General features: G+C 36.8%; 2 protein-coding genes and 1 long non-coding RNA gene across 4 annotated transcripts; 2 read left to right on the top strand and 1 right to left on the bottom strand.

Annotated features, from left to right (window-relative positions):
- Positions 1–13,490: 13,490 nt before the first annotated feature.
- LOC132092124 (ras-related protein Rab-10) lies at positions 13,491–33,482 on the top strand. Its single transcript, XM_059498210.1, has 6 exons — positions 13,491–14,083; positions 25,449–25,509; positions 26,752–26,890; positions 28,336–28,425; positions 29,912–30,013; positions 32,425–33,482. The coding sequence occupies exons 1-6, from the start codon at positions 13,957–13,959 to the stop codon at positions 32,509–32,511; spliced, it is 606 nt and encodes a 201-aa protein (XP_059354193.1). The 5' UTR covers positions 13,491–13,956; the 3' UTR covers positions 32,512–33,482.
- A 1,174-nt stretch (positions 33,483–34,656) lies between these two features.
- LOC132091781 (uncharacterized) lies at positions 34,657–40,125 on the bottom strand. Of its 2 annotated transcripts, XR_009422131.1 has the most exons (3): positions 39,845–40,125; positions 34,972–35,097; positions 34,657–34,868 (listed from the first exon to the last, which is right to left on the bottom strand). It is a non-coding gene; the product is annotated as an uncharacterized LOC132091781 (long non-coding RNA). The 2 variants fall into 2 exon arrangements; XR_009422130.1 differs by having other exon boundaries at positions 34,657–35,097.
- Positions 40,126–42,748: 2,623 nt separating this feature from the next.
- Positions 42,749–60,034, top strand: lin28b (lin-28 homolog B (C. elegans)). The gene is made up of 4 exons (XM_059498209.1): positions 42,749–43,184; positions 43,832–43,998; positions 54,433–54,620; positions 59,279–60,034. Exons 1-4 carry the CDS (start codon positions 43,175–43,177, stop codon positions 59,550–59,552), a joined length of 639 nt encoding a protein of 212 aa, XP_059354192.1. The 5' UTR covers positions 42,749–43,174; the 3' UTR covers positions 59,553–60,034.
- The last annotated feature ends 12,055 nt before the right edge of the window (positions 60,035–72,089 follow it).

Here is a 72,089-nt window from a genome sequence, read left to right as displayed (position 1 = left end):
TCTGAATTGTCGTTGTGTTTTTTGAATTATTTTGTTTTCTGAATTGTCGTTGTGTTTTTGGATTTGTTATTTTGTTTTTGTAATTGTGATTTGTTTTGCACTTCTCGGCCACCGTAATTTGGCTCTACTAGTTGCTCAAAAGAGTATTTCTGGTCATTAGTGCTTATTTTTTAGGTTTTGCTGTTTAATGTACATTTAGACATTATTAAACACTCGATTTTTATTTAAAAAAAATAATAATAATGTTGCATTAATGTTGCAATAAGGTTCATTACTGACAAGCAAATTAGGAATTTAACCCAATGAAGAAGTTAAAATTATTTTTACAAAACATAAAAATAATAAAAAAAAGCATTATATTGCAACTCTGGTAGAGTGATATGCAGTGGGATATACATATAAAATATGTTGCATTATTTGTCTACCAGATAATACCTGAATGGCAAAATGAATGCAGTGTCTTAAAATCCTGTCAAAGCTAAGGATATTCAGTGAAAACAATTGGCGTTGTTCATTGGTCGGGCATCGACCAATAAAGTGTCTTCATTGGCACCAAAGCCCCGCCCCCAGCTCTGCTCTCTCACATCTGCATATACAAGTGCACAAGTGAGTTTTGCAACAGAATGCAGCAAAAAGAGTAGCAAAAGTCAGAGCGCTAGGATTTGAACTTGTACTTCCAGATCTGAGAGGTTGTAAGTGCCGACTTGACGTTGTGCAGCGAAACTGAAGTAAAGTGCAAAAGTAAATATGTCAACATGTGTGTATGTCATTTTCTTTGTGTGAATGTCATTCTACACATTTGTGACTATTAATCTACAACTTCCAATTCAAAACACGGGTGTTTTGATCATTGTCTGTGTGTGCAAATTGAAAGATTCAACTTTTCACATCAGAGCTGTGAGTTTAAATTTTAACTTACAAATACAAATATTAATATGACAATTTCTCACATTCAGATCTTCAACCTCTCCAGTTTTGCTACTGATTTACCTTTATAAAAATTGAGCACGATTTTCAACCCAAAACTTGGGTTAAAACAACCCAAAGTCCTACCCAACGGCCTCAACCCAGCATTTTGGTTGAAAAAACAACCCAGCGTTTTTTTAGAGTGTATGGATAGGCATTTTTAACTAATAGTAGCTAGTTCTAATTACGTTTTCCACGCGTGTTTAGGTGTGATATGTGAACTCGTATTTTTTGTTTTAACACTCTAAAAATGGCTGGGTTAAAAATAACCCAATTGACAACCCAGCACTGGGTAAATATTGGACAGAACATGTGCTGGGTTAAAGTAACCCAGCATGCTGGTTTACACATTTTAACCCAGAATGCTGGTTTATTGAGAAAACCCAAGATAGAGTCATTTTTACCATTTGTGTGTTTGCATTTTTATGATTCTGGATTATTCTTGCTGGGTTATTCTCATAATTTCACTTTTGCTTAACAAAGCAATCATGGATTAATAAAAAATAAAGAATACAGGTTATTTACACTGTTAAAAAATATTTTTAATTCCATCTGACATTCACAAATTTATACCAATGACAAACATGGAATTTTCCCTTTTTTTGTTACCAGCAAATGCAAAAAAAACAAAAACAAAAAAAACAGAAATACAGTTGCAATAAATAAGAAAATTATATCTGAACGACCTGTGTCTAGCTGTTTAAATATTACACTTTGACATGTTTAGCTATTTAATTACACAGTGAAATGACATTGACAATTAACATTTTTCAATTTAAATGTAAAATCATTTAAAGATGTCTGTACAAAAGGCTAAGATTTAATGACGCTGGTGTCCTCTGCTGGACATTTAATTTGTTGCACTTTAGGATATACATATTATTTCTGAATCACCTGACTATCATTCTTGTAATTTCATTGGTTTAGATCGGGAGAACTCAATGTCAGTCAAAATATGTTCATGCCCAGACATGTAACTATGTTGCTAAATCCCACGGCAGTTTTGTAGAGATCTCCGTGCTGATGGGGTCCGATTTCTAGCGGATTTTTGTTCATACTGTGTGCATACATCTTAAAAGTAAGTAGTTATATACTCTTTCATGTATATATTTGTAGATTTAGTTGCTGCTATGTTATATTGCAATTCTAAAAGTTCGTTTATTCCTTTGAGGTAATAAATGCCCACATAAGCTCGATCGCACATTCATTTCAGCATAAAAAGTGCTGAATTAGGCTTTAAATGTTACTTCTTGAATATTATGTAATGTAATATTATGTGAGTTTATTTGAAGTGAATATGTGCATAAACCTGAGGTAAATGTACAACTGCTGGACTTGTATAAATATGTCCTTTATGCTATTGCATTACTTTATTTTGTTCAGTAATGTTTCTGCCTCATTGTATCTACTGTATATTCATTATTGTTATTATTGTTTATTTATAGAACCACACCCATACTGATGTATGAAGCAAAAGACAACAGTAAAGAACTTTATTGTGGACATGGACCAAGTGATTTATTGTTCTGCCTGAACAATCTGTAGCGGTTGTCACCTAGTATAAGATCCGCACCTAAACAACTTTCATACAAAATTTGGTCCTTCGAGCCGGATTTAAGCAGCTACTACAGCTTCACCATGTCCAGAATAGAAAGACAGGCTACCTCAGATTTACCAGCAGTTCAACCACGTCGACAAGTCATCCCACCAAGATACTTAGATGACTTCTATGTTGATTACACAATGCCATGTCAGCTACTTCATTCTGATGAACAGCCCGCAAATGGTGCAACTGGACCTGAACCAGGTAAAAAGCCTGCCTTTAAAGAGTTCCCATGTACTGAAAGCGGACCAGAACCAACGAAAATTATGAGCACTGGATAAAATGAAAGAAGCTCATTTGTGGAGACAAATCAGGGTTTGCCACAGCCACTGCCACAGCCAAAGCCCCGTACTCTGACTTCTCCAAGGCGAATAATTGATGCAGATCAGAAAGTTCTCTCCTCAAGTCCATATACAGCAGCGACTGAGGACAGGCCAGTTCTGTTTAGAGATCAAGATGATCTTCCTCAGCCCACGAGGGCACTGCCTGTAGAACCAAGAAGAGACCCCTTGCATTCTCATTCAGTCAGTCACAAAGAGATTGATTATCTCACTGACAACCTAGGAGAACTGAGGCTACCAGACTCTGCAAATCTGCTAACTTCAAGTCATCCTTTCTCTCCTTATGAACCAGCTCAAGCCCAGCACAAGTTAGCTAATCAGGAAGATGCTACATATCCTAATCTTGGTATTAGGTATGTAGACAGACAACATGGTTATTACAACATAGACCACAGAGGCCATAACTATCTGTCCACTGACCAAAGAGAGCACAGCCAATCTCCCTCAGCTGTTCAGTTTATGCCTCATGACTACAGCCAAGAGACAGCAGTTACTTATGGGACTTATAAAGATCATAGTCTGAACAGCAGACCCGTCAGCTAGTTCCCTTCCTCCGAACCACATGGTTATCAGCAACGTCTTCATGGTTATTCAGTTAAAAGTCCAGTCTACCAAGATGAGAGACCTATGCCAAGGGATACATTAGCTCACCATGCACGCTATGAGAGACACTCAGACTGCTATGGTCGATCAGCTCCTACTCCTGCATACAAATCAAGATTCTTGACCCAATAACAGTACGCAGATTATGCTCAGTCTGAAACATATCATCCATACCACCCAGTGTGTCTTCCTTCTCCAACATCCTCATGTAGAGCCCACCTACAAAGGTCCCATTCCCACCATTCCTAATTTTAGCAGTGAGGATCCCAGAGAATTTGCACGACTCAAAATTGCACTGGAGAATTTGTAAACTTGTAACCAAGATGCAGAAACTCCTTTCAGAGGGTGGGTTTGAATTGAGACAGTATGCCACCAACACTTCATCAGTAATCGCTAATTTCCCGGATGAGCTGAAATCTGCAAACAGTCACCTTTGGTTCACTCAAAGTGGAGCAGACCTACAGGAAATGACTCTGGGCCTACGCTGGCAGTGCTCTTCGGATGTTCTTGGTTACAGATACAAAAAACAGGAAAATTCTGTACCAACATTGAGGAACATCTACAAAACCCTTGCAAGCCAATATGACCCATTAGGCTTTTTAATTCCATTCACAACAAGAGCCAAAATTATCATTCAATGTTTATGGGACAAGAAACGTGAATGGGACGACCCAGATCTTCCCAAAGATCTACTTCAGGCCATGTTGACCTGGCAAAGTGAGCTGTCACAATTACCACACGTCACATTCCCAAGATGTTACACCAAACCAAATACTGATTTATCAGTTAGCAGTCGCACTGTTCATGTATTCTGTGATGCATCGGAACGTGCTTACGGATCAATTGCATATATCAGTACAAGTGATAAACATGGGCGAAACTCAGGTTTCTTTTGTTGCTGCGAGATCGAGAGTAGCACCCAAACGACAACAATCTATACCGTGACTCGAACTCTGTGCTGCCCTGACTGGCACTCAGCTAGCTGCCACTCTGAGAAAAGAACTGACCATCAAAATTGATCAAGAACTATACTGGACTGACTCCACAACTGTATTGACTTGGCTTCAGTCGGACTCATGCAACTACGAGGTGTTTGTCGGAACGCGGGTGGCTGAGATACAGGATCTTACAGACCCAAAAGGCTGGTGCTATATCAATTCAGAGCTGAACTCAGCTGACGACATTACCAGAGGCCTCACTCTCTCTAAACTTACAACACAAAACCGCTGGAATCAAGGTCCACAGTTCTTAACTCAGCCAGTTAGTATTCGGCCCAAACAGCCACTTGAGGCTGTAGGTGATGATATTCAAGAACACCGCAGTTCTACTTTCTGTGGAGCGCTATCCTCCAGCCAAACTGATATTCCAGATATCTCTCAATACAATTCACTTCAAGATCTGATTAAGGCTACTGCTATTTACCTTCATGGGGCAGCAGACAAAAGTGAACTCTCTGCTGATGACTACACACAAGCTGAACAGGAACTTCTGAGACATGCTCAAGTTGAAAGCTTCCCAGAAGAAACTGTCCAACTTCAGTTAGGTAAACCTGTATCTCTCTCTAGTCGTCTTCTTACTCTAGCCCCAGAATATGATCACAAAGCCAAATTAGTCAGAGTATGTGGACGCCTCCGCAGATGTAAGCACTTGGACGCAAACACTCTCCACCCTATTGTCTTAGATCCTGCTCACCCTCTTGTAAAGCTTCAGATTCAACATTACGACAACCTCCTGTCACATTCAGGACCCGAGCGTGTGTTCGCAGAACTGAGATGGAAATATTGGATCATAAGAGGCAGAGAGGCAGTTAAAAAACACCAACGCAGCTGCTTTGAATGTAAGAAATGGCGAGGGAAGCCAGAAATCCCCATGATGGCAGATCTTCCCCAGTCTAATCTTAGACTGTTTTGTCAGCTTTTTTTTTTAGTTCAACATATAGTTCACCCAAAAATGAAAATTCTGTCATTTATTACTCAACTTCATGTCGTTACAAACCCGTAAGACCTTCGTTCATCTTCAGAACACAAGATATTTTCAATGAAATTCGAGAGCTTTCAGACCAGGGTGAATAATTAGTGACAATTTTCATTTTTGGGTGAACTATTGTCAAACACTTAAGCTCTGAAGCAAAGATCTACACCTGAGAGCAGTGTACTAGAGCCTGTCTATGGAAGGACAATTTTCAAAAGGAATTGCTAATTATATTTTCAATTGCGTTTTCCACATGTGACAAATTGTGACATATTCCAAACACAATTGCAAATCTTGAACAAAAACACAGTTTCAAAAACACTGAACAAAAATTAACTGCCAAATTTCAAATGGAAAAGCAAAGTCCGTTTGCAGCTGTATTTTCCATGTATTATGAGTAATAAGGCTGTCATATTGAACAAATACTGCATCATAGCAGCTTTACAGTATTAAATAGGAAAATAGTGTGTAATAATGCAAAGGGATAACAGTAAACACTCAGTTTTCAGTTAAAGTCAGTTCATCATTGATTCAGTGATGTATCATCCCTCTGTGCAATCAAGTCGATGATATCGCTTGATATTAATTGTCCCCAACTAAGGAAAACCAAGGAACCCAAACTCCATTGGTGACAGAATGGAGAAAAAACCTTGGGAGAAACCAGGCTCAGTCGGGGGTCAGTTCTCCTCTGACCAGACGAAACCAGCAGTTCAATTCCAGGCTGCAGCAAAGTCAGATTGTGCAGAAGAATCATCGGTTTCCTGTGGTCTTGTCCTGGTGGTCGTCTGAGACAAGGTCTTTACAGAGGATCTGTATCTGTGGCTCTAGTTGTCCGGGTCTCCACTGACTTTCGAGGCTGTAGAGGTCCTTTCTAGGTGCTGATCCACCATCTGGTCTGGATACGTACTGGATACGGGTGGCTACGGTGACCTCGGAATAAGAGAGAAACAGACTAATGTTAGCATAGATGCATCATAAGAACAAGTACATGAGGTATTATTAATTACCATGTCTGTTTTTTCACTGTGTCGCACATGTTACCTGCCAAAACTCAAATGGAATCGCAATTACTTTAGCATCTGAATTTCCAATGCCTCACATTGAAAGCTGTCATTTTTTGGATTTTTCGGAGGTAGGACCATTCTATGGAGAGTGTTTGTATTGGGAGATGACGTCACTCAAAGACAATCGTGCCAAATGCTTTGAACAATGGAGGTTAAGGCACTACTAAAGGCAGCTGCCACTCCGAGAGATGCGTGTTAAAGAACAGACAGTGCAACTGTCAGGAAATAACAGGAGGATGTAAGATGCAAGTAATATCAGTTTATCAAATGACTGGTCAGATGAACAGACACAGGTCGGGGACAAACACTAAGGTGGTAACTGAAGCAGGGACGAGATGGCGATCCAGTGGTGGTGAGGTGATAGCGTGCTTCCGAAAACCCAGGAACCGTGGAACATCCAGACAACACGAAGAACTGACGAAATCTAGACGACATGAAGAACTGACGAAATCCAGACGAAGAACCTTGAAGACGAAATGCGAGAACAGGACACACACCGAGGAACAACCACAACGATCTGACAACATGAGAGGGAAATATATAAAGGAACTTGAAATGAATGACAGCTGGTGACACTAATCAAAACGAGTAACCACACCCACGCAATTACACTCACGCAGACACATCAGAACGAGACAGCCGATTCATGAACCGTGACAGTACCCCTCCCGCTAAGAACGCTTCCTGGCGTTCCCCGACAACCTTACCTGTCGATTGTAATCATCGATAAGGGAGTGATCCATAATGTCTCTAGCAGGTACCCAACTTCTCTCCTTTCGGACCGTAACCCTCCCAGTCCACCAAGTATTAAAGTGAGAATAAAACACGGGCTTGACTTTAGACACATGGTAGGCGGGGTGAAATCTCCTGTACGCAGGAGGGAGTCTGAGTCGGACTGTCACCGGACTAATAATCTTGGTGACAGGAAACGGGCCAATGAATTTAGGAGCTAACTTGTTAGACACGGAGCGGAGAGGAGTATTCTTGGTAGAAAGCCACACCTTTTGACCCACAACGTAAACGGGAGACTTTGACCGGTGGCGATCGGCCTTGGCCTTCATGTGCCTCCCCGCTTGGAATAGAGTCTTACGGGCTCTAGTCCAAGTACGGCGGCACCTCTGGACGAATGCGTGAGCAGAGGGGACCGCGACCTCGGATTCCAAGCTCGGAAAGATTGGTGGTGGTAACCTAAACTACAATTAAATGGCGAGAGGCCTGTGGATGACACTGGTAAGGAATTGTGGGCGTACTCCACCATAGAAAGCTGTTGGCTCCAGGATGACGGATTCTTAGCAACCAAACATCGCAACATTCTCTCAAGGTTCTAATTGGCTCGCTCTGACTGACCATTGCTCTGGGGATGATAGCCCGAGGATAGACTGACCGTTGCCCCCAGTAATTTACAAAATTCTTGCCAAAATTTGGATACGAATTGGGAACCCCTGTCAGAGACCACGTCCATCGGGAGGCCATGTAACCGAAAGACGTGATCTATGACTGTGACAGCTGTCTCCTTGGCTGAAGGTAGTTTGGGCAAGGGGATGAAATGTGCCGCCTTCGAGAACCGGTCCACTACGGTTAAAACAACCGTCATGCCATTGGAGGGCGGGAGGGCGGTGACAAAATCTAGAGTGATATGGGACCAGGGTCTCGAAGGGACAGGCAGCGGTCGAAGTAGCCCGTCTGGGGGTTGGTTAAATGTCTTACCAGTGGCACAGACTGAGCAAGCCAAAACAAAATCGTGAATGTCGCGAGCCATCATTGGCCACCAGAATCGTTGTTTAACTAGAAAACTAGTGCGAGTCACTCCTGGATGACAAGCCACGTTGGAGCAATGACCCCATCGAATAACGTCGGACCGTAACCCCTCCGGAACAAACAAACGACTCGGTGGGCAACCAGGCGGAGGCATTACCCCTTCTAAGGCTGTCTTGACCTTCGATTCGACCTCCCATACCAGAGTGGAGATGACAACTTTCTCAGATAAAATACACTCGGGAGTCACTTCTGATGGGCGTTCTGATGGATCAAAAATACGAGACAAAGCGTCGGGTTTGATGTTTTTGGACCCCGGACGGTACGAGAGAACAAAATCAAAACATCCGAAAAAAAGAGTTCGGGGGGAGGTCAAGGCAGTCAGAGGTGCGACTAGTTGGCTGAAGTTGCAAATGAAATGGCAGTAAAAAATTGGCTAACCCCAGAAACCACTGTAGGGCCTTACGGGAATCTGGACTTGGCCAATCTACCACAGCCTTAACCTTGTCAGGATCCATGCGCACTCCCTCAGAAGAGATGATGTACCCTAGGAAGGGAACAGACTATACATGAAACGAGCATTTCTCCGCCTTGACAAAAAGCCCATTCTCTAACAGTCTCTGGAGCACTCGTCTGACATGTTGAATGCTGTTCCTGGAGAGATGAAGAAAAAAATCAATATATCATCCAGGTAAACATATATAATTGATCTACCATGTCTCTCAACACGTCATTCACGAGTGCCGGAAAACCGCTGGGCTGTTGGAAAGCCTGAAGGGCATAACCAAATATTCAAAGTGCCCCCTAGGGGTATTAAAAGCGGTTTTCCATTCATTCCCCTTCCTGATGTGAACCAAATGATATGCATTGCGTAAGTCCAGTTTCGTGAAAATGGATGCTCCCTGCAACCTCTCGAAAGCTGAAGACATCAACGGCAAAGGATAAGAATTCTTTACAGTGATGTTGTTCAGCTCTCGGTAGTCAATGCAAGGTCGCAGAGAACCATCCTTCTTCCCAACGAAAAAGAACCCCACCCCCGCAGGAGAAAAGGAAGGCTGGATGAACCCAGAGGCCAGAGAATCAGAAAATATATTTCTCCATGGCCTCCCTCTCGGGAACAGAAAGAGAGTAAAGTTTGCCCTTAGGCGGAGTTTTACCTGGCAGTAGATCTATCGCACAGTCAGGGCCGGCTTTGCCGACAGGCAACACAGGCGGCCGCCTGGGGTGCCATCTGCTGGACGGGACGCAAAATTGCAGAATTAAAAAAAAAAAAAGTTAATTAAATGTATGTATCGTATTATGAAAGCTGCGCACACTCTGTACACTTTTACTGTGCGCTGTCCACACACTGCTTGTATTTGTCCATTTCTTTTACTAGATTTACAATCCTAAAAAACGAGTAATATGTCTGGGGGGTGGGGGGTGGGGTAGGGGTGCTGGAGCTCTCTCGCCTTGGGCACCAAATAACCTAGAGCCGGCCCTGCGCACAGTCATAGGAACGATGCGGAGGGAGAGAAGCAGCACGGGACTTACTGAACACCTCCTTCAGGTCGAGGTACTCCACGGGCACGTTAGACAAATCGGCTGCCTTACTCTGAAACACAGAAAAAGACACAGAGGGACAGGCAGACACTAAACATGATTCATGACAGTGGTTACTCCATGTGGAAATAGTGTTAGTGGAAAGCCAAGGGTGTCCCAAAACCACTGGTGCAAGTGGTGAGTCCATGAGTAGAAATGAGATGATTTCTGTGTGATTGTCAGAGGTGATGAGGGTGATACTTGTGGAATGTGTAATCCGGGGAAGTTCTTGACCATTGAGTGTGTTGACGGTGATCTGGTGCGAGAGAGGAGTGATGGGGATCTGAAGTTTAATAGCCAGTTTGAAGTCCATGAAATTACCCTCCGCTCCCGAATCCAGAAGTGCGTTGGTGCAGTGCGGCGACGTTCGCCATCTCAGTCTTACCGGGAGGAGGGTCGATGGTGGTGATGAGGTCTTCTCGGCGGAGATCCCACCCTATAGTAGCCTCATACTTACTACCGGGCCTGCTCTTTTACCGGACAGGAGTGGATGAAGTGGCCCGCCCGGCCACAGTATAGACAAAGTCCTTGGGATCTTCACCTCTCCCTCTCCTCCCGGGAAAGTCGAGCTCTCCCCACCTGCATGGGCTCGTGGTTGAATGCGGGGCTGACCGCGCTCGCACCACCGGGCTGGTGGTCCTCCGTGCTGGGCTGTGGAAGGCTGGAGTGTGTCAACCTGGTCGCGCGATTCAGATGAGCGTCAACTCTTAGAGCTAGTTCTATCAGTCCAATCAGCATCTCTGGTAAGTCCATGGCATAAATATCCTTATGAACGCGGTCAGCCAGCCCATGCAGGAATATATCCCACTGATATCCCCGTGAGATGAGAGGGAAATTACTGGGGATATAAAGGAACTTGAAATGAATGACAGCTGGTGACACTAATCAACACAACGAGTAACCACACCCACACAATTACACTCACGCAGACACATCAGAATGAGACAGCCGATTCATGAACCGTGACAGCAACCCGGATCTCCCTATATTCTTGGCACCTTATACAATAAATAATTATGTCATTTTTACCCCAAATGCAGCTACTATCCCCTGCTAACAGTTGGAGCCACATGGTACTATTTGTCAATATTCACCATTAACCAAATGCTTTTCACCTGAGGAATAAAATATAGGGTAAAATGCAAATAGGTAAAGAAGAGTAGAACTGCAATATTGTTTTGCTGACGTGCATCAGAGTGCAAACTGTGAGAGAATTGGGGTAAAAACTACAGAATATCTCCCAATACAAACACGCCCCCTAGTACAGTATAGTCCCACCCTTGACACAAATTGACAGCTTTCTGTGTAACGCATCTGATATTCAAATGCTTTTCAATTGCATTTGGAATATGTCACAATGTATGCGTCCACATGTGGAAAAATGCAATTAAATATAAAATTTGCAATTCCTTTTGAAAATTGTCCAGAATATCCTTACCTGTCCATTGATTATGATCAATGCCTGAGAGATCTGCTGGTTATTTTTAAATCGCCACGATAATGGGATGGGGTTTTGTGGACTCTGCTCGGTTAAGGAATTCCATGTTTGTTCCAACCTATAAAATAAAGTAAAAAATAAATAAATACGAATTGTTTTAATAACAGTGTGTAATAATCAAGACTCCGTAATCATCGGGAAGAAGGAGGCCGGAACCGGTGGACAATCAAAATGAAACTTTAATAATCAAAATAAACACAAAACACAAAACAAATAAAAATCAAAACATAAAATAAAGCCCAGGCCTGGTCCTCTCTCGTCCTTCACTGTCGTCGCTCCTGTTTTATATCCTTCCATCTCCTCCGTGGGACTCAATACCAGTGGGTCGAACAGGTGTCGTTCATTTCCCAATCACTCCATCGGCCTCGCTCGTTACCACGTCCCTCGGCCCCGCCCCACTCGTCACAAGTGCCATTTCAGTTTTTCTCCAAAAATCAGTTACTACAAACAATAATTTAATTACAAATACAAAATGTTGCAGAATAATGTAATATATGAATGAATAATAGCCTAAAGAACCTTTTTGCCAAAAGGGTTCTTTCTTAGCATAAAAGGTTCTTTGGAGTTGAGTAAAGAACCCTATGGTTCTATATAGAACCCCAATGAACCCTTTTTTCGAAGAGTGTACAGTACACAAGAAAAGCGTGTTATATGAGCAAAGGACATGGTAACATCATGTTTTTGTAAGTGTATGATCGTTTGGACATATACCATGACTGTACTATGATATTCCTGTTAAATGTACAACAGTTAGTTCCATGTTTCAGCACTATGGATTACATTCATAAAGGCATAATCTTTTGTCGAGGACATTATATTTTAGTTGATTTCTCTGAGACCATATAAGTCTGGATGTCCTACAAAGCACATTCAGGGCTTATTGATGTCAAATGTTTGCAGGTTTGATCATAAACATACCCTCTCCTTGTTCTGTAAATATGACTGATATTCACAGAAAGATCTAAATGTAGCACTCTTATAGGGAAATATTATCATGTTTTGTAATTAGCATTTAAATCTGGCAAATTTTAAAATTGTTTGTCATAAACATCTCAGACATTTTTTTTAAGATGTTTTAAATCGGAATATGACTTTTTGTTACAAAACAGGGCATAGTTTTCATACATGTCTTATGTAGATGACACCAGAACAAACATTATGTAAATCAGGTATTTTGAGAAAACACAAAGAAATTATAGATCATTATTCATATGAAATATGACATATTCTTATGAAAATGTTGCCAAGTTATTACTCCCATTATAACACTTCTTTTTTCATTATGTTTACCCCCCCCCCCCCAAAGAACACATTAATGGGCAAATTAGATGCAATGTATAGATACATATAGAATGAGAATACAAATCTTCACACACATATTCCATAAAGTACTGTACAGTAGTATATCAAATCATTCTGTTATATCTTTATAACATAGTAGAGAATCATCTTGGTACAAAGTTTTGTTGAAAACATTCCGAAACCTAAAAACTGATTTGTGAATGAAAAAAATAAACAAAACCAAAAAAAAATTGGTTTTGCCCATACAATGTTTTATTTTATTTTTATTTTTTATAACTTTTTAGTCCTGGCGTCGTCTACAAAGGACATATAATAAAATAATAGTAAAATATATATTTTTTTCAAGAAAGTTTTTTTCTCCATGTGTTTGTTATTCTCCAACAAATGTTATGACATAACAAAGCAACAAATATTCACAACTTTTTTTTCTTTTCTTTTTTCTCAGGAGGATGTAGAAATATTCTTAAAGTACCACGCCCGAACTGACATCACCGGGTTCGACTTAACATCTGGATTCATCACGGTGACCCAATCACACCCAGCAGCGCTGCTCCGGGCTGATGGAAACCAACTGTAGGGCCACGAAGTGTCGTTTAGGGCCAGATTCTGGGCTGCGCCAGGCTGCATTCACCCTCGCCGGTAAGCTACGTCAATGATTCCCTCATGTCTCCGGACAGCTAGCGCTCTATCCTATCAGCGTCCGAGATAGGTTTGAAAAACGGCGCCTTCGGCCAATCGCAAAGCCAGAAGCTGACGTAGGGGCGGGAAGAGAGGCGTGGCTCTGAAATCTAGGGTGTCGCCGTGGTGGCTCCATTCGAAGGCGACGGCGGTTGTTCGGTTCTCTTCTAAACTCCTCAAACGGACCTGGTACAGACTGTCGGTTCGGAATCCAGCCGTCAAGCGAGATCTGTGTGGCTTAGCGTCGCTGGTATGAAGCGGAATATCTTTCATTTGAATCAGATCGCTGGTGTAACGTTAGTTTGAAGACAGAGAGTCGGGCGGAGGAGCCATTTTGTCCCGACAGTGTGAGAGAAAAGAAAGACAGAGACATTATAAACACCAGACTTTTCAGAGGAAACATACATCTTAAATATCGCTTTCGGAGTTTAAAAAAAGAGTCTTAACCTACAGAGCAAATCAAAACAGCTGCGAAGAAGAGACTGTCCGTTGTGTGTTTTCGAATAACACACACACACTCACACACACACTTTCCCTTTAACACACTCTCAGTCTCTATCGGTTTCTCATCCGTGTGTGTTTATAAGAGCTCAGATGGCGAAGAAGACCTATGATCTGCTCTTTAAGCTGCTCTTGATTGGTGATTCTGGGGTGGGAAAGACCTGCGTGCTGTTCAGATTTTCAGACGACGCCTTCAACACCACCTTCATCTCCACTATAGGTCAGTATCACACCCGAATCTATCCGCTCCCAGGGTTTTATTCATTGTTTTAAATGAGAAATGCTGTTAAATATGTGAGAATGTGCTGACTAGGCCTTGATTCTGGGCTTTAGCATGCTAACCGGCTAACTGATTCATATCAGCTGAGTGAATCACCTGAAATCGGTTCATTCGGAATCATATTCCAGAGTTCCGAAGGTTGTTTTGGTTGTCTAATACTTTGTTGCCGTTCTGTTCATCTGTATATTTGGATCAGTTTTATTGAGGTTATTCGACTAAAGTTTTGCGTTAACATGTGGGTTGGCTGACTAATAATATTTTGATGCCAGATGAGTCAAAGTAATGACTTTGTCAGCGTTTAATATGTTATTACTAACGTTACTTCATCCAGATGAGATGATCGATGCTTTGTTTATGGTTTAGGTTAAGTTAAACGTTTAATGTTCAAGTGGCCTGTTACATCCAGTAACCGCAAAATCCATCACTTTAAGGGTGAAACCGGTTAACAGACTGGAACAACACATTTTTACTGTATTACTAGTGGTTTTAAGCAACGAGTTATTTTTTTTAAACCATAAACAATTCATTACTGTGGCGTCATTGGGTGCGCCACTGCGCATGCGCGAGTCGGCTCATGCCAACAGAGTGCTTGCCTAACTGTGTTCTCTATGCTAAATCTCTCATTACACTACCTCGTGGGTGCTTTCTGTATGATATCATCATGGGAAAGGCACATTTGAAATGGGATTTTCATTGTCTGAGTATGTGTATATTTTGGGTTATGGCCAGGTGTGAGAGTGGCAAACAATCTCTCCACCCTTCTATAAAAAAAAAAAAAACGTGTGTTACTTTGGAGCTGCCATTGTGTGCCAGTGTACTGAGTAAGCGCTATATTATTATACCAGGGTTTTTCCAAGGTACTTTTCGAGTATTTGGTGTCTAGAATCCATAGTAATACCATGGTACTTTTTGTAAGGAGATGAGCATCCTCAATAGACCATGTTTAAATCGAAAGTCATCAATCTGAATGTAAAGTTGATAGTCTTTTTCTTTAGTTTATTTGACCCTATCATCATTTGTAACCTGACAAACATCAGTGTGCATGTAAACGCAAGAAAGACCGCTAGCTGGTTCGTATTGAGACAGATGTTTGGACGCCATTGTTGCAATATATGTACTTCCTGTCTTTACTTTTTCTTTGTGTTCAGATGCCCGGAAGGTAAATTCAGTGGGTTAAAATGAGAAGTATGCTGTACCTGTTAGATCACAGGAAACGCATGAACATATTCACTGAGACCGGCATGGGTAGATGTCATTTAACAGATCTGCTCTTGAACTCGGTTTACGTATTGCAGGGTCATTTCTCTAGGGGTAACTGGAGATCTCAGTGCTAGGCCGGTTCATGGGGCAAATTTAGACACAGATCCCTGTCCCTTTATCTTAAGGAACTGATCCTAAATGCTCTTTCGTTGACCCTTTGTCCGATTTAAAAGAAGAAATGTCCAACGTTTGAAGATCTTTGGTTGTTGGTGTATTCAAGTTCACATTAAATAAAAATGATTAGGTATTATTATTATTTTGCATTAACTGTCAGTGTTTCCCACAGAATTAGATTCTATTTGGGGTGGTGTGGTGTTTGGGGACCGGGGAAGTGGGGGGGTTAAGTTAAATATATCAAATATATCATATATATCATATATTTTTTGTGACAAGTACACATTTCTATTGCCAACACTTAGTGTCAGATACCTTAAAGGGATAGTTCACCCAAAAATTACAATTCTATCATCGTTTACTCACCCTCAAGTTGTTACAAACCTGTATGAGTTTCTTTGTTCTGTTGAACACAAAGGAAGATATTTTGGAAGAATGACAGAATCAAACCGATCTCGGTCCCCATTGACTTCCATAGTAGGAAAAAATATATACTATGGTAGTCAATGGGGACCGAGATCTGTTTGGTTACAAACATTCTTCCAAATATCTTCCTTCGTGTTCAGCAGAACAAAGAAACTCATACAGATTTGGAACAACTTGAGGGTGAGTAAACGATGATAGAATTTTCATTTTTGGGTGAACTATCCCTTTAAAGACATTGCTATTGCTACATTGCTATGCCATTGCTACACTTTCTATGCTATGACTGCTCCACAGACGACTTGTTGCAAATTTTGCTCACACACACACTCTCACACACACACACACACACACACACACACAAACCTGGACCTGGAGATGGACACACACACACTCAAACTCACAAACTTACTGACACACTCAAACACAGGCTCACACAATCAAACATTCAAAAAGACTCAAACACACGCACACAGGCTCACACACACACCAAACTGGACCTGGAGGTGGACACACACAGACTCTGACACACACACACAAACCTGGAGATTGAGGTGGACAAAAACCAACACACACCAACCTGAACCTGGAGATAATAATAATATAATGTCTAGTCTGGTGGCTGTGATATATATAAACCTACCAACGTCCGTTGCCATGATTTTTGGAATGTTTGATCGCGAGAGGAAAAAAATGACATTTTAGTCGCATAACATCGGTTAATGGAAACGCCGTCATTTCGCAATAGTTTATCGATATTTAGAAAAAAAACACTAAAGTTTTGCACGAATCTGTAATGGAAACGCGACAGCGCTTAACATAGACTAACTTCTCAGAGTTATGTTGAGCAACAGTGTTCATTACTAACCATTCAACTCCGGATTGATTCTGGAATCTTCGCTGGGGGAATAAGCATTAAGCACCAGCAACAATCTGTAACTAACGCATGCTCATGTTTTGATTCAGATCGTGTTCCAAGAGGAGGGGCTAGTCGTGCGTGCCTCCGTTGTCAATTTGTGAGAGGGAGGGAGCAAGCAGCGCGCAGCTCTACAATAAAATACAATTGTACCCATATTAAATAGTTTAAAAATCAGAATCAATCCGTGGCGGTCAGCGTTGATATTGTGGCGGGCCGCCACAAATTAATGAATGTATGGGAAACCCTGACTGTTCTGTATTTTCATTATTATTATTAAATGTTTTAGGTAGGGGTGTAAGAAAATATCGATACACATGTGTATCGCAATATTTAGTTTGGCGATACTGTATCGATTCTCAAAAACAAAATATCGACATTTAAAAAAAAAATCATACAAGATTCATGGCAGTTGTTTCGTTTTGAGTTTATTTCCCGACCGCTAGATAGCAGCTAGTTTTCTCTAATTTTTGGGGGCGTTTTGTGCAGTTGGTGCGGTGCTCGCGTCACAGATTTTGCGAGTCTACGTGAAACATAAATTCAAACTGAAAAACCTGTGAAATCCAAGTGGAAAGGTTCAACATCTGTATTTATTTTATTGTTTTACGATTGTTTTGATTTCTTTAGGAATCCTGTTAGCACTTTATTTTTTATTGATATTAAGCAGATGTAATTATTTTGTTTAGATCAAAATGTTATTACATTGTATATTACAATTGAAAACTTAAACTGTGAACCTTTTAAAGTAGGGTCTAAAAAATAAATATGGTCTTTTTATAAAATACATTTTATACATATTATAAATTTAACTAAATGATCCTGCAAGCACTTTAATTTTCCCCTTTTACTCGTACGGCACAAAAAGTGGTTCAATAACATTGAATTTTACAGGAACTGATTATTGCAAATGCAGATCCCACTGTGTTCTGGTTAAACAATTTTTATTGATTTATTTATTGCTAAGGTTTGCATATGGCGGCGTGTTCTTAATGACAGCTTTCCTTACAATATATACACTATTCCTGAAATAAGAAGTATCCCAATATATCACCTTGCTTACAGTATCGCAGTGTATCACAACATATCGTATCGCAACCCCGGTATCATGATACGTATCATATCGTCAGATTCTTGGCAATACACAGCCCTAGTTTTAGGTTATTTTCTTTATATTCTATTTATGTATATTGTTTATGTTTTTGATGGAAAGTGGAAAGTCGTGGCCTAGTGGTTAGAGAGTTTGACTCCTAACCCTAGGGTTGTGGGCTCGAGTCTTTGGCCTGCAATACCACGACTGAGGTGCCCTTGAGCAAGGCATCAAACCCCCAACTGCTCCCTGGGCGCCGCAGCATAAATGGCTGCCCACTGCTCAGGGTGTGTGTTCACGGTGTGTGTGTGTTCGCTGCTGTGTGTGTGCACTTTGGATGGGTTAAATGCAGAGCACGAATTCTGAGTATGGGTCACCATTAGGGCTGAAACCATTCCGCGAGTAATTCGATTACAAAAAATTATCGAGGTAAATTCCTCTACCTCGAAGCCTCTTTTAATTCATTTTAAATCTCACGTCAGGTTCTTTCGCAATTATTTTTTAATGTGACACAACGCGTTTACGTCACCCACAAAGCGGAAGGAGACACAAGCGCTGCGTCCGAATCGCATACTGCAAGCAGTCAGCAGTGTTTTGATTTTAGGGCGCGGGCAAACGTAAAGAGAATGTCGTGCATGTGTCCATTGCAATATAGAGCTGGCATACCACAACTAGGGCCCTATGATTTCCGCGATGCAGAAACCGCGTGACGTTCGCGGTGATTTCAGCGTCTGCTGTCTCACTAAATAAAGACGTAAACACATGAACAACATCTCCAGAACTGCTCTGACAGTCACTTCATGAGCATTTGAACGTTTGATTTGAGTAAAACTAGCGTCACATCACATACACAGAACTATAAAGGTACGTCAACCCGTCAAAATAAAAGTCCGGTTTAGATTAAAGTCAAGTATTTGCCAGAGATGTATTACTATTGTTCAGCAGAATGTACATAGCCTTCTACAAAATTTTTTTTAAGGTTTAATCACACAAGATTTCTCCAATGTTTTATTTTTAATAGTAAATCCCCTTTGTTTATCAAAAAGTTAAGTTTGCTTTATTTTCAATAATTAAAAGATAAATTAAATTAATGTTTTATGTTTTTAATGTGCATCTCAGAAAATGTTTTATTTAAAACCCCAATTGAATGGCACTTAAATGCACTTAATTCATCTGTCAACTTTATTGTCATTGTTCACAGAACAAGTACAGACAGAGAAACAATAGGTACTAATTAAATGTTTATTTTTGATGTATGCATTGCATTCTATGCATTTAAAAAAGGAAACTTAGTTGCTCATTTTAAGAGACCCAGGAGTCTTATTTTCTCTTGCATAATTAATATTGCAGTTTAATTAAGCAAAAACACATTTTATCCGATTACTCGATTAATCGATGGAATTTTTGGTAGAATACTCGATTACTAAAATATTCAATAGCTACAGCCCTAGTCACCATACTTGGCTGTATGTATGTCACGTCACTTGATAATTTTTGATTAAGGGGTCATATCATGCAGATTAAAATTTTTCCTTTTTCTTTGGAATGTTACAACTCTTGGTGCATGAAGAAGATCTGTAAAGTTGCAAAGACTAAAGTCTCAAATCCGAAGAGATATTCTTTATAGAAGTTAAGAGGTAACCTGTCCTTCCTAAAGCGGTTCGTTTTAACTGCCCCCACGTCTCTGTCATGATGTGGGAATATTTGCATAACACTGCCCAAATGTTCACGCAAAGAAAGAAGGCGTAACTTTTATTCTTGCTGTTGCCGCCGGCGCCATATCGTGGAGACACTGTTTCTCGTTGTGAAAGCGAAGCTACTTTGTTTGATCTTCCAAAAGAGAACACAGCTAGAAATCAGTGGTTAAGTTGTATTAACAACACTGTTCCAGAACACTTCAACCCAAATATTCAGATGTGTGCAGCGCATTTTGCAGAGGACAAGGACTGTTTCCTGGGAGAGTAGCCTACAATGTTTCTATAAAGTTGGGCAATTCTAACTTTGCAAGGACAGTCTGGCGCTTCTGACACAGTCTGTAAGTACATTTTCATAAGTAAAGAATTTGCCATTGATGATTCAAACGTAAGTTTTGAGCTGTGTAGAGTAACTGTTAGATATTGTTGTTTGTTGTTTCTCTGATTACAAATGCAGACATGGTTTTATGTTTATGCAACGCGATATGCAATGCATAAAAATACAGTACAAGTCATCATAATCAGTAATTATGTTCCCACTGGATGCAAGAAATGCCTTGTTTGTAATGGGTTTTATTGGTTTTGTCTCGTAACATTTGTCACGCGCTTGAGGCATTCGGCCAATCACAATTTAGTAAATAGCACACTCAAATTCACATGATGAAGAGTGCTAAAGAGCTCTTGTGCATTCGGCTGAGTCATGTAATTTCACTTCATCTTAAATGCTTTTATGATGCAAGATTAATGTTAACAGCCCACTGTGAACACCTTAATTCGCTTCAAGCAGAGTACGGGTGATTCTAAAGCATGCAGTGACATCAGCTGTTCAAAACTAAGCTCAGAATCGATTCAAGAAAGAATCATGATGCATTTGGAAAATCTATGAATCTATGCTGAATCATTTTCCCAGCCAAAGTTTCAGAACCTTAAACCACAATAAGCACATTGCATTACACCAAATACACAAAATAATGTTCTTTATAGTGACGTCATATGACCCCTTTAAAAGTTAATGTTTATATAAGTATGTTGGGCTGTTAACTAATGTTAGAACACTTTTATGTGATGCATGTTCCTAAAAAGAAGTAAAAAAAAAAAAAAAAAAATTTTTCGCAATGCATGTCCCTGGTTCTTCAAGGTTATTGTGAATGATGCCTCAGAGCATGTTATTCCAAAGAAAAAAGTATTTTGTTATAAAATTGTGCTGCTTCTGAAATTGTTGACATCCTGTGGTTCATTGAGTATTAGTCACTTTAAAGTGGTTTAATCTATGAAATAATCTGCTTGTTTTGATGGCATATGAAAGTTGAATAAAGTTGCCGTCACTGATTATGTTTCAGAATGACAAAACCTGGAAATGATCATGATTAGGAATTAAAACAAATATTAACCTGGTTTTTTGGACAGACAAGGGTGTGTGCGCGTGACCTTTATAACTGTGTTTTTATCTCTGTGCTTTGAGTCACATGACTGCTCATGGAGTGTCAGGTGACCACATCACACCTGTGGCCTCCTGTTGTGATCAGGTGGAGGTTGTGAACTATGTCAGCATGGAAACAGTGGTTTAAGTGATCAGATGAGTGAGAATTTGGATTTGTATTAATTTATCTTCTAATCAAGATATTCCTTTTATTTAAATTAATATTTCTTTTTTAAAATCAACACAGTCAATATTGACTACTTAAGGCCCGTTCACACCAAGCATGGTAACTTTAAAAATAATGATAAAGATATATTTCTAAAAATTGTTCTCAAGATTAAAGAATAGCAGAATCCACACTACAGCTATGACGATAAAGGCACAGAGAAATGATATGGTTGGAATCATTTTCAGAACTATTTTTTTTCCAGCTGATGAACGATACAAACATTGACAGCCAATCAGATTCCATCCTATAACATACTCGAGAATTTAAAACACGTGTGCTTAGAATAAACAGACTGTATTGTTCGCTGGTGTGGATCTTTAAAGTTATCTTTATAGTTATCATTCTTGGTGTGAACGGGGCTTAAAGGGTTAGTTCACCGAAAAATGAAAATTATGTCATTAATGACTCACCCTCATGTCGTTCCAAACCCGTAAGACTTCCATTCATCTTCAGAACACAGTTTAAGATATTTTAGATTTAGTCCAAGAGTGTGGATATGCATTAATCCACAAATGACTTAAGCTGTTAACTTTTTTAATGTGGCTGATACTCCCTCCCTTGTGCAGCTTAAGTCATTTGTGGATTAATGCGTATTGGAGACATGAACCATTTCAAACGATTCAGTTCGATTTGGTGAACTGGTTCAAGAAGATCCTGTTACATCGAATGATTCGTTCATGAACCGGATACCACTTAACTGCAGTGATCCCGCTCACAACAGACACAGAAGAGAAGACAAATCATGAATAAAGTCGCAGTTTTTGTTATTTTTGGACCAAAATGTATTTTCGGTGCCTCAAAAAATTCTAACTGACCCTCTGATGTCACGTGGACTACTTTGATGATGTTTTTCTTACCTTTCTGGACATGGACAGTATACCTTTCACACAGCTTCAATGGAGGGACCGAAAGCTCTTGGACTAAATCTAAAATATCTTAAACTGTGTTCCGAAGATGAACGAAGGTCTTAGGTTTAGAACGACATGAGGGTGAGTTATTAATGACATAATTTTCATTTTTGGGTGAACTATCCCTTTAAGGCCTGCTTTTTATGGACTCATGTTATTATTCTCCATGTTGTTCCAAATAGTATTCTATATTTATTTTTCTTGGCAATCTATTATAAACAGGTAGCAAATGCTACATTACTGAAACAACATTATATTATTGATGATGTCATCAAGGTCACTTAAGTTTCGACCAATGACAGATTTGTTTCATAAAGCTAGTAGCCCTTAACATTTGACTATGAAATGTAATTCCTGATGGATAAAATAAAGTCCCACCTTCCATTTTGTTTGGTATTGGAAATAATATGGATTATGAAAGCTATTTCATGTTGACTTCAAGTGCATGCATCTCTCTCCTTCTCCTTCTTTCTATAGTTCGGAGCCTTCAAATACTCACCGGAAACTCCCTGCAGTCCCAAGAGAAAGCTCACATTACACACTCACCTGCACCTTAACCATATTTGCTTTATTAAACTTTTGATTTAATCTATTATAAACTTCTAAACGCATAAAAAAAGAGACTAATGGGGCATTTTCTTGCTTTTCTCTTTCTGTCTGGCACTAGTGCATTCTCTTTCTTTGACTGACAGGATCTTGGCTCAGTTGGGTGGAGATTGAGTCTGGACCCTTGAGGGGCCCCACAGCTGCAGAGGCTCATGGGAAGGGGTCTGATTGGCTGCCTGTCAGGAACCCTTCTATGGCCTTTGTGTTCAGAACTAGTATAACCCAAGTTTTAAACCAGCCTCACATTTAGTGGCCAAATCCAGGCTTCTCAAACCGTTACAGAAATAATTTACTCACCCTTATGTCACTTTAAACCAGAGAATTCCTTTCCTTTGTTGATGTTGGGCAGAATATCCAGGCTGTCCTTTTATTATCAATGACTTTGGCCCAAAAAATGACAGCCTAGCCCTTATTGTATTAAATAAAGTAGCAAAATATTTTATTTAGCATTCCAGTCATGCAGGTTTGTAATGACATGACGGTTAAGATAACAGAGTTGTCATATTTGGTGAATTGTTCCTTTTAAAGCCATATGTGGCATTAACTTGGCTCAAACTTTCTGCTTTCAAAGCCCAAAATACCCGACTGCAGTGTGTGTGAGGGTGAGGGTCCAGTCAAAAACCCTTTGAAATGTTTTCAGGGTTAATCTATGAGTGTGTGTCCTCCACTTTAACTTTCACACTGTTTTTATATTCTCATGTTCAGCAGAGTTTTCTGGTTTTATACTCTCCGTATCTCTTTCTAGCTCTGTTCTGTTTCTGCGGTGGCCTGTGTGTATTGTGTGAGAGTGACTCAGTCTTTGGCTGCTCATTTGTGTATCATTTCATAAAGCGACTCCCACCCTTAGTGCAGCTGTGTGTGTGTATGGTTGGAGTTCTGCTTAGCATTACTGCTAAATATGTTGGTCAGTCTTTGTGCAGCTAGGGGTGTAACGGTACACGTGTTCACATTTTCGGAACAGGTCTTTCGGTTCAGCATACATGTCGGGAAAATAATGCAGGGCAGAGATAAGCTGCTGTGTGAAAACTACATGATTTAAGTTGTCCTATACATGAGGTGTGCTTTTTATATTAAGGGCTTCAAAGTAACTCATAAGCACAAGTTTAAAGTGGCTTGCTCTCCTGTCAGATGTGTTTGCTGCTTAATGCATTTGAAACGTTTTTTTAGTGCATATCTTGCATCTTACAGTTGTACCTATATCTCTACATGTTAGAAAGTCACGCTAGTATTTCCATTTTGCATAATCATCCTGACAGTAAGTGAAGAACCAGACGCATACACTAATAACAGATGGTTTGCAATAATTCTGAACAAAATATACATTTTGTCTAAATATTTTGCATCCAAAAGTGGAAGCACTTGAAATCTCTTTACTAATATACAACAGCACCATAAACTGCAGAATTAAGAGTGTGTTGCAGCAGCATTGTTTTTAAATTTAAAGACCGAGACATAATCTGTTCAGTTAATTGCTGTTAAACATAAAAACAAGCAATTTAAAATTTTTCCCACTGATAGACCGAACATATCAAACTAAGCCTCAAAATTGAGGAACCTACTGAAACATAATTTTTGTGTATCGTTACACCCCTAGTTACACCATACTATGTTGTTCCTAAATGCTTTGAGCAGTTTAGGTTGTTACTAACACTTACTAGTCCAAGTCTCTCTGCAAACATCACTAATAAAGACAAACGCGCTATCTAACCAGCGATCAGTTCAGGACATTTTCCAGCATTCGTTTCTGTCTGAATGCTTTTACTGTGCCGTTGGACCATTAAACTCTCAGCAGTTTCACAGATGAACCTTTCCATTCTGCCTGTCCTGTCCGTGTTGGGCTGTGCTAGTCTCAACAACACACGCTGCTAGTGAGAGATCTCTCTACCCTACATCATCTACATGAGCAAACACTGTGACCCTGCTTTCAGCCGCCCGAGTCTCTGCAGAACCTCATGTTCTCTCGTTTATTTTTTTGCTTTTAAATTAAAAATAATTGGTAGAAATGTAGCGGTTTCTTGACTCTTTTCTGTGTCACAGCCAATGCTAAGGTTTGTTTCTCCCACGCTAGTAGCCTTAGAGGAAGATTTTCACAAGTCCAGATTTTTGTTGAGAAGGTTTTCCACCAAACTAATGTATCCCTGCATATCCCACGCTTTTACAGTGACTAGTTACAGTGTGGGATAATTTAGTCGTTGTAGGCTACATTGAACACACTGCAAGTTTACCAAGTTACCAGTAGTTAACAGAATAATTTTAAGCTGGTTGAATGTACTAAAGGTTACTGCAATAATGACAAACAACAATCCACTGGAAAGTAGTCTAGCCATTGGGTTATGTGGAGAAGCTTTGGACCTTCTGACTTGACCTTCAGCCTCAACATCCTGATGAAAAAGCCTCCTAAATAGTGCCTCAGAAGGATCGTAGATCCCCCACAATCCACTGCAAACTCACATTCAGATCTGACTTCATTCTTGTATGTAAAAGCATAGGTGGATCCGATCAGTTACCATTGAACAAAATTCCAGTGATTCAACTTTTTCTTTTCTCATTGAATATTCTGTTACACTCACAGAATTAAAATTGGTTGTGAATGCTGTTTATTTTAAGTGTCTTTCTTCAACTTCTGTCTTTCTGTTCTGTCTTTTTAGGAATCGATTTTAAGATCAAAACAGTTGAATTGCAAGGAAAGAAGATAAAGCTACAGATATGGTAAGTGCTGAATGTGTGTTTGCATGAGTTCATATTTATAAAATGCATTATACATAATGGTGCTTTGCGATTATAACCATGTTTTTGTGTAAAATCAGTTTATAAAAATGAAAAAATATAAAAATGTAATTATATTTGAATGAATATTTAAAAACGGAAATTATATAACAAACATAATATATACGTGTTTCATGTACTTTCAAGGAAAAACAACACTAACTTCTAAAAAAAAAAGTGGAGGGTTTTTTTGTTTTTTGTTTTTTATTGTAGTATTACATAAGTCACAAATTTGGCAATATAATTTTAACATCAATGTAAACTGTTTAAATACCACAAATTCTTTGCACAACCCAAAAATTACCCCATGAGCTACTCCCCCTCAAGCCATCCTAGGTGTATATGACTTTCTTCTTTCAGTCAAATACAATCAGTTATATTTAAAAAATGTCCTGGCTTTTCCAAGCTTTATAATGGCACTGAATGGTGGTCAAGATTTTGACGCAAAATAAAGTGCATATTGTTATTTGTACATTTGTGATATTTCGATAATTTCTATATGCTATGTGGCCCTTGTTTATATGCAGGATACAAAATTACCACTTGTCACGCGCCAAAAGCCTGTAAATGGCTGTAGTCAGAAAATAAAACAAGGTATTGACAGGTTATCTGGAAAGTAACACCTCATATAATGACAGTGTTGTTCCTCATAGTTTCATTTGGTGGCTTGTGGCCAGGAATGTGTTACCATTCCGGAGTAATGACAATAAAAGAAAGAGATTTTTTTGGCTGTGTTTCAGTGATACATTCATTTTTTTTAAGACACCGTTTACTGCAAATATTAAAGAGAAAATCGCCCAGATAATTACACTCTCATTGGGAGAAAAATGTCTTCAATGAAATTACATTTGCATGTAAGAAATTGTGGCATTTGGCTCCATTTTTTTTATTTGAATCCATCTGAATGAATTATGTTTTACAGGTTTGGTGGATTTTCATTGAATTATGGATCAAGTTTTTCATGTTTATCACCCCAATACAGTTTTTTTCTCCAATTTTGGATACTTTCTGTGAAATTGCCTTGTAGCCTATTGAAACACAATTGATTGTCCAACAGTAAAGCAGAAGGCAACAGTCAGCTGTGGTCACCAGCTATTGCCAATCGAAGTGAAATTGGATCCATTGGGTCTCTGAGCGCCTGGGGTGCTGTAGTGTCTGATTGTGGTTGTTGATGCGTTTGTGCAGGGATACAGCGGGACAGGAACGGTTTCACACCATCACTACCTCTTACTACAGAGGGGCCATGGGAATCATGCTCGTATATGACATCACCAACGCCAAGAGCTTCGAAAACATCAGCAAATGGCTCAGAAATATTGATGAGGTCAGTCTCCACACAACCTTACTGTAACCCTCAGACAACAGCCATTCAGGAAGGGATAGTTGCCCTCAAAAATGAAAATTCTGCCATGTACTCAACAAGATTTTCCAAACCTGTATGAGTTTGTTCTTCTGTTGAACGTTACAGAAGATATTTTGAAGAATGTGGGTAACGAAACTGTTGCTGGTTCCCATTGACTTCCAAAGTATTGAAAATAAATAAATAAATACTGTAGAAGTCAATGGGAACCAAAAACTGTTTGTTTACCACCATTCTTCAAAATATCAGAAGAAAGAAATTCATACAAGTTTGGAACAACACGAGGGTGAGAAAATTATGACAGAATTTAAATTTTTGGGTGAACTATCCCTTTAATAGGATTGTGCAAGTCTGAACAGAAAATGTTGTGATTGTAGATCAGATAAACTGGAAAAGTAGTTTTGCCCTAAGACCCAGATTTTACACTTGACATTCACAATAGTTAACAAAGGTGTGCTGAAAATTAAACTTCAAAATGTATATCACTATGAAAATGCAGTGTTATTTTATTATCATTGATATACTGTTAAGATTTAGATTTTTATACATTCTGTTCTCATTTTAATTTATTTCGTGTGTAAACAAAAGTTGAAATGTTGCCTTGGCTACTGTGTGGAATATTAAAAAGACATACTTTATTTAAAATCTCTCATTTTCAAATATTTGCATGACTTGAAATGAACATTTAATTGAAATAAAATAAAATATAAAAAACCTTGTAAACATGTAAAATGATTGTGACATGGGCTGAATAGGAAAATGTTGGCCAGTAATTGACTGCCCAGAACACATTCTGCTCTAGTAAAACCAAATTGCATGAAGTTTTCCTTTATGCATAGTTTTGTACATGGTTTTTGAGACATTAATTTCTACCTACCTTAAATAGAGTTTCTTTGAACAAGCATCGTTTGACGTCAATGAAGAAACAATATGGGAAGTGTTTTCTCTTCCCTTTTAAAAGATTATTAAGCCCATTTATTTTAGTTGCCTTACTATGCATGATCATATGGGTAATTTATTTATTTATTTTTCATTTTTATTATTGTGTTGTTATAAATAGAACAGACCTTTTTGAGTTAAGAACCGCTGGTGTCTGACTTTTGAAGTTCCAGTCCTGTAAAAACACCAACTTACAGATACATAGTCATGGAGTGAAACTGCTGACTGTTTGATTTTCAGTCTGATGAGTTATGCAGGATTTCCCAACAATCAGCAATTTCAAGAGAACTCGTTTAACATGAGAATCCAGGAGGGATGTGGTTGTGTGTTTGGTGGCATGACTGATGCAAACTCAGTTCTTCAGTACTGTTTCTTCTGTGACCTCTGGAGCCAATTTAAGTGAACTATCAGTCTGGACATCAGTATTTAGTGAGAATGCATCATCTCAAATATGTGTATGTTTGTTGCAGCACGCTAACGAGGATGTGGAGAGGATGCTGCTAGGCAACAAGTGTGACATGGAGGACAAACGTATCGTACCAAAAGCAAAGGGGGAACAGGTGAGAGACTGGATGAGTTAAGATTCAGGCTGGGTTGAAAATATACATTTTATTTACAGATTTAATGATGCATTGTGAGCCGGTAACCAAGGAAACGTGGTATCACTGCTGTTCCATAAGCGCCACCTGCTGTCAGAGAGTGAATTTGCATCTCATTCTGCCCATCTGCTGCTTTTGTTTCATGCAGTTATGTTTTATGTAGTATAGTTTCACAAAACTAAAAGTCTCAGAGCGTTCTGTTTTTTGTATAAAAAATTTCTAATTATACAATCTAATTTAGATTAAAAAAAACTGCTCATGCTGTGTGTATGCAGCATCTTTGTTTGTATTGTGATTCAGATGAAGTGGTTGCCTCTAATTTTAAATGGAAAAAGCACAAGCAGAGTCTGTTTATATGAAGAGATTTCTTTTATTTGTATTTATTTGATTTGAGATCTGTTTTAAAATTTCAGTTTAGTTTTGTTGTTTAACACATTTAAATATCACAAAAACTGTGAGCATTTTATCCAAGTAATAATAAAAAGATACATTTTCATTTATAATTTGTAATCTATTATAATATAATTATATATTATAATTATAATCTAATTATAATCAACAATTGTATTGTGAAATCAGTATCGTGAATCGTATCACATTGATTAAAAATTGCGCTATGTGCAATTTAAATGTTTTTTTTTTAAATCACATTAATGTACCAACTGACATGATTTATTGTAGTTTACAGCATTGGTTGAGACATTTCTCCTTGGGGGAAAAAAATGACATACCTCCCCTGAAGGTAGTCTTTTTTTGGTGGGAAGTTGTGGCCTAATGGTTAGAGAGTCGGATCCGCGATCGAAGGGTTGTGAGTTCGAGTCTAGGGCTGGCAGGAATTGTGGGTGGGGGGAGTGCATGTACAGTGCTCTCTCCACCCTCAATACCACGACTTAGGTGCCCTTGAGCAAGGCATCGAACTCCCAACTGCTCCCCGGGTGCCGCAGCATAAATGGCTGCCCACTGCTCCGGGTGTGTGTTCACAGTGTGTGTGTGTGTGTGTGTTCACTGCTCTGTGTGTGTGCACTTCGGATGGGTTAAATGCAGAGCACGAATTCTGAGTATGGGTTACCATACTTGGCTGAATGTCACGTCACTTTCACTGATTGCATACATATGTAAATTAATCGATACTGAATCGAGATCAATATTGAATCAAATCACAAGCTTGTGAATCAAAATTGAATCGAATCATGAAATTTGTCTTAATACCCAGGCCTAGTCAGGATGGGCATTTTGTTCACTAGTTAAGACTTTGGTTGACTAGGTTTTTTCAGTGTACTATGAGTCAATTAATTTGTTGAATATTTGTCAGTTGCCCAATTGAATCACCTTGCTAAGTGTTTATTTAGATCTAAGAATCATATCCCCAAATCCCAAATGGGTTCATACATATTAGTTCAGGCCTGCAAACACAATGAATGTAAACTGTTCTTGTGCCAATCCTCAGATTGCGAGAGAACACGGGATTCGCTTCTTCGAGACAAGTGCAAAAGCCAACATCAACATCGAGAAGGCGTTTCTCACGTTAGCAGAAGACATTCTCAAAAAGGTAAGTTCGGGAATGATTGAAGCAAAAATATCACAATGCAAAAGATCGATTTTGTGTAATTTGACTCATAAATACAGTCACAGCAGCTGATCCCTTGTATATTCAGTTCTTGGTTCGTTGCTTTTGATGTTTACTTCTCTATATAATATTATTCCTTTTCTAATAGTGGCACAGAGCATGAAATGAGTCTGTATTTGGGCTGCACGATGTGTCGTTTAAGCATCGATATCGCGATGTACGAATCCACGATAGTCACGATAGTAGAGAGAGAGCGCGCGAGAGAGAGAGCGCGCGAGAGAGAGAGAGCGAGAGAGAGAGAGAGAGAGCGAGAGAGAGAGAGAGAGAGCGCGAGAGAGAGAGAGAGAGCGCGAGAGAGAGAGAGCGCGCGAGAGAGAGAGAGAGAGAGAGAGAGAGAGCGCGCGCGCGAGAGAGAGACAGAGAGAGCGCGTGCGCGAGAGAGACAGAGAGAGACAGAGAGAGCGCGCGACAGAGAGAGCGAGCGCGCGCGAGAGAGAGACAGAGACAGAGAGAGCGCGCGCGAGAGAGAGACAGAGAGAGCGCGCGTGAGAGAGAGAGAGAGCGAGCGAGCCCGCCCCAGCCATATATATCGCAGAAAAATAAAATATCGCAATGTAATTTTTTCCCAATATCGTCCAGCCCTAGTCTGTATGGCTTTTTTTTCTGATTCATAATGCAACAAAACAAGTCCAGTCTAGAGGTTTGTGATACTGACAAAATATTATATCTCGATACGGGATTTTTTGATAATAATTAAACAATATTTTGCTGAGTGTGTACTTTGGCTGCTTTTTTTCTGTCATGGATAAATAAATATGACACTAAAACCGCCAGTAAGTGGCAGAACGTCCCTGTCTGAATTAATGAAATCATTCATTTAAACAATTTGTTCAAAATGGCTGACTCATTTAGAAATTAATCAAGCGACTCTTTTCATAAGCAATATGTTGTGCGCACGATAGGCTCTGGCACGATCAAAGCAGAAAGAAATAAAATATTCTGTCATTTTTGGTCATAAAGATAGGAGCAAGACATCATTTGAAACTGTTAAGGGTTTACTTTTATGTATGTATACTCACAATAAGAACAATACTGCCTTTATAAAATGAAGAAAACAAACAGGATGTACTTTCGGCCATCTCGGTTTTCTAAAACTTGTGTGGTGCGGCCATAAAAACGCTTTGTTTTGGTAATTGTGTTAATTATATAAATGAAACGCGTTTCATGTCATTTTTATTCAGCTTTTCACAAAAAACATTTAGTATTTTCATGTACTAGTAGTTTTATTTAAATCTAATTTAACATTCTAATTTTGTTGGATAGGAAATGAACATCGTAATGTTTAGGAATTAGCTCAGTCAGTGGAGCAGGGTCTCCATGGGTCCTTAAAGTTTTACATTTAGTTATAAAATTTTAGGCCATAAAAAGTCTTAAATGGTACAGGAAAGTCTTAATTATGATTTCAAGTGGTCTTAAATTTGGGAATTGAAAGAGTAGAATTGTGCTTAATGTGACGATTAAACTTAAAAAGGCTATTAATTTAATTGAATAAAGCTGCTTTGTGAACTGCAATTATCGGAGAAACGCTATGTTTCTGCCGTTCCGAAAGCTGGCAGAGAATGAATGTACATTTTCAGTAAGCCCTTCTGCTGGTTTTGTTCAGACCAATGCAAAGATTTACCCATATTTTAGATGTTTATGTTATTAAATTAATATAATATTTGATTGATACTAATTGTTTAAATTAATGGAATCATTGATACTGTTTACTCACCCCTTTTCTTCACAAAAATGGTTTAAAGACCTAAATGTTTGTTTTAGTTTTGTGAAAACCTGTATCTGATCTGTAAATCATGCTTCTTACAGTCATTTTCTGGTTTAATATGATACCATAGATAAAACCATACTCTGCTTATATGGTATTAATTTCATTTGTGCAGGTCTTAAAATGTCTACCTCTGGAAGTGGTTGAATGTGGACAAGCTCAAAACTCCTTTTTTTGACTCCTTTTTAGACTCCTTTAAGACCTTACTTAGTGTTGTCCACTTGTGATCGGATCGATGAAAACATCTTAATGCCAGGTGTAAACAGGGCCTAAGCGTTCCCAACTAAGCAAGCCAAAGGCCACAGTGGCAAGGAACCAAAACTCTATCAGTGACAGAAATGGGAAAAAAATAAAAAATAAACTTGGAAGCAACCAGGCTCAGTCCCGGAGGCCGGTTCTCCTCTGGCCAGACGAAACATGGTGACTCAACCAGTGGTGAGAGTTTGGGCCCGGAAACCAACCAAACCAAAGCAGGCTATCAAAACAATCTTAGCTTCACGCCAAAAACTCAAAATTTGATGTTTGCAAAAGCAAAATCTTTTATTAATTCATTTTTTTTTCTTCACAGACGCCCGTAAAAGAGCCCAACAGTGAAAACGTGGACATCAGCACTGGAGGCGGAGTCACAGGATGGAAGACCAAGTGCTGCAGTTGAACATACACACACAGTTACTCACACACTTTACACAAACACACACACATCGTCTGTTCTTCTATATCCCCCTTTCTCTCTCTCTCTCTCTCTCTCTCTCTCTCTCTCATTCACTCATCCCTTTCTCATCCGTTTCTGTCTAACAATCTTCCATTTTCCCCTCACAGGATTCTCTGTAAAACACATCTCTAATGTTTCTTAAAATCACGGCTGCTTGCTGACATTTTTATTTCTGAAAAAAAAAATACAAATGCAAAAAGAAAGTCATTTCATGTTTCTTAATTTAAAATTAAAGAAAGAAAGAAATGAATTAAAGAAAAAGTGCGTTCACCACTACATAAAGACCATCAGTGGACCTGGAGACTCTATCGGAGCGTTCAGTATGACATCCTAGACAAGACTTTTGTCCAGTGTTTTGGGTTAGTGTTGTGTGTTAGTGTGAGAAATCTTCTCTAACTGGGTTTTTTTGTTCTTTAATTTGATTTCTTTCGTCCGGTGCCTTAATGTAGAGCCTTAGAGCCCATCCCCTCCAAACAACATTTAAACATCACTTTTCTGTGACCGTTACACACACACAACACACACACACACACACACTGGTCCTCTCCTCTCTGCTTGACCCACTAACTCAACCCAGCACATCTGAGTGGAACCATCCGGTCTCAACCTGTTTGCTCAGAAGAGAATGGCATCATATGTATTTTTGTTTAGTTCTTTTTCAAATGTAGTCCGTTTTTTATTTTTCCGAATGTTTTATGAATCTCCTCTGTATGTTTTGTTTTCCCTCACTCAGTTACTCATTCTCTCCTGCATGCTGGTTTCTTTGGGGTTTTGGGGTCTTTTGTAAGTTTTGCCATGTTTGTAATTGACAGGAAGTATCTCTTCTAGTCCAGATACGTGTCAGGGAGGGGAGCGTTCTCTTTGGAAATTCAAACGATTTTGCAGATCCATTAAAAATAAGCTTGTTTAAGTTACATGTTGGTCCCGTTTATTCAAGCATGGAGAGTTTGCAATGTTGAGTTTTCAGGGTTTCTGTGAGTTGATAAAAACTCTTCCACAGATAAAGGTCTTAAATAGGACCAAGCATTCATTAAATTCATAGTGATGGTATTAAATGTTGCATGCATTTCAAGAAAGCAAAATTTTCCTCAGCCAGTTGTTTTTCCCCCCGATTCAAATATCTAAACATCCTTAAATCGATATACATTAACTTGAGATGCAAAATGAATAAGTCTTGTTTTCTGAGAAACTGAACAAAATAAAGGGAGTTTATGCTTACAGCAAAACTCGCAGTTTGATCAGTTTCTCAAAAAACAAGTATACAAATATACTTTTACATAACCTGCAGAAATCCTGTTTTTTTTTTGTCTGTGAGGCATAAGCACCGGCAAAAACCACTGATCGATACCTTTTGAGAAGTATTTCAAAACATTTTCATTTAAATGTATTCCTTCCAGTCTGATAACCTTCAATTGTGATGGTGCACATAGTTTTTTGAAATCGAAATGTTTCATAATGAAATGTTTTCGTGATGTGATGAAGAAAAAAAAAGCATTTATTGCTGTTTAAGTTCTGATCATAAGATTTCTGAAACTTGGGGTTTTAAATTAGACTGGATTACTTGTAGTTGATCAACATTCTGTCATGTGAATATTACGATTACTGTAGTGTGAATCTGTACAATGTATTCCTGTCTCCTCCTGGTGGCAGAATCACACGTCTCCAAAACTGTAATATTTGGAAAAAAAAAATAATAATAATTCCCCGAAGTCCATGACTCTAAAGAACATCGACAGATCAATCACTATTAATCTATTACTTTACTTAAAATTATACTTTTATATTTTTATATAACAACTTAAGGTACGTGTGTAAACAGCAGTTAATAGCTGTTTAAAATACATGGCCTATAATATATAAAAGTAACACATGCAGTTGTAATTAAGATGACTGACAGGTAATGGAAGTTTTTTTTCCCCCTTCAATTATGCTTAACTACAATATTTTTCATTTCTAAATTATCTTTGCCACTGATTTCTTTCTTGGATTAAAAAAGTCCAGTTACAAACGAAAGGACAAGTTATGATCCAAACAAGTTGATCCAAAGGTGCTCGAAACCCATTGAAAATAGGAGTTTTCGTTTAATTCAATTTGATTTATTTACCAACATATATAAAACAACTTTTAAAAGATAAACTCTTTCCTGTAGGCTGTTTTACAGTTGACTTATTTGCATTCTCCTTCATTTCTGTAGCATATTTCCGGTTCCGGTCGCTCATTGTGTTGAGGTGCGCGCGGATTGTGTAATGTCAATTTAAATAAATTATTGATTAACTCATCCAGAAAATGAATAAATCCCACTGCGAAAGACAAAATTATATGCATTATACATATTTACGTTCATACAATATATTAAGTATTTTAATGCACATGAAAGCAACGAAATATGAATATCATAATTACTTGTGGAATATCAATTAACTGTAGCCTACATTTCAGCTTGTAATGGACCACACGATGGCAGCACAGAAAAGAAGATCGTCATGTTTATCCAGATTTTCGGAACTGAAGATGGGAGCTGCTTCGGATCTGAAATGGAGCAGAAAGTGAGTTTCTATTCAGATGTGTAGAGTGAGTAGAGCTGACAGCAGCCTTCAGCATTAACTAGAATTCAGTTTCCATTGAGTAACAACGCTGGATTTATGACAGCTGAAATATTCAGATGATACTGAGCAAAGTCAAGCTTCATAAATAGTTTCATGAAAGCTTTGAGAGGAGAGACAGCTAGGGCAATAATAAAACATTGAAAGCAACCAAATCCCTTTATTTTCTGGAATAAAGATATCATCATAAATAAAGATGTTAGCTTCCAAAACGGAATATAAGACATTTGAAGATACATTTAGAGGCCATAAAAACATTAGATGGAGTTGGCATATAAAGTAACATTAGCTCAGCAATTTTGAATTGAATTACTGAAAATCAATGTAGCTAATTATTTCAAAACAAAGCGTTATAAAAATGCCGTTACAAATAAAAAATAACATTTCGTTTAACAAGTTGATGTATTGTAACAAAAACCTCAGTACGTGATAATTGGAACCTTAGCCGCAAAATTCAAACAGTAAACAAATTATGACGAACAGAGCCATTCAAACCTCAAAAAGGTCAAAGGTAACGTACAGGAATTCTAAAAATGGTTATAGCCAACTGATTTTTTAATCAATAAATTGTATACATAGAAAACCCGATATAAATGTGACAATTTTCGCCAACATGACATTTATGAAAAATACTCTTGTCCTGAGAAGGCAGTTAGCTAAACCTTTTAATTAAAACCCGACCCATTGAATTGTTAACTGTGTAGTTTTGTGTTCACAAAACAAAAAATACAAAAAACACATAAATAATCAAATTAAATAAATAAAAGAATATGAATGCATTGGAATTTTAGAAGGCAAAATTCACAAAAATGAGAACAGTGTAAAAAGGTCACAGTAGTAGACTATACAAACATACAAATAGCCTAATAATAATAATAATGTTAATATAAGTTATAAAATGATGGGTGAAGTCAGCTAAAATGGGCTATCAAGTAAAAAGTATTTAGCTCTATAAAACATGTAGCCTACCTATTGTTTATAATACAGACTTTAATCACAACTATGAATCTAGAAACAAAAATATCAGCCACAATACAGCAGAAAATTGACTGTCAAGACAGCAAAAAAGGGAAAAAAATATTTCTGTATGCTCGAGTTTAGATCTCTGCCATTCAATGGGTTTCTACAGTATTTTTTTTTTATATTTTAAATATTCATATCTTTTTTTTACACATTACAGCTTTCATATTGGTTGGCTTTTACAAAATGTTTAATAAAAACGATTAAAACTTCTGTAATTAATTATGTGAACAGCACGTAGCCTATTTTTGCATTTCAAAACTGCTGCATTACCTGATTATAACCAGAAGATGGAGCAATACATTTTCCTCCACATTTTCCTGCAATAATGACTGCCGTTATATATTCACTTTAATTAGCCTACTGTGAACTCTAAAGCAACTGTTTTGAGTTTATATTTTCACATATGACAAATGACAAAAAAAGATACAAATCAAAAACATTTGTGATAAGTATTTGAGTGAAAAACAAGCCTATTAAACATACAATAGCCTATATTATATGGATCAAGAACGCTACTCGAGTAAATCTAGCAATAAACACTATTTGTTTTATTTATGAAACAACTGTAAAGTTTCATGTGAAATCTGCGCATGGCAACTAGCAGCCGTCACGCGCTCTCTGTGGAGGATGCGGCGAGCTGAGATGCTTAACGGAACTGTGAGGACTCCGCCGTCACGCGCCGCCGGCCACACTTCAGCCTGCGGACATCAACACAGCTGCGGAATAAACACACACACGCCCCGGTAATGGCGGATGAACGGTAAGATTGTGCATGTCGGCATGTGATAAAACTGCAAGACTCTAAAATCAGTATCAGATCCGATGTCTTTACATTCAAATCCACAAACAATTTAATTCGTATAATCTGAATCTTGGATTTATAGTAGAGTGTACCGAAACACTAAGTGATCGTATCAGGCCAGAAGAGAACCCCATGGAAGGCCTAACCGCCACTTTCAGAATTATTATTATTATTTTTTAAATCAATAAAAATAAAAACCAATGCAGTGTCAACGCACTGGCAAGGTTTTAGACATTTCTTCCAATGTCAACTTCACATTTGTACAAACTTTAATTTTGAACTTCCCATTTGACCATGTCGTTTACCTAGCCTTCGTTTCAGTATGCAAAATTATACAAGCCCTAATTCTGCATGGGGGGGGGGGGCGTCGTGACGGTCATGGCCTAATGGTTAGAGAGTCGGACTCGCAATCTATCGGTAGTGAGTTTGAGTCTCGGGCCTACAGGAATTGTGGGTTGGGGGAGTGCGTGTACAGTGTTCTCTCCACCCTCAATAACACGACTTGAGCAAGGCATTGAACCCCCAACTGCTCCCCGGGCGCCGCAGCATAAATGGCTGCCCACTGCTCCATGTGCGTGCGTGCGTGTACGTGCGTGTGTGTGTGTTTGCACGTGCACTTCGGATGGGTTAAATGCAGAGCACGAATTCTGAGTATGGGTCACCATACTTGGCTGAATGTCACGTCACTTCACTTCACTTCACTTGAAGGCATCTCAATTATACGTCAGCATCATCACCTGTAGATGAAGCTCATCGCTCAACGGCTTCCTGCTGCAGAACCGCGTCACACACTGACGTCATTGCGCTAATTGACCGCCAGAGGGCGCTGCTGGACGGAGAGACCGAGTACTGTAACATTACAACTTACAAGATGAAGATACGCCAGCTAGTCATTTTGATTTAATAAGGCTACACTTAATATATATATATATATATATATATATATCCAACGACTTATAGTTTATGTTCCTTGTGGGGATTTTTTCTTGAATTTAAGGCATGTTCACACAAAATGGCTGCCAATCGGAGCCCGCCGTTCAATCATGTGTGTTAGAATATCAATATTATTAAATTATTATCAATATTATCCTCACTGAAAAAGCACACGCGAAACATTGATGGTTGTTTATTTGAATAAGAATAGGCCTACATGTCGGTTATTTTACTTGACCAGTTTAAACAAATCTAATTTAACTCTTAATGTCCTGATTATTTCATTTGATTACAAGTAACATTGAATGTTGTACTGACGTAGACATTCATTTTTGCTTTTCTGTAAACGTTTACAGAAAAGTTAGCCAATTTTAAAATCCTGTAGCTACTATTAAAAGATGACCAGACTGTTTTTCCCCCTTTCCTTTTTATCCCCCCAACTGGTATTTGATGGTATACTTTGACGTTTTTATTATCCACATCAGTCTGGATTTGAAACTTTAAGATATCTTCACATCATATAACAGGTATAGAAGTTCATCTTTTTTTCTAGCCAACTATTGAACTTTTGAAAAGCATCACTTTATTAAAACACCCGCGTAAATAATAATTAGCCTAGATTTAAATATTTCCCTCAGTGTGTCTAAAATCAAAGCGTGTGCTTGCGCCCTCGTTCCAGTCTTCATTATTCGAGGTTTGGATTAAAGGGGACATTTAAACTCCTCTTACATTTCACAGGCGTTATGAAATATTTATACTGGAAAATTCCTCCATTCTGCGAAAATGAACGCGCCACGAGCTCCACAAACAAAACTAAAACAAACGAGTCTGAAACCTACAAAATAAGTTTTTTTTTTTTTGTCAAGATGTTCTTCAAAAATATCCTAATCATATTTTGACTCCTTCACAGGGTCATACACGGAGCACATACAGCATGGCATGCACTTAATCTCGGGTGAGTCTGAATTGGGAATTATGAATTGTCTGCTAGAAATAAATATATGAACATAAAAGCTAACAATAATATCCTCTCAAAACCGTCACAGTAACATGATCATAGCTACAATACGATTAAAGTAGTTAAACGAGGGAAATACGCCGTCAGGTCATTTTTAAAGGAAAGACAGACGGAGATGAAAAGAATCCTGAATGCTTCTTCATACTTTCGTCTGACGTCATGGTTTAATTGTGACGTAATAAAGGAGCGTTCATGCGAAACCATCCGCAGACATGATTAACCCACATCTTACTATTTTATAAGGAATGTGTTGCAAGCTCTTAAAATGTTAAGAGTGCTTATAAAATATTTGCAATGTATTCATTGTTACCTGTTGAGTATTAGCTCTTTTGCAGTGAAAATAACATGCAGCCAATTCCTCATCTCATTCATCGATGTTTTTTTATCATAATAAATACACATTAATTAATAAATACAAGCTTTCAACTGAGTCCAAGCGGTCATTTAATGTACAGAAATTGAGCAAACAAAATAATAACTTTTAGCTTAAGAAAATGAAAAGCGTATAAACACTGTAGCTATATTGTGGCTGATAATAACCCGAAATCTAATAACGTTTTTAATAAAAACGAAAAATATATATACAACATATTCAGTGTAAAGACTGGCTAAAGAAAGAACTGATCATCTCCCTGTCTCAAAACTTTTTATTTGACAAAATGCGCCAAAATCACGACAAAGACTTAAATTTACACTATGTTTGAGATGTGATAATTAGGAAACTTAATTGGAATCATTTCCCCTCTATTCTCTATTTTAACCCTTCAGATCATCATTAGTAGGCTACATATAAAAGTGATTTCAAAAGTATGGGCTCAAAACTGTTTTTTTAATGTTTTTTTTTATATACTATATAATTCGAATATCGTGTCTGTTTTGAATAGAATAAGTCCTTACCTTATAATGAAACCATAAATGTAATGGTCTTTGTCAGAACGATTGATGCATCAAGCAGCCTTCACATGAAAAAATGAGAAGGATGCATTTTAAAAAAATCCTCCCGCACACTGGATATTTACTTCGGATTAGTTTTGAATCAAAAAACCGATCGGGTTTGTGTTGGCTTCGGGTGATAATTTCGGAGAGATGAAGGAAATGACGGAATGCAGCATTAAACCAGAAGAAATTAGAAGAGCTGAAGAAACTCTATTGTTAAACTCTATTGACAACCATGCGTTTCCTCGGGGGTCGGCTGGTGGGGGTGGGTGAGGTGAAGGTATGCTCAATACATCCAAACAGACCCTCCAATCTGTTGGTTTTGTAAGCACAGATAATCTCTGTAAGCCTTCTGCTGTAAAATCACTTTATTGATGAGTTAAACTGGGATCTTGCCTCCTAGCAACGTTGAGAAAATTATTTCAGTTGAATTAGTTTAATTTAAGATTAAACGAATATTTTCATATTCACTTTGAAGGGAAAGTCTAAATCATTGGCCAATCTCAACAGCCAAGGGAGTGTTTTCAGTCTATGTTTTAAAGTTCTTTAAAGTGAAATGCACTTAAATGAACATGTCAATTGGTGAACTGTTTTGCATTTCAATTGCACCTACTTGCATTGTCCTGATTTAAAAGATCATTTCACATGTGGAAAACTTTTCTCTGGTGTTGGATTATGAGTTTGGGTTTGAAGAATTATTGTCTAAACTTTTTCTGACAGAGTTTGGATAGTTTCTTTAAAAAGAAATCAAGAGATCCTTCAAACGTTACATGTTGAAAGTTTAACTCTTGCTAAGTGGTTTTTGAACAATTCAGGATTGAAATAATTGAACTGAACACGTGCAATTTAAATGCAGACCAATATTTACTTTTTAATCTCCTTTAATCATAAATTTACATATAATTTGAATTACATAAATCATGGACTTAAACAAATAAAACAAACGCGTTCATGAATGTTATAGGTAGCCTATTTGATATGTCTATGTGGATTTTATATGAAAGTTTTTTGTGTTATTCAATCCAGCATTAAAGTCAACAGGTCAAAATCAATTAACAGTTTTATGTAATGTCCATCAGAAATAAAAATGTCAAGTTTGAATAACCTGCTGATGATTTAAGCTTCGCTTTATCTTCTGTTTCATCTTCTAAACTCTACAATCACAAGCGTATTTTTTATTTATATTCCTCAGTACTGTTGATTTAAATATTTTTTTCTAAAGTTATGAGGAACCTTTTTGCGTTTCCGGTAGACATAAAACACAGAGTAACTTCTTTATTTACATGTCTGTCCTGGAACGTCCTTGCTTGGATGCTTGCGAACTTTAACGGGATCACACGGGGACATTTAGGGTGTGTCCGTGTCCTCGTGGGACGTGTTTCCCGGAGCTCGCGGGGCCGTTTTATGAATGGTGGATGTGAAACCTTCGTGCAGGAAATGAGAAACTCCATAACATCTGACACCGGTGACCAGATCCGTGACCTGTGCCGTAATGGCACGACCACCATCCATCTCTTCCACACACCAGCAAACACACACAGCATCTCCGACAGCAGAACTGGCGCAGGGGGGTGGGGGGATTGGGGGCAGGGGTGAATTCCGGAGGGTGGTCTGCTGATGGGTGGGTGGGGGTGGTTGAAAATGGGAGGAGCATATAAGCAATGGGGGTAGTTTTCGATTCATTCCTCCAACGATTTTTTCCATGGCTCAAAGACAGAGAAAAACATCCTCTGCCAAGGCGTCAGGTTTGATCACGAGGTTGTCAGAAACGTTTACTGAACGAATTTCTTGTAGAAACGAAAACATTACATTGTTATTACAGGAGACAATTATTTCAGATGTCAGTTGCAGCTTATTTTCTTTTATTTATTTTTTTGCATTTCAACTTTTTGGTTTAATGCACATTTGAATACTTTTTTTTGTGAACAGATCACTCAGATACAATTCAAAAGAATACAATAAGCACTGAAACAGAACGAGTTTGTGAAAGTAAGACTGAATTTCATCCGTTCCATTTTTACATTTTCAGAACATTCCATTACATGTTGGGTTCAAAGCAATGCTTGTTTGTTTACCATGTTTTATCACTTTATATAGGGTAATTGTTTTGGAGCAATGCTTTCTTTTCATGAATCAACAGATCAAGTAGTTTGAAGGCAAATATATATTTATACTGTTGCAAAACACTTATTTGATGTTTGTTCTGTCTAGACGTGCACTGATGTAAATATCCTCATGTATATATTTTCAAGTGCGCGAAGCTCATGTAACCCAGAAAAAAATCCACGTGCGTGAGGACTTGTTCAATAAAGGTCTTATTCTTATTCAGTCTCATTGACGTTTGTGGAGCAAACAACACATGCAAACTGCAGTGTGCTTCAACAAACCATAATTAGTGATGATCTCATTTCTCCCAAACTATAATACGGAAAGTTTTGAAACGCTTAAACAAAAGCAGAAAGACATCAGCAGCAGCAGAACAACAATTTTTTTTTCATGAATTTTAAAAAGATATCAAATGGATGCAGAACAAACATTTCCATCTTTTTGGTTAAAGACTTAAAGATATAACTTTAAAACAAATGAATATAATAAAAAGGCAAACGATTTTTAGTCTACAGTTTAATGGAAAAGTACACTTCTAGAAAAAACAATACCCTCTGTATAAAGAAATCAATTCTGGAAAACTTTTATGTTGGATTTCGCTACAACAAGCGAGAAAATTAAAAATGAAGTGTTATAGACAATAAAGTATAATGACTGTGAACACTAGCGTTTGTTATTTGGTTACATAACGCATCATTAAATTGTTACATATAAATGAAAAAAAAAAAAAAACTAAAATGCTGGACTTTTTATAGCCCCTCGAATGACTTCCAGAACACTCACAAAACATGTTAACGCGCTAAAAAACTGAACCTGTTCAAACGGAGATGCTTTTACGTGACGCAGCAGAAGAGCTCGAAGTCCAGCCCGGTTCTGAGTCCGTACCCTCTCCCGGGCTCACGGAGGAGTCACGTGTGCAGTGCTGAGAGCGAGCGAATGAGAAACGAGAGAGAGAGAGAGAGAGAGAAAGAGAGCGAATGTGCGAGGGAGGGAAAGAGAGAGGGGATAGGAGATGTTAAAAGAGACATGAGAAAATATCCAAGAAGGAGACGCACGCCGTACCATGCGCGCTAAATTTGTGCCCGTTGGAAATCGGGATGTCGGATCGACGGTGACGCGCATCACCCCATTTCACGGAGGAAACGATTTCGCTGGAACTTTGGAACGGAGGGTCCGCGGGGAAACATGGCCGAAGGTTACAATGCTTTTTTTATTTTAACATCTCTTTTCATATTCAGATGGGAACTCGTGTTGTCCGCCGTGCTTTGTTTACGTTATCTGTACGTGTGATAAAGAGCCGTCTGAACCAGCGGCAGTGGGGGGGTGGGAGGGTAACGTGTGCACACCTGCCCCACACCAGGCCGTTCACATAGCCTACGGTAAACGAGATGTAGCCTATTAAAATTACAAGAAGTTACATAGTAGGCCTACCTATAGCTACTAACTAAGGCACATTGAGCAATCGCAATGCACTGCGCCTTCCCATAGCTCTACTTTTCATTGAGTTTCTCCAGTTTTCCAGAAAGGTGGGTGGTAGACAAGGATGTAAGTGTATATATACAAGGTTAAGGGACCAAAATGTAAAAGTCTAAGAGTCTATCATTGAAAACCCATATAGCTACTGATTGATTATAAAGAGAAGGAGAGTCTATAGTGGTGGTTAAGGCCCTGATTGTAGACACTGTTGCATTGAACGCATGTTGTTGAGTAGTAATGGGGGATTTCCCTCAGAAACGCTGCCCACGCAGACCCACGGTCATTTGTGTCACCGAGATCAAAGTATAAGTTACATCTCATGAAAGAGCACAACACATCATGGGCTTTTCTCCCTTGACCGCACAGGGCCGCGCAGAGGTGGCGGGTCGGACCCCGCCAGGACTCCGCCGCAGATTCTGTCAGGCTCGGGTTACTGCAAGTGGTTTAATGTCCGCATGGGGTTTGGATTTATATCGATGACCAGCAGCGAGGGGAAGCCAGTGGACCCTCCACTAGACGTGTTCGTCCACCAAGTAAGTCCAACAATGCATGTGCTGGGTCTCAGCCGTTCAGCTCCTCTGAATCTTTTTCACGTTATCTGTCGCATCTCATTGACATCAGCAGATGTGCTCAGAGGTTAACATACGCTTGTGTTTTCATCCCAACACTTTAAGAACGCCGAAAACATATCTTTACTCCCCATTGATACCATCACACGAATGCATTATTAGTAGTAAACACGGATGCAGTTCTTACAAGAACCTGAAAAGACTTAATTAGTAAGAGGAAAGCTAGATTAGCCTATCACATTGGCGTTTATTCGCCCTATGCTCACAGGAACATGTCTGATAAACCTGCCAATATGTCGGAAAATGTGTCAGACGGAGCACGCGATGACGAGATCGCGTTCACAAACAGACTTTTGAAGAACGGCGAGCGATTTCGGTGTGAACTGTTGTACTGAACATCATGTGCTCTCGTGTTTACATGGGTGTAGTTCAGCCCCCCTTTCACAATATTTCGTCTTCTTCTCTTGGACATTCAGAGCTTAATCAATGCAGACACATGTACTATAACCGGAAATTATCTCCTTTCATCATTCTCCAGGGTTTGCACAGCAACTTAAAACAGCAGACGCAGATTTTAAGAACAAAAGCAGAGGTTTCTTCTGAATTCTGTTAGCACTCGAGCTCACCTCACTGTTGTTTGCTGTCGGTTTTGCTGCTTTGTTACATTGTGTTCTTGTTATCTGTTGGTGATGATATTGTCAAGCAGTGTTGTCTACTGCTGCATGTTAATGAGATGTTAAAATGATTCCTGACTTAACATTTCCATTGTTACAAAACACATCTGCATAATCATTTAATTCAGTATAACACAACAGCTATAGTTTGCAAAGGATACACATGGTGATTTTTTTTATCTATCTATCTATCTATCTATCTATCTATCTATCTATCTATCTATCTATCTATCTATCTATCTATTTATCTATCTATCATATTTTTTAAAGAATTGAATACCATGTAAATGTCTTATGTTATTGATCACAGTAGTGCATTATTTTCTTTAATTCAACAATGCTTTAATAATCTTTTATTGTGTTTAACTGAATAACAATTGCTCAACAGTTTTCAAGTAAAAAAATGTATGTATTCATCTTGTGATTGGTGTTTAAAGGATATATTAGACATTATTTTTGTTTAAAAGATAGAATTTTGTTGCATTATAGTTTCAAATTTCTGAATTAGCACAGTTAAGGAATTTGATAAGCAAAAGAAAAATATGCATTCTAAACGTATACAGAATTATTTAAAATGATTTGAAACAGCCGTTTTAAATAGTTATCTGCAAGATTTTAATTTATCATTTTTCATTTAAATTTCAAACTGTGGTTGTTGGTGGGTTTTTTTTTGTGCATGAGCTTAAACATGAACCTCTTGTGCTAGTATCCCCTAAACCTGAGTGCATTCTGGGAAATGCAGTTCTCAAAAAAGACAAACAGCCAGAGATACCGTCAGAATGCCACTGAGTTTGTGGTGTCAATGGTGTATTTATAACAATTGTAATATATATATATATAAAATAATTAATGCAAAAGGTTAGAATTGAGCAGGTTGAAATAGTTGCAAATTCAGGTTAAACATTCTGTCTTTGTTAAATCTTGATATGAAATCTGTGTATATAAGTTAAGCATGGAATATTTCCTACCATGCATTTGAGTAGTTACTGAAAGAACGTCTTGTACTACTGATAAAACAGTTCTTCTGATAAGCATGAAGTAAACAATTGCATGCATTTGGAAAACGAAGCCTGCTTTTTCCTCATAGCTCAAGCATGGGAAAGTGCATTGATTAGAGTCATGTTTGTCATCTGAAGGAGTTGTTTGGTTTATTTTTGTATGCAGTCAATCCTGTGTTTCCTTTTACTGTATATGAAAATCCTGAAACCAGCAAACACACTCCGGCTCCTAACACATATATCAATATCTAGATGATATTTGAATTTGCTCTAATGTTTTTTACTTGTACATTTACTTTTGTACATTATCTTGTCAGTACAGTGTTGCATGAACAAAATATCATATTTTTTACTCATCCAAGCAAGCAAATTATTAGCTAATAATATCAAAATGCTTAAATATCACTTGATATATTTATCTGTCAGGAGTTAGCCAGAGTGTTCACTCATGGCAGCATTAATTTGCTTAATTATTTGCATGTTTTGAACCCTGGAGTTAATTTTAGCATTATGCACATGCAGATCATGATGTTGAGGCTGGCTTGTGTGTGTCTGTGTGTGTTAGACAGACTAATGACATGAGCAGCTGTAATGTCTCTAATAAAGATTTGAGTTTGGTTGCTATGCAAAGGTTTATTTGGGTTCTTTGTGTCAGAATGCTGCACGTACATGTGCCTTCATGCTACATTTAAAATGAAAAAGCTTTTATGCTGCGCAGGGTGTGTGTTTGTGTTGTTTAGGATGTGCAGCCGTTGTGCATTGTGTGTGTGATAAGCAGAGTGTGTACAGCTGATTATTCCCTCTGTGTGTGTCTAAACCTGATATGTATAGAAACAGAATGTTTCATTTGGCAGTTGGTCAAAAAAACGCCACATTTCTTAAAAAACAAGAAAGAACTGTGTGGTTTAGCACAATACATGTATGCATTTGTCAGACGCTTTTATCCAGATTGTTATTGTTTTTTTTTTACCAGCTCATACAACCATGGAAATTGAACCCATGACCTTAGTGTAGCTATGCTTTGCTGTTTGCGTAACGTCTGCCTAAAAAAAATATTGCTGTCTTTATGAGAAATTTTCAGCCAAAACGGTTCTTCATATAGGCTACATATATAGAGAGAGATTATTTTTTTACTTTTTTTTTTAATATCTTTTGAATGTAATTTTTCATATTTTATATATATTATTGATCTGTTGGCAAGATTAAACCGAGTTACAATAAATTTTATAGCTATGATATTGTAATTGTAAAAGTAGTTATGAAATAAAAATCGTATGAATGAATCCGCATTACCTATGTATATGTAATCAGCATTATTTTATTAGTATTCATTTAAAAATCTCTTGTTGACTTAAAAGCTGATTGAAATATTTTATTCAATCAGATGTCTTATTTGAAAATAATTATAAATGTTTCTATATTGAATTTAGTTTTTTTTTTTTTGTTCATTGCAGCCAAAATAATAAGTATATCAAAGAAGTAATTTGAGATAACAGGTTATTATTGTTTTTCAACTGGCACCAGTTCCAACTCTTTAATGTTAAATTTAATCTTTAAAGTTTGTTATATATTAAATTTGATGATTCCGCCATCATTAAAATGCAAATAATAGTGCATATTCCTTGTTGCATCTGAAATTGGGTGTTATACTCTATTATACTTTCTAAAGGTGTAACAATGAATGGTATTATAACTGTGGTTACAATTATCACAAAATGCATTATAAGGTGCTTTGCAAGGTATAATTAATGCATTAAAATACTTTTATAATGCATTAAATATAAACGCTTTAAGTAAATTGTCACCGTTGTTACATTACCCTCCTTAATACAACCAGTACACCAATACAGTATCCTGTAGTAGCAGTACCAGTGTTTCTCCGACAAATCATGCCTTTTGTGTCAATCCAGGACAGGAAAGTGTGTGAATAAGAAGAAAAGAGAATGCATGTGTGTGTGTTTTTGTTTGTATGTGTAAAGAGGTTTTTAGTGCGTGTGTGTGTGTGGTGGGGGGTTGGGGTCCTCTAACATTCTTTAAAAGAGGAATTTCTTTAAAGACAAAAAAGGGAAAGGAGGCGTGGCTTCGGCCGGCCCTCACACTCCGAATCAACGCACTGCAGTGTGTGTTTCATTAGGAGCTTTGTGTTTGATTTTCCCGAATGCTGCACCTCCTGCAGTGTTTGTGTGTGTGTGTTTGTGTGTGTGAGTCTAACTGCACGAATGCATGTTGTTTATGTATAATGTGTCTCGATCATTTATGGTGTTTATGTACTATTAAAAATGATGGTTCCATAAAGAACCTTTAACATCCATGAAACCTTTCCATTGCACAAAAATATTCTTTAAAAAGAAAAAAAGGGTTTAAAATAAATGTTAGATAAAAATGGTTAAATTTAAGAACCTGCTGAAAGGTGTTTTTGTATTGCTGGTTGTGGAAGCTTTATTTTGTAAATGTTATTTTTAACAGTGCAATTTTTGTGTGTGTTGCTCACTACGCTATAGTCTGTGCACAAATCAATCTCCAGAAGCAAGCTAAATCTGATAAAGCTTCTGCTGTCATTTCCCTCAATGAGAAATGTTTAACAAATACTGTTTTTGAGATATAACTTGTTTTAGTTTTATTATATTGATTTTGAAATAAAAGAAGTTGATTACACTGGGCTGCAATACAAGCTTGTATTATACGTCAAGAGGTTCTGATTGTAAAAGTAGCAAGACTCTTAAAACTAAAGCTTCCAATTAGGGGTTTTCACAGCAATGCCATAGAAGAACCATTTTGGGTTCCCTTTCAGTGAACAGTTCTTAAAAGAACCATTTTTTCTTAGTGTGAAGAACATTTAAAAAGTCCAAAGAAAATTTTTCCACTTTAAAGAACCTTTGGAGTGAAGGAAAGGTTCCATGGATGTTAAAGGTTCTTCATGGAGCTATCAATGCCAGAATAAAACCTTTATTTTGGAGAGTGTATGAATTAAAATTATAAGAATTAACTGCAGGTTAAAGTTTTTTAATATGTAATTCAAACTTCTTTAAATCAAGCAAACTGACATGAATCTGATATTTATATTATATATCTGCATGTAAAATCTTTGATCTAAGACTTATAATTTAGGTTTACAATCACAGATTTATCAGACCTTATGGATGCATACATTTATGAACGTTTGTGCTCTGTAACATAAAAAGTCAATATGGATGTGTTGTCATTTAAGGAAGTGTTATCCTTCTTCATTTACACAATAACAACAGTTACAGATTGTGTACATGAGTGTGTCAGTTGAAGTTAATTTTGTAAGTATTGTTTATATTCTTGTTCGTATCATACTGTAATTTCATCAGTGTGGACAAAATGTTTAGTGTGATACAAACCAACTAGTCAAATCCCTACTTAATACTTTTTTCATTTTGCTGGTTTTGTAAGTTAAAGGGATTTTACAAAAGCCTAACGTGAAATTTTGTTTTAAATATTTTGATTAGAGAAAAAATATGTAGGAACACTTGGTAATATAGGTTTTTGTTGCAATGTTTTCATTTTTATTATTTTAGAAATGTATAACGCACTACAAAAATAATATCTGCTCAAACTAAGGTTTATTAAAAAATCAGTGTACTCACAGTTTCATCTAATAATATCGCATTTGTATGCATTTGTTTTTATTTTCTATTCCCTGTTGTGATAGTAATTGTGACAACACAGAAACCTTATTTTATCTTTAAAATTAGGTTATACTGTGTTTAATATATTATCTAGTATGTTATTAATTATTTTTCAGTTTATTTAGAAATTAATTAATTAATTTTCAGTTTTCTCCGGCATTGTCTTTTACCTTGTTTTGTTTACTTTCATTGTTCAGTTCATTTCTCCATCTCAACCGCAAGCTGCAGGTCACATGACTTCCTCCTTCTGCTCTGCCCATATTTGGAGTGTGTGTGTGGGTGGAGCCAGCTGCTGATCTGACACAAACAAACTCTCACTTTCCAAGAGTTCACTCATAGCTTTTTGTAGTGCTGACATCTAATGACTGTAATAATTGTTTTGTTTAAGTTTTATATAGATTTTATTTCTTATTGGTAACACTTCAGAATAGGGGACACGTATAAGAGTTTTCCTCAAATAAACTCCTAATCTGCTGCTTATTAATAGTTCGTAAGGTAGTTGGGATCTAGAACATGGTCATTCAGAAAAAGGCATTAGTATGTGCCTATAAGAACTAAAAAAAACAGCCAATGTGCTAGTAATAGTTAATAGTGAGAATTTGACCTTATTTTGTATTTTTTATTTAATACAATTTTTAATAATCTAATTTTGATACTTGTATTAATACTGGGCTCTCACTGGTTGATTTGGTTCTTGAATGCAATAAAAAAAAAAGGTTCTGTAATGGGTACTGTCTTATTTTGTTAGTTTAATTTTAGAACTTGATTTCTATTTGCTTCTATTTCTATTTTTTTTATATGCAAACTTTCAGCGAAAGATAGTTAAGCTATATTGGTGTTTTTTATTATAATGAATAAACACACAAAAAGTAACAAAACAAACATTCTGTTGATTCCGTTTTTATTTATTTCCTGTGCATATGTTTTATTTTTAAGCTTCATCATAATCCAAACAGACACAAACATAAAACCAATCTGAATATCTAAATTGTCTTTTTGAAATTAAATTGTTTCTATTCTCGTCAAATGTTTTTTTTTCCCTATAGATTTTCACGCTGTACATTCACACACCTTTTTAAACAATAAAATCATCCTCAAAGGCATTTTTAAAATGTAAAAATAAATGTAGTTCTATTAGATGAAACTCGACCATGTGCACTTTATACACACACACACTCACACACTCACACACACACACACACACACACACTCACACACTCACACACACACTCACATTCAGAGCTCTTATCCGGCTGCTATCAAGAGTGTGTGTAGTGATGTAGTGTGTGTCAGCAGATCAAATACTGCTTGTGCGTCTTGTAGTCAGTGCAGAAGTGTGTTGTTAATTTAACGCAAGGAAACGGGATGCCTGTGTGTGTTTGAAGGGGGTTGGGCAGAGGTCACTGTGAAGGATGGAAACATGTGGAGGAGGGGTGATGTGCGATACGTCCGGCCCTTTGGTGGCGCTCTCCTTGTTTCTCGCTCCTGTCTTTCTGTCTTCCGTCTCTTGTGTTTCTGCTTTTTTTTCTGCAATGAGCAGAACAATGTGACACGCATCTTCTCCTGTGCTCATGGATTAGATTTCTTAATTGTGCTTTATTGGATGAATTCAGACATCAGAAACGTATGTGCTGCTGCCTCATCTTCCTGTTTGCAGTGCTTCTCTCTGAACTTTGACCTGCAAATATAAGCACACACTTAGTTTAGAAATCAAAAAGAAATTTGCACTCAGATATTACTAGTAAATCTCACAATTAATTATGAACAACCAAGAAACACATTGAATTACACATGCAGTTATAAAGTAGAAAGACTAAAGACTGTTTTCTAATCAATTCATTTATTATAAATGTTATTTGGTATTTATAATTTTAAAAGTCATATGGATTGAATATAGCCTAAAATCCTTATTTATGAGCAATGGTTAGCCTTTATTAAAGAATAATTTTAATAAAACATTTATTTACTCAAATATTTATGAATGGAAAGTGTTTACAGTTTTTTTCACACTACAGATCCTGATAGATAGAAATAAAGAAAGAAAGAGAGTAAACATTTAGATAGAAAGCAAGAAAAAAGTTATAAAGGAAGAAAGAAAGAAAAGTGATAGAAAAAAAATGAATGAATGAAAGAAAAAAGATAGACAGATGAACAATCAGTAACACAGAATAAAAATTTGTCAGGTTTTAATCCAATGATTTGATAATGGTAATATATTATTATTTAATTGCATTAATAGGAAAAATAATATATAACTGTATTAATAGGCAATTAATACAAAACAAAATATTATAGGTAATTTATATTAATATTAATGACTGATTCACAGATTTTTGCTTAATTTTTACTAACAGGTAGAAATATTTGTTTATCCAAAATAATAATCCAAATAAATTAAATTAATTAATTTCTTTAATTTATTTGTGTGTGTGTGTGTTTACCAATATCTAATTCCATTAACTGTTTTTTTGCGGTTTAGATTGATATTTCAATAGAAAATATCTAATATATGTGCGTGGGAAGGGTTTTGCTCCTGGTTTTTGCATAAATGCACTTCTCTCTTATGCTGTGGATTTTTTATTTCTCCACATCGTAAGTGTTAAATCCGAATGATTTGTGCCTTTATGTTAATTAAAAGTGATTGAATGCATTCATTTCCCACACGGCTGAATTGAACGGGACAAAAATGAATCCGTGAGAGTCTGGAGCTGATGTCCAGAAACAAACGTTGAGCTGAAGACACTGTGTGTTTACTGGAAGGTCATTCATCAGTCCAGATGTCAATTCAGTGCTGAAATCTAGACATTCATCTTTTAAAAAAAGTCAAATTTAATCGAGATGTGAACTTGAGCGTGTCAGCTGTGCTTTACCTCTTCCATTTGATTCATGCATTATGTTACTGCTGTTTTAATTACTTGAATAATTGAAATGTAAATCAGATGATCATGTAGCACTGCCTTAGTGACAATACCATAGAGAGGGTTTTCTGTAGCTGCGAGAATAAGCAGCTGTTTTTATTAGTATTCATCGGAAAGCTCACAGTGTACTTGTGAAAAATTGATTATTTATAAAATCACAAGCAAATATAACGGATACATATTCAGTATTTGCTGTGTTTTTTGGCGTAATCATATTCCAGATCTTATCTGTGATCTGTGTGTTTTGTTGTTGTATGTGTGAACAATAAATTCATCACAGTAAATCAGCTCTAATGTGTGATGAAACCATTAGATAAAATGTTAAATTTCAAATGTACAGATTTGTGGACATTTCATACAATTTCACTGAAATCAACAGACTTCATTGCTTTTGTAATTTCTTATCTTTTCTCAAGAGTCAGTGCTTTGCATTTATAATGCCAGAAAATCTTAAAATAGAGTACTAAACACACTGGTCACATTATGTTAACTGTGAATAATAGATTGGATGAATTGCTTCTGATGGTCTTCATGAACAGCGGTGGATTCTTCTTAAAGTCTTTTCTGGCGTTGTGCTTTGTGTAGAGGATTTTTGAATTCATTTTCACTGATTAAAAACTATGATTCACACTATGATTTACTGTAAAAGACTACTTATTTTAGTCATTATTTTTATGCTACAAGTATTTGCAACCGTATTTGCTACAGAGCATCTTTGTATGACAGATGATTATGCTATTAATCAAACTGTAACAAATATCAGTCATCATGTGCTTATTTCGATTTTGAATTGTCTTTTATTAAAGTGTCTACATTTGCACTATTAACTTTTACATGTAATAAAATCGAATTAAATGTTAAACTTGAAGATGAATTAGATTCTGTCATGTGGCAGTTATTGTATGGTGTTATTTAGTTTATTCTTTGCTATTTTTATGATTTTCACATATTCTGGCGAGTGTAGTCACTACAAATATTTAAATAGAAGAAATAGTTTTCAAAATTGTGCATTTTATGCAAGAAACATGATTAAATGTGCTTTCAAATTTTACTTTATTAATGCAGGTGTGTAAAGATCAGTAGTTCAAATCAAAATTTATATAGTTTTTTTTTATACAGTACTTAAATCTTTCTCTTGAACCATTTAAATATCTTGCTCTCTGTTATGGATTATTATATGACATGAAAATAAAATGTTCACATAATGATCTTTTTGTAGATATGAATTATCTGTATTTGTAGGCTGTTTGTGTATTTTTTTATATTAAAATCGTTGGCTCCTAACTAGGAATCAAATGTGTTAAATTCTGTCAGGTGGCAGTTTTTCTTCAAATATTTAAATAAATAAAAAATCAGGCTTTCAAAATGAGTTTTTGATTTCATTGAGGTAAAATTGTACATTTTATGCCAGATCAAATGTGTTTTTGAAATGCGGGTTAGTGTGAAATTGACAGAATGCAAATTGTTATTATTTCTAGTAAATCTTTCTCTTGAACGTCTATAATATCTTTCTCTTCCTGATCAACATGAAATGTTCAAGATTTGATGGATCTTTCTGTAGATATGATCAATCTGTTTGATTTTACATATATATATATATATATATATATATATATATATACGTTTGTTTTTTTGCTGTAAACTAGTTATAAACTAATATTTGTTCAGATTAAACAAAATAATTAAACAATAAATATACTTTATTTGCTTTTTGCTTGTTCTTTAATATTCTGAGATTGGTTTAGTGCCTCAATCATTCGCTTTACTACAAATATTTAAATAAGCAAAATCAATTTTTTCAAAATCTGTTTTTTAATTTCAGTAATGATGTTCATAAAACTGTGCATTTAATGCAAGAAAAGTGATTGAATGTGTTTTTAAACCTTGCTCTTGTTATGCACATTAAGGTGATTTTGACAGATTGGTAGCTCTTGTTTTTTCTAGTAGAAAATCTTAGAAAATCTCTCTTTTTAACATCTTTATATCATTCTCTCCCTGATTTTATAATATGCCATGAAATGTTCAATAGTCTGTGTTGATGTGACTGGTGTGTTTGATATTTATAAATATTTAGATGTTTATAGATGATATAAGTGCATGTGTATCTGTATTAAATATTGTGTGTGTGTGTGTGTGTGTGTGTCTGTGTTTTCAGAGTAAGCTGGTGATGGAGGGCTTCAGGAGTTTACGGGAGGGCGAGCAGGTTGAATTCACCTTCAAGAGGTCGAGTAAAGGTCTGGAGTCTCTCAGGGTCACGGGGCCCAGCGGGGGCCCATGCTCGGGCAGTGACCGACGCCCCAAAGGGAAGGCCCCTCCCCTCAAACGCAAACCAAAGGGAGACCGGTGAGTGTGCTGAGCATGATGGGATATGTAGTTTGATATGTTTAGTTGCCATTTCTGTCATGAAACTAAGCTGGACTAAACTGGGTTTATTCTGCATTCATGTAATAATAATAGTTCCATGGGCACTAAACTGTAGATTAACTATAAATGGTATCTTCCCGGATTAATGTTTTTAGGTTTTATTCTTTATTATTCATAGCTTGCCTTTTGTTTTCATAGCTATAGCCATTTTTTTTTAAATCTTTAGTTGGTTAAAAATACTTTTCAGAGGTCAAAACAAAAGTCTACTTTTATTATTTATAATAATATCTGTATTGCTAAACTACTAGTGTTGTTTAGTAGCAGTGTTTAATAATTTAAATTACTGTCTTAAAAAAAAGACTTAAAAAATTACTGTCTATTAAGGTTTCATTTCTTAACATTAGTTAACCACATTACATGAACTTTAATAATGTTAAAACATTTTATGATCTAACGTTTTGCCTTTTAAACTTGCACCGTGCTAACTAACATGAACATTTTTATCAACTAATATTAACTAACGTTTATTAAAAAATCTGTAAAACATATTTCTAATTATAAATTGATGTCAGAGAATGCCTTAACTAATAATGTTAATAAACGAGACCTTATTGTGAAGTCTTAACAAAATTAATTGATACTCTATTTTATATATTTTAAATGTTTTCTAATTCAAAATATACCTAAATTGCATGATAATAATAATAAATTGATATATGCATTAGAGCAAGGGAATTGTATAACTACATATTGCATTTACTTTAAAATATTCCTTTATATAAAATAATTGATTTATGATTCATTTGATAGTGTACAATTTTTAAGCAGACAGGATTATTTATCTTAAATCTTGTATATCTGTCTTACACAAGCATTTTTTTCAGACTAGCTGCTTTTGATTTGATGTGTTTCAGGGTTAAAAATGTTCACATATCAGTATAACAGAATTGGTTCCAGTATTGATAATGCTCTGTGAAGCCACACATCTTGTACTTTTCAGCCTAGATGGCTCATAGTTTGCTTTCACCAAATGCTTTCTGTTCACAACTCGCATTGATTGTGAGTCTGTCTTCTACTTCCTGTTGCCATGGTGATCAGAGCAAAAAAAAAAATGTTCCAAACTGAATAAGTCTTTTCAGTCTGTTGTGTTATTGCTATTTATAAGTATGTATATGTGTGTGGGTGAGCCGTTTATCATATAGTCCGTCACTATAGATGAGCTTACAAAAAACTAGACATCAGATGATGGAAGTTTTATTGAAGACGACTGTCAGACCTGAACTGATGATTAAAAATGCATTAATGAAGATTTCTTGAAGTAATTAATCTGGTTGAAATACAACAGGTGCATTAGGACATGGTTCATGAAATTGGCTCATAACGGGACCCTGCTAAATGCATTGCATCAATTTATTAATAATAATTGACTAAATTATTTAAACATGGTAACTAATCAATGACAGTGTACATTTAACTAAAAAAAACAAATAGTTTACGTCATTTTATCAGTTATTTTTACCTGTATTTTCAGTGAATACTGATGATTTGTAGCTAGAAATTCAAGATGATGTAATAATAATCTTAAATACATGAGTTTAATTAATCTTTAGTTTAGATTAATATTTCATTATATTGAATAATTAAGTTTAACATTTCTGTTTTTTTTTTTTGTATAGAGCCTAGATGCCATAAGCAAAATTATGCTGTCATTACGTGGTGTAAATTTAACTAAAAAAGCTTTCAGCTGATTTTATGTAATTTTTATCATTTGAAGAACATCTTTGCCTGTTTTTCAGATTTAAAGTTGGACATTCAAGATCTTGTAATAATCATCCTAAAAACAATCATTACTTTAATCTCCAGTTTAGATTTATAATTTGGTTTTTATGAAATTCAGTTTTTATGTAGTAATATTGAAATAATGCAATATTACAAAAATGCAAATAAAATCTTTTATTTTTAAGATTGCAACATTACATTTTCCTTGAATATTGGCTATTTATGTTTTTAGTGAATGTATGATGAGATTAAATTGGTAAATCAACATAATGATACAATATTTTTGTCAGTCAGAAACTGTCGGGGTTTGTTTACTTCTTTTTTGCAGTTCAGCTGATGTCAGCTCAGTTTTGTAAAGTTTGTCAGTCTAGTATCAGCTCATAGAGTACAGCTGTGATGCTGTAGTTGATCCACGCCGCCACCTACAGGCTGAAAACAGCCAGTGCACATACAGACAAACAATTTCAAAAGTCCGGTTTAAACTAATATTTGTTTTTAGTTTTTTTTCAAGCAGTGGTTATTGTATGTTGGTTTCAAGCACCTGTTTGAAACCCTATTAAATTAAAAGCTAACACTTTATTTTAAGATGACTTACATGTACCATAGTAATAACAGTAGATTCATCAATTAACCGTAACGCTGTAGTATATGTCATTAATTAAAATTACTCAGTACTTATTTAATTACACTGTAAAAACATCACCTTCAAGTACACTGTAACCTATTAAAATAATTAAAATCCTTGTAATTCTTTAATAATTGCACTTTCCATGGAGCGGACCTGACTCACATCTCACTGCTGGTTATATATTCTCTATATAATCATGAATGTGACGAATAAAAATCTTGAATCTTGAATCTCTTGAAATGCAAGTTGTCCCGTGTATTTAAAAATATATATATATTTGTTTATTAAATATTATTTATTTTGGCCTAAACATTCAGTTTCCACTTTCATTCAGTTCTATTTATTTATTTGTTTTACCTGTAATGGATATTTACACACATATATTTTAATACAGTTATGTTGTGATGATTTACTTAAGATAATCCTTCCAGTAACTATTTTTTTCCAAAATTAATATTCATTGAATATTAAAAGAGCTCTCATATAAGAGGCATGTAACAGCTTTGTAAGAAATAATTTGCCTGTTGGCATTCAGATGTAATTTGCCATTATTATTATACAAAAATACTGTATATGACGGCAGAATCCATCATTCAGAATCAAGTATTCCTGAGAACATTGTAATAATATCTCTCTCTCTCTCTCTCTCTCTCTCCCTTTCTCTCTCTCTCTCTCTCTCACACACACACACACACACACACACACACACACACACACACACACACACACACACATTAGTGGCTCTGAGAGATCTGATTCTCTATATTTAGAGCTGTAATTTTATTTCCTACTCTCTCGTTTCCATGCACCGGAATTTCCTTGGCAACCGAAGGCTCCATGGTAACATACATGGTTCCTGATAACAACTAGACAATTCCTCATGATCACAGTCACTCAGTTTCCTCAGATCTAACACAAGAGCTGGAAACCATCTTCTTGCATCTCATTTGTTTTTGTTGTGGCTACGAATGTGTTTTCGTTACATTTTAATGTAGGAATTACTGGGCTAGGTCTATTTATGACTCCCATATGATTATTAAGACTATGCTTATTAAATATTGTAGCGTCTATTTTCTATGACAACAAATAAAATGGTAATTTTTGAATGTTTGTATGAGGAATGTTTGTTATTGGAGTAAGTCTTGTCCTGTACTGCCCTCTAGTGAACGACACTGGGTTTGAGTCTCAGAGAAACACGTCCAGATCACATTTCATCCAAAAATGAAGAGAGAGAGAGAAAATTATATATATATATATATATATATATATATATATATATAAAATATAGAACTTTAGGAACAATATGGTTTTCTTTGCATATTATTTTCATAACAATTAAACAAATTTTCCTCCATAAATTTGCATAACAAGCATTATATACAATGCATGCAAATATACTTTATTGTTTAAATGCACATATTATTAATTTATGTGCATTCTGAATCTGGCAAATCGTAGGTATCTTAATGGTCTTAAAAATAGGTTCCATTTTCTTGGTGCAAAATATAATTTCTGGTCTCAATCACCAATAACATCAAACTCAATCCATGGTTATGTAAAAAATAAAAAAATAACTTTGGTCGAAAGTTGGGAATTGTATTTTTTTTTTTATATTTACTTTGGTTGAATGTTGGGAATAAATAATGTACCTTTAAATGTTTTTGAAGCCTCTTATGCTCACAAAAAATTAAAAGACATTTTTATTAAAAGACATTTTTTTAATGTACAAAAGATTTTTTATTTCAGATGAATGCACAAATGATTTCAGCATAGATAATAATCATAAATGATTCCTGAGCTGTAAATCAGAATATTAGAATGATTTCTGAAGATCATGTGACACTGAAGTAATGATGATGAAAATACAGCTGCGTATCACAGAAATAAATTACATTTTTAAATATATTCAAATAGAAATCAGCTATTTTAAATTGGAAAGCTATTTCACAATTGTGATGTTTCTGCTGTATTTTTGATCAAATAAATACAGCCTTCATGAGCAGAAGAGATTTCTTTCATTTCATTATTCCAAAGTTTTGAGAAGTAGTGTGAGTGCTAGAGGGCAACACCATCTCTCTCAGCCTTAGAATTACACAAACTGATCAGCTGCACCAGTAGACAAGCAAGATAAGTCCTGTTTCCCAATACATCTCTTACTTGATTTGTACAGTTTAGGAGTATCATTTCTATAATGCTTTAATATAACCAAGCATTTCCCATCCCTCTGTAGGTGTTACAACTGTGGAGGTCTGGACCACCACGCTAAAGAGTGTGGCCTTCCACCCCAGCCAAAGAAGTGTCACTACTGTCAGAGTGTCACACACATGGTGGCCCAGTGTCCCCACAAGAGGGCGCTGTCCCCCTCCACGTCTCAGGACCCCCAGCGCCCCTCCACCTCCGCTCAGTCCCAGGAAGAGGGGAGCCGGTCGGCCTCGTCGTCCTCTCCGGAGGAAGCATCTCAACAGGGGAGTCACTCCCAGCGCTGGAAGAAAAGCCGGGACTGAAAGCGACTGAAAGATTCCTCATCCAGATGAAGCTCAGACCCGAAATCATCTACCTCACAGTGGAGACCCTCCCTCTCTCCCTTCCTGTGCAGCTATGGTATCAGCCGATGGGGTCATGCGTGTACATGCGTGTTCTCACGGAGCAATCACAACAAACTCTGCGACTGGCGTGTGTGTGTGTGTGTGTGTGTGTGTGTGTCAATGAGCGAGTGTGTTAGAAGAACTAAAAATCACAAGGCAAAATAGATTACATTTAGAAGAAAAACACGAACCAGTGTTTTAGATACTCAAGCATGAAGTCAACAGATGTTGCAGTTTTCAAACCATTTTACTTCCTTGATAGTGAAATGGACCGTTACTTCAGTAAAAATGTTTGCCGTGTGCTTCATAAGTGACGCCAATGAACTCGCTTCAGAAGCAAGTTAACATGATACCTATGTGATAAGAATTCACCCAAAAATGAAACCTTGCTGATGAAAATTTACTCCCTCCTCAGGCCACACCAAGATGTAGATGAGTTTGTCTCTTCATCGGAACAGATTTGGAGAGATGTAGCATTACATTAGTTGCTCAGCAATGGATGCTCTGTAGTGAATGGGTGCCGTCAGAATGAGAGTCCAAACAGCTGATAAAAACATTACAATAACCCACACCAGTACATTTCTCCAAATCTGTTCAGATGAAGAACCAAACTCGACTTCATCTTGGAGAGCCTGAGGGTTTTTTCTTCTTACTTTAAGATCGGAAACATGCATTAGGAAGTAAATATGATCAATCTTGATTTCATGTTGACTTTAAACCAGATTCAGACATAATGACAGAAAATAGCTCTCAATCAAGGCCCTCAGGGCATGGGACAGATGTATTTTGGCTGGGGGGGGGTTATAGTCACGCTCACTACATCCTAACAATAACATCATTATGGGGTACAGAGGACATTTGAATCTGTTTCGGTGCGTGTGTGGGTGTTTTTATGATCAGGTGCTGTTAGCCAGAGTTTGAGATTAGACTGTAACAATTGAAGACTAAAAGGTACATTAACTTCAGCCAGAGAGGACTAACTAACTGATTTAAATGTATTGCCATTGTTTAGCTATATTGTAAAGCTGTTTTTGCTTTATCACAGACTGTTCCACAGCTCACAGTGATGATTTAAGGCATTAATATATGGTGAAATATTCTAAGTGTTAGTGTAATTTATATAGAGCACATAGGCAGATGAAGTTGATTCTTTTTGAGGCCGTTTTGATTTGATCACTCTCCTCGCTCTTGCATCTCATCCAGCTTCATTGAAAGCGATCAGCTTGTGAAGGACATGGTGCTGCGTTCAACATGGTCGCAAATACCGCAATGATAAAGCTTATTTTCACTACAGAATAAAACATTTAAAAAGTAATTGCGACTTTTTATCTCATCAATTCTGGCTTTTTTCTAAGAAATGTGGAAAAAGACAGAACTATGAGATAAATAGTTGCTAACACTTTCACTTTGTTATTCCGTGGCAGAAATAAGCTTTCATAAAAAACGTTGTTCAAGTGTGTCATACTCTGAATTACAAAAAGGAAACTTTGAGATTGGTAAAAAAAAGCCTTATTTACTCTCACTTCCCCATGTCACATCATGTAATAAGACCAAAAATGACAGTGGCCTTAAAGGGATACTCCAACCCAAAATGAAAATGTTGTCATTAATCACTTACCCTCATGTCGTATGTCGTTCCAAACCCATATAACCTTTGTTCGTCTTCAGAACACAATTTAAGATATTTTGGATGAAAACTGGGAGGCTTATGACTCCCATTGACTGCCAAGTAAATTACACTGTCAAGGTCCAGAAAAAGTATAAAAGTCATCGTCAGAATATTACTTCTACCATCAGTGGTTCAACAATAACATTATGAAGAGATGACAACACATTTTTGTATGCAAAGAAAAAAAAAACGACTTTATTCAACATTCAGTCTCCTCTGTGTCTCTCCACATCACCATAGCACCATTTTGGAGAATATCTGCTGAATGCAAGCAAATCTAAAGTGTAAAGACACATAGAAAACATATAATTGAGCGTAAGCAGCTTGCGTTCAGCGGATGTTCTCCAAAATGCTGCTACGGTGATGCGGATACAGTTACATTTTTGAGTATGAAGAGATTTTTATTGCTCTTTATTGCGCATTTATTGACCAGTAGGATATCCCTCTTGTCACTTTGGCATTGCTGTAATTCCGATATGATGGCAAGATTTAGCCATTGATTGATAGGAAGATTTGATAGAAAAACTGTTTATCACTTGGTCTGTTTTCAGTGAGTAATATTCTGTTTGTCGATGATGGTTGTTGGGCGTTGTAGAATATTTACTAAAATGGTTTATCCTATTCTTGCCTTTTTGAAGCTGACCATTTAAACTTCTACAAAAACCCCATCAGATTTTTGTGGCCATGCTAATTAACTCCTAAACTAGGTTCTGTACTAAATTTATGTGCCACAGGGTCCATTAAAAAATCACATTGCTTGCTTTTTTTTTTTTATTCAGCTAATGAATGTAGATGAACTGAAGCCTTAGAGAGATCTGATCATGTAAAGCTGCTGGCGGAGATCTGCAACAATCATCCATTGAACAGTGAAAAACTGAACAAAAGTGCACTTGTGAGCAGTGTTTACCCAGAATGCCATGCTGTGGAGGTTTGCGGTTTAATGTCTCAATGTCGTTGAAAGCTCCAGTGAAGTGACTGCCAGCAATAATGTCAGACCCTTTTCATTCTGTCGACCTTAAATTCTGATGAGCTTTAGAAATCCAAGAAGAGATCTTTAATAACACAGATTTCAATTCAATTTCCTCTATTTTGGTCCTGATCTGGAGGAAATGGGAGGGTGAATCTCATGACACATGCCAGAGTCATATTTTACCTCAAAAGAAAGAAATTATGATTTAAAAAAATGTTTTTATCCTAGCCCATTTTATCATTTTAAGACATTATTTTCTTTGTAATTAAGCACTTCCCCTCACTTTAATGAAAAAAAAAACTCATTCTCATTACTTTAATATGATTAAAATTAAATGTTAAATAATACTACTTAATAATAAATAATATTAAATATTAAATATTTCATTTTCAGTTTATACTTCATGGTAGTGTAACTGATAAAAAAAAACATTTTATTGCGGTATTTTTATATTTTGCAGTAAAATATAACTACAGTCATGAGAATATTGACTATTATTTTTAGTAGTATTATTAAATCAGAGTAGTGACCATTTTTGTAGTGAAAATATGCTTATTTTTTCTTTCGTCTCTATAGGATAAAATATGTCGTGTATGTTTCTGTGAGATTCATTTCATTCTGTAGATTTGAATCTTTGAACAGTCTTAATTTCCTGTATCTCCATAACATGAGAGGATCAGTGTGTGTGTGTGTGTGTGCACTCTCAGGCAGAGGTTTCAGAAAAGAGATGGGAGTGCTGTCTCACATTATGACTCGAACCAGCGCTCATCCTCCACTTGAGGTCTCTAAAGACAAGATGACGCCTCTCTAACCGTACTGAATGTGTAAAAGATTCAAAGCGAGCTTACACGACTGCTCTGACGATTGTGCGAAGGTTTTTCTATCCTGTGTGTTGACAAATCAAGCGGCGTGTCACGCATGTGCTGTGGTTTTATTGGAGGGCGTAAAGTAACTGTGTGCTTTGGTATAGACCTTTATACCAAAGACTGGCTGTGTCTGAAGGCATTAGACGTGTGGCGGCGTGATGCATGAATGTGTGAGTGTGTGTGTGCATCGTATTTAATCAAGTGCACAGAAAAACAATCTGAGAGAAAGAAACTGACCAAATGACAGACATCAATAGCACAGACTCCGATCCCAAACCTCGTACAGATTTATACAGTGTATTTTTGTACATTTCTACCCACAATTCTTCTCAGGATGAACTTCTCTCAGGGAACGAACCAAATAAGCATATTTGATGTTATTCTGTAGGGAAGTGTTGACCATTAACTGAATCTATCGCCTGTTGCTCATCAAACCCACCGACTCTTGTTCTGGCACATTAGAACTACCTCCTTCAGTTTCACAGTCATGCTTTTCCGTTCAAGTCTGATGTTTTTAACCGAGCATCAGTTTGTTTTATTAGTCTGAGAAAGTAATAATTTGCTTTGTTTACACAGAAGTCTACCTCATTTTCTCTCTCTTTATCTCCAGTTCAACTCACTGTGGTCCAGCTGCTGGTCTGGGGTCAGTTTGAGTTGCATCTTAACACTTAACACTGCTGAAACCTCGTGTTATAGTTTATTCTCATTTCTCTCTCTTCTTTAGAGTAACTCAACTAATTTTTGAATGTGTTACGGTTCAGCATAAATCTAACACAGACTCGCCCAGCACAACCCACTCAAAATGTTCTCCGTGACAGCTCAGTGCAAAGATTGTTCAGCATCATGTGCCTTTATTGTTATTGTTATGGCTAGACTTTTACTTGGGAGGAAGTATTTTATTATTTTGGGGCATTAGTTGCTATAATATCATTCCGGTTGTTTACTTCAGTACTAGAGAAGAACTTTAATACATTGGCAGCAGTATTAAATATATATATATGATGTTATAACTACTGATTTAATGCTGTTTGATTGAGAGATTTGCAGTCACAAATGCATCAAGAATGATATGCTTCTGCCATAATGTTTGACATCAGATCGAAGTGATTTAATGTTTGAAATAAGATCAGTGTGCGGTTTATTTTGCATGACTTTTAGCACTGAATGTATGAAACTGACCAAAGCCCGGGACTAATGAACATAACAACTGTTGCAAAGTATTGATTGTTATTGTAATGCCTAATTAATCACTGCGGTCTTAATAATCAATCAAATCACGTTCTTCTGAGTCTGTTTTTATTTTGACACATACCTCTGTTGCCATGCGGCTGCTGAACTTTGAAGAAGTTTGTTTCTCAGAGATGTGATATCTGTGAGTTGAAGAGCTGGTGTGTTTTATGCCCTGTGTATTTAAACTTTGACATGCTGTAAATCAGAGTACGTCTCGTGGCGTCTTTGGTATATTAATCTGATTTTAACAGCCTGTCGCGATGTATTCAGAGCGGCAGTCATTTCTGTTTTTAACTTCATTAAAGCACTGATTGCCTCTTATGATATTATTCGAAAAGCATATCATTCATTGTAACCACATTTATATGCATTTTGCCTTTTTTTGGTCTGTGAATTTAGGACTTTTGAGTATGTTTAACTGTTTTACTTGATTGATATTAAACCTATTATATCAACATTAAATATGTTGCATTAAAGTTCTCAAATGATGTTGTCATTTCAGAGGAAAAATGTGGGGAAATTGTTTGGTTGGTTGGTAATTTTATTTTGTGTGTGTGGTTTACAATATTGGGCCACAACTCTTGCAAAATAAAAAATGTTGTCAACTAATTTTAACATTAAAAACCGTTTACCAGGCTCACAAGGTCGAGTTAAATTGAATATGAGCTGACTAAACATAGTGTAAAATCAAGATTTGTGTGATATTTCTAATGCTATTTTCTGGCAATAAACATGTTGGAAAGTTCAAGTTTAAGAAGGCAGAAAGGGGTAACTAAATGAAGCTGTCTCTCAGCCGACTATATGTTTGCAACGAGTAAAGCCTATAAAATTATTTATTTCAATTTTGTGCTTAAAAATACATATTTATATTGCTAAAGCATTTACAGCATAGCTGCTTACAATATTAAATTGTGCAAAATAAGTCAGATAAAGTCAATAACATTCTTAGAATTTAAAATAACCATTTCTATTTGAATATATTTAAAATTTTATTTTTTTCCTGTGATGCAATGCTGATTTTCATCAGCCAAGTCTTCAAGTCTTCAGAATCATGGTCCTTCAGAAAACCATGATGCATTTATCTTTGCAAGATTCTTTTATGAACAGAAAATTCTTATTGATACAGAAATCTTTTGCAACATTTTAAATGTCTTTACCATCACTTTTGTTCACTTTAGTGCATCCATATTGAATAAAAGTACAAATTTCTTTGAAAAAAATCTCACTGACCGCAAACTTTTGTACAGTAGTCTGTTTATATTTTTAATTAATTTTAAATAATGCATGCTTCTTTTTACAACAAAATGTTTAATGGGATATTAAATTATTAATAGAGATTTTTAGGTGCACATTTTAGTCATTTTTATATTCAGTTGATTATGTACTTACTTTAATCTTTCAGAAGAGGACGCTGTGCAATCAGCCCACCTCCAAACTCACAGTCAATCTAGTCAACTTCTGCGGTGGGTTTTACTGGATTAAAGAAGAACGAGGGGATAAACTTAGTATATTAAGGTCTTCGGAGACCTAGAGAAAAACAATTACTAACATACACTATAAAAACAAGCAACACATTAGACACCAGACTTACATTGATGATCAGTCATGTCCGCAGCTCACACAGAAACTTCCCATTTGACCACAATGATCTCACTTTAACCACTCACACACACACACACACAGACAGAGAGAGAGAGAGAGCAAATTAATGGGAACTGATAGGACTGCACAAGTTAAAAAACGACCCCAAGTAAACAAACAACTGCAGCAGAAGAAACAGAATTATCCAGAGAAAGACCGAGAGAGAGAGAGAGATGGATGGCTAACTGAAGGGGCTAGCAGCAAACACACAAAAAAATGATTAATACGGGCAGAAATAATTGCATTTCATTAAGATTGATGAGACACCATTTAACCTCTTCTCTCTCGGTGTCTCTCTCCCTCCAGCGTTCATCCTCCACCACTCTGAGCTCCTCTCTATAGCAACGACAGACAGTGATGGAGTGGCTGTTATCCTAACAGCCAATCAAAAGCTCTGTCACACACACACACACACACTACTAGGATTATTTCTCTTGGCCAATGAGCTGTCAGAATTCAATCACCGCTGAATGACAGAGAGCTGGACAATTACAATAATCAACAGTGGGGAAAATATATTTGATTCTCTGCTGATTTTGCCCACTTACAAAGAAATAGTACTTGCTGCAGAAACCAGGTTTGCACTCGTCTCAGGAGAGGTTTTACTCCACTCCTCTTTACTGATCCTCTCTAAATCCTTGAGGTTTCTTGTCTGTTGTTGGAAACTCACAGTTTCAGCTCCCTCCACAGATTTTCTGTAGGACTGAGGTCTGGAGACTGACAAGGCCACTCCATGATCTTAATGTGCTTCTTCTTGAGCCACTCCTCTGTTGTCTTGGTGGTATGTTTCGCGTCATTGTCCTGCTGGAAGACCCATCCATGATCCATCTTCAGTGTTCTGGCTGAGGGAAGGAGGTTCTCGACCAAGATTTCACAGTCCATTTGCCCCTAAATGCAGTGAAGTCGTCCAGTAGCCTTAGCAGAAAAACATTCCTAAAGCACAATGTTTCCACCTTAGTGCTTGACTGTAGGGATGGTGTTCTTGGGGTCATTAAGATCATTAACAAGCTCCTCCCGTGTAGTTCTGGGCTGATCCCTCACCTTTCTCATCATCATCTTTACCCCATGAGGTGAGATCTTGCACAGAGCTCCTGACTGAGGCTGATTCATGGTTGTTTTGTATTTCTTCCATTTCTGAATAATTACACTGTTGTCTCCTCCTCACCAAGCTTCTTGCTGACGGTCTTGTTGCCCATTCAAGCCTTGTGCAGGTCTTGTCTCTGAATCCTTGGACAGATCTTTGGTCTTGTCTGTGGTGGTGGGAGAGGTTGGAATGGAAGATACAGATTGTGTGGACAGGTGTCTTATACACCTAACAAACTGACATTAGGAGGAACTTCTTAAAGTGACAAAACTATTATGTGTTCCTCATGGACACGTAACCAGTCTGTGGGAGCCAGAATTCTTGCTGGTTGGTAGGGGATCAAATACTTATTTCACTGAAATGCAAATCAATTTCTAAACTTTATATAATGTGTTTTTTCCCAGAATTTTTTGTTTGGTATTCTGTCTCTATCCGTTAAAATAAACCTACTATAAAAATTACAGACCCTTCATTTCTTTGCAAGTGGGCAAACTTACAAAATCAGCAGTGGATCAAATATATATTTTCATACATGATACATGTTATCACGATTCACTGTTGAAATAACCCTCAGGAAGTTAATACTTCAGTGATTTAACAAGACATTCGCATGTTCACAGTTCTTTGATGTTGGTTAATGGTGACATAGAGATGCAGGTAAACAAATGAAATATTTCACATTTTAAGTGCTTTGTTTTGATTTTTTTATGATTGAATTAGTTATTAGCTTTTCATCAACTCAATTAAACCCATTTTTTTCATTAACCCCAGTTTGGCAAACCCTGGTGTAACGCAATGTTAACGCATTTCATAAAGTGTTGATATAAAAGAATGAAATATTTTCTTTTTTTATATCATTAATGTACATTTAATGGTTAGCTTACCTACCAAGTTAGGTAAAAAGTAATCTAAAATGTAATCTAAGATGTAGTCAGAATACATTAACTAAAATGAGTAACATAGATGATGATACAAACTATTATCATCATCTAATCTGTAATCAGTAACAGACTACAAATGATCTACCCAGCAATGGTTGCATGCGACTTTAAACTTCTAGTTTAAATACAGATATATCACATTTCAATACTCACTTACAGGGGTAAGATTTTATTTTATTTTTTTTATAAAAGGATGCATTAAATGTATCAAAGGTGACAGTAAAGACATTTATAATGTTACAAAAATTTCTGTTTCAATTAAATTATGCTCTTTAGAACTGTATTCATCATCTGACACTGAAGACTGGAGTTGTGTTGCTGAAAATTCAGCTTTGATACACAGAAATAAATTGCATTTCAAAACATTTTCAAATAGATTAATTTTTTTTTTATTGGAATAATATTTCACAATATTACAGTTTTTTCTGTATATTTGATAAATACAGCCTCGGTAAGCAGAAGAGACATTTCTAAATGAAAAATCTTACTGACCCCAAACACACACACACACACAAACATTTTTTTTTCTGTATATATGTATGTGTGTGTGTGTAGAGGGATAGGGTTTTGGTAAGTCTGCTAATTATAATTATAATTTTATGTAAAAACAGCAGAAGTAGTGTGCATGTTTTTGTGTCATATCAGGACACAACTCTGTATAATGACATGGGTATGACACAGGTATTACAAGGAGAGGGTGACTTATGAGGACATAACCCATGTCCCCATTTTTCAAAACGCTTATAAATCATACAGAATGAGTTTTTTGAGAAAGTAAAAATGCACAAAGTTTCCTGTGAGGGTTAGGGTTAGGTGTAGGGCCATACAATATACAGTTTGTACAGTATATTAACCATTACGCCTATGGGATGTCCCCACATTTCACAAAAACAAACGTGTGTGTGTGTGGGTGACTGTGTATAAGAACCAGAGAGATAGAAATCAGAGATATCTGAGTAAATTTGTTCACCTTCACTACTCCTGTGGAAATCAAACACACACACACACACACACACACACACAAAGACTTTATAGCAGATTAAAAAGGAAGAGTGGTGTGGAAACACAACGTGGCCAAGGTTATTAAAAAAGGATGTAGCAAAGTAAGATGGCGAGAGCATGGCCCGGGGCAGTATGGGAGATAAATGGTTGACCCGGGCGGTGTCAGGCCTGGATTGATGCTACTATCAGCAGTGTGTTCTCCCAACGATTTCACTCTCGCTGATAGAGTGTGTTATCTAGTTACTAGCATGAGGGCTTCGGCCTGCGGGCAAACGCAAGGTCAATCTCCGAGGACAATCTTTGTTGAACTAAATGAGAAAAAGAGCAGATCCCAAAAAAAGAGAAAAGAGGAGAAGGAGGGAGAGGAATCAAAAGGCAGCTGTGAGGTCTACGTGATAAGATAAGCCAAATTACTCTCTTTAGCAGGACGAGCCGCGGATGGCAGAAGGACACAACTGCAGGGAAAGTTAAGCAGAGCACAGCTCACCTGAGAAACACTCTTCACCTGGAAACATACACACACACACACTCTGATGTTTATTCACACAGACCATGAATGTATGTTCACCTGAAAGCGTGGCGTTTCTGCTGCGTGTCAGTTGCGTGACGGCTGCTTCACGTTTTCTGTGTCTTTACACACCAGAATCGTGCCTGACGCGGCGCTGGCGTGCTGCTGCTACTGTAGGTGACATAGAGGGAGACCGCCGACAGACCAGGATCTTGTCTTCACGACCACAATATCTATACTTCATGTTGAGCATAAATATAAAAACTACTGATAAAGGACACCATCAACAGTATTGACGGCAAAATAGACGATGTTTGACAGGTGCAATATGCCAGTGTGTCACCAGCCTAAGGTTTTCAAAAGGCATCACGCGAGTGTGAACATCACTACAACTAGGAAAAAAACGATTGTAATTCAAACGCAGCTCCCGTCGGCATTTAAACAGACCTTTGCTCTTAATTCTGATCGATCCAACTCAATAATGAAATCTGAGCAGGTCTCAAAACTGAAACTGTTGATGCTGCACTTTACACTTTGGAAAAGTTATATATATTTTTTTTAAATATGAGCAGGCCTACAAGCTGGGATTGGTAATGCTGCACTGTAATCATAGTTATTTATTTATATTTTTCATTATATTTTATTATATAATATTGGTTTGAGACTGAGAGTATTTTATTTAATGGAGAACTTTGCAGCAGTATTTTATTTCTTATTCTTTTTTTATTTTATATATATTTTATAAAAAAGTATAAAAACAAACTGTAAACAAATTGTTAAAAAAGGTTTATAGTAATAAACAACCTGCAGTTTAATGTTTGCATTTCTTTCCCTTACTGTACCGAAAATGAACCGAACCGTGACTTTAAAACTGAGGTACGTACCGAACCGTGATTTTTGCGTACCGTTACACCCCTATATATATATATATAGTAACAATATAAATAAATAAAAACATAAATAATGGTTTAAGTATCAACCCTATAATAACAAGTATTTAGTATTTAGTGTGGCTCTTTTGCATTAGTAACAGCAACCCTGGAGCTAAAAACAAAACCTGATGATCATGTTCTCCAGCAAGATTTGAGACGTCTGTACAAAAAAGAGTCACATGATCACATTTTATCAGTCACATAGACATTTGAATGATTTCTTCTTAAAGTTTAATTTTTTTTTCAAAGGCCCAAAACATTCAGTATATTTCCAGGCATACATTATATTCTATCCTGTGCATGTCCTCCCAGCGCGAGCTGCTCTCCTCCGCCACTAGATGACAGTGCTGACTACGGAGCAAACATTGAAACACAACCGAGTCCAGTCAGAAAATAACTTAGTCACTTATAAATAATAAATAAATAATCCTAAATAAAATTGGTTTTATTGCATTATAAATTTGTGAATTGGAAAATACAATTTAAAGAAGCCTGGATTATATGCCTTTTCCTGTGGATTTTCATGCCTGCTGCTGTTTGGACTAATATTTCCCACAATCCCTTGAGCTACACAAGATGTAGTTTGTGAGTACTCACTTTGAACTTTTTAAGGTTTAGTAATATGCTGAGACACTGCAAACATCAGTGTTCAGATGCATAGGCCGTGATGCATTTTATGGTTTTATTGTGTTCATATCGATTTTCATAGATTTAATTTACTATTTTCACACAAAATGCACAGTTTGAGCAAACTGCAGATAAAAGAGTGAAATATCAACTGCGTAAATGCTAGATTTGTAATGTTTACATTTAAAAAGTTGTCAGTGAAATCAAGATGAACTTTTATGTTGCGTTACATCCCAACTTCATCATACTGTCTTAATGCTCAAGTATGTACTTTTTTAAGTAGTGTATAGATGTATGTGATTTGAAATGCAGCTTGTTTTATAAAAACTCAGTGGCTCTCATACGATATTGAAATCTTTCTATCAGTACGGTCCTGTTTGTCTTTCCTGTTTAATATTACAGTTGATTTGACTTCCTATGATCCCATGATCCATTGTGATCATCTGAAACAACGTTTTTAGTTCCCCATAAGACAGGAGCCGTTCCAATTTAAAAAGCTCAATGAGGCCTCGCTGAGAAAAAGTGACACAATTTCCTGTGCTTTTGCCTTTAGAGATTTATGGCTGTTTTACTAGCATAACATTTCCAGCATTCAAAACTGGTTATCAATAAACGGTTAGACAAGCTAGGTTATTAAACTTTAGTCCAGAGATATTTTGAATGACACAACATTTACAGCTTTGCCTTTGACACTGACTTGAGATTTCATAAATCAGTGATGTTTTCCTCTTCCTGTCTGTGCTTGTAAATATTAGCCAGAGGAGATCCAGAGAGATTTTCCATTTTTGCTCCAGCATGACTGGATTATTCACTGACTACTGATGGATTATTAATGTGACAGTCATGTTATGATGAGTTATTAATTCTTGTTGTCAGTTATTGTTAAAATAAATGATGTCAAAGTGGCGTCTTTGAGTATTAGTTTGTGTGTGTTGGTGTGTGTGTGTGAGAGAGTACTTAACAGTTCTTCAGAAACAAAACTGTAC

The sequence above is a fragment of the Carassius carassius genome, chromosome 18 (genome assembly GCF_963082965.1).
Source record: "Carassius carassius chromosome 18, fCarCar2.1, whole genome shotgun sequence".
In the NCBI taxonomy this organism is placed as follows: Eukaryota; Metazoa; Chordata; class Actinopteri; order Cypriniformes; family Cyprinidae; genus Carassius; species Carassius carassius.
The sequence above is the reverse complement of the archived record's forward strand: the minus strand, read 5'-3'. Positions and strand labels throughout refer to the sequence as shown.

What these genes read in the sequence shown, in the direction of transcription:
- LOC132092124 (XM_059498210.1), top strand. Translation starts at nt 13,957, where the DNA reads ATGGCGAAGAAGACCTATGATCTGCTCTTTAAGCTGCTCTTGATTGGT. An exon ending in CACCTTCATCTCCACTATAG is followed by an intron (nt 14,084 to 25,448) that starts GTCAGTATCACA and finishes CTGTCTTTTTAG; the next exon opens with GAATCGATTTTAAGATCAAA. An exon ending in CAGAAGACATTCTCAAAAAG is followed by an intron (nt 30,014 to 32,424) that starts GTAAGTTCGGGA and finishes TTTTCTTCACAG; the next exon opens with ACGCCCGTAAAAGAGCCCAA.
- lin28b (XM_059498209.1), top strand. An exon ending in TAGACGTGTTCGTCCACCAA is followed by an intron (nt 43,999 to 54,432) that starts GTAAGTCCAACA and finishes CTGTGTTTTCAG; the next exon opens with AGTAAGCTGGTGATGGAGGG. An exon ending in CGCAAACCAAAGGGAGACCG is followed by an intron (nt 54,621 to 59,278) that starts GTGAGTGTGCTG and finishes ATCCCTCTGTAG; the next exon opens with GTGTTACAACTGTGGAGGTC.